We start from the raw sequence: 72,089 nt of genomic DNA, 5'->3' as shown, positions 1-72,089 counted from the left end.
CCCTCACTCTGCTTCTAGTTCCAGATCCTTTCTGCTGCTTTTGGGAAAGAATAACTCTAATACTAAAAGGAACTGCATCTTTGGAAAATTGAAGGAATGTTGAGCTAGAAAGCAAGAGATAAACTCCTTTCTGAGCCTCACTCAAAGGCAGAGAGGGCTGGAAAGATGAAAAGCACATCTTTTTTTTTTTTTCCTTTTTTTTTTTTTTACTGCATGGATAGTTTGAAGTCAGTTTTCCTGGAACTCAAAGGGTCTAGAGACATTATCTAGTCCATCACATTTTCTCCAAGAAGGAGCGCATCTATATACTATTCTCCCAAATGATAAAGGGTCTAGAGATGTCCTCTAGTCCATCCCCAAAGATCTGTAGGAAGGGAAGGTGGTTTATAAGGGTTAATAAGGGAATGGCTCTGGCAGATAAAATATATATTTTTGTTTCTGGCTTAGCTTGGGGAGCAAGAATTTGTTCACAGAATCACAAAATGTGAGAACTGAAAGGGAGCTTTGTGGACCAATTAGTCAAATCCAAGAACAATGCCTTAGGACAATAAAACTTTCTCCAACATGTATGGGGTTCCAAATTCTACAGTGGTCATAGGGTTCCAAATTCTATCATGCTCATGGGGTTTCATGAGTGTCAGTATCTTCCTAGGTTCAATGAAAATTGGTCACATCCCCCAGCTCTCATAGTTAAGCTACAATAGAATGTGAAGTAATTTTAACCTGGTGTCCTCATGAAGGGATATAGACCTCTAAATCCAACAATAAAAAAAAATAATCATACCAACTGTATTAATTTCTGTGACAGGAGACCTTTTTGGGTATCCAAATAATAAACCTGTTAAATCTGGGACCATCAATTCCTATCAATTTAGCTGTGATGAAATGTGTTTAGGGGCTTTTTAAAGATTAAATCAGAGTCTTAGAAATATGCCTTGCATCTTTTTGCAAAACCGCTTAAGAGAAAGCATTTAATGGAATTAGGCAGTTAACTCATAAATAATAATATGTAATCCCTCACATTTAGTTAGTACTTCACTATCACAACGTATTTTTTACTTATATCTCATTTTATCCTCACAATCCATCTGTTAAAGTGTAATATGTGTACTAAGAACCCTATTTTATAGATAAAAGAAATTGAGGCTTAGAGAATGGGAGAGGCTAGAAAACTCCAGGGCTCTAGTCTGTTGTGACCACCCTCCAACTGTTTCTATGATGTATCTAACCTGTACGGACCCTGTACAGGGTCACTTGCCTGCTGGAGATGGAAGGGAAAGGAGAAGGAGCCACACACCTTCATTGACACTGCTGGGGAAAGAACCATATTTAAAAACCGTAAATTTTCTAAATGGAGAGGACCCTAGAAATCATCTAGTGGAACTCCTTTATTTTTATGGATTCAGCTCAACTTAAACACACACACACACACACACACATCAAAAACACTGAGTTCTTACTATGTTCAAGGCACTGTGCTAAGATCTAGGGATACAAAAATAAACATGAAATATCATTTTGAATAGAATTCCGGATTTAGAGCCAGGAAGACCTGATTTTTAATCCTAATTAGAATATAATTTGACATTTATTAACTATGTGATCATGGACATCTTTCTTTGTTTTTGTTTTTGTTTTGTTTTGTTTTTGCGGGGCAATGGGGGTTAAGTGACTTGCCCAGGGTCACACAGCTGGTAAGTGTCAAGTGTCTGAGGCCGGATTTGAACTCAGGTCCTCCTGAATCCAGGGCCAGTGCTTAATCCCCTGCGCCACCTAGCTGCCCCCATGGACATCTTTCTAAGCCTCAGTTTCCACATTTGTGAAATGTAAATAGCTACAAGACAGGGTGGTAAACATTAAAATACATGGAAAGCTCCTTTCATACTTTAAAGTATTGTAAAAGCCATTGTCATTGTCATTGTCATAGCAGTAGTAGTAGTTGTCGTTGTCATCATCACATCTTGTAGGTTTAGAGAGATTAAATGACTTTCCAAGATCACATGGTTAGTGAGTAACAGAGCCTATACTGAAATCCTGGTCCTCTGACTCCAAGGCCAGTGCTTCTTAATTTGGTTTGCTGGGGAATGCCCTATTACAAGGAGTTTTCAGAAGGTTAATCTGGGAATGGTCTTTCCAATACAGAGGTAGAATAAGATATCATATCATTTTTCACAATTCCAGTGAAAATAAACAAATCCCTTGAATGGACTCTCCTTAAGTTTCTCTCACTGGGTTGTTTCTCTAACATATTAATTTCATACTTTCCTTCCCTAGTTCTAGCCCCAACCCCAGAGAATTGCTTTTTGAACTTCCAACACATCTCTGCCTGTGGAAGTGCCTTCCTTTCTTCTATGAATTCTTCCTTGACCCAAGCCCAGAATCCCCCAGGTGAAAATGATTGTCACTCCATGTTTGAATTTCTCTTAGCACTTTATCTGGACATCTCTCCACACTCTTCTTTGTGTCAGTTATTTGTGTATTTGTCCCTTCCATTTCCCCAATAAGATTGTAAGCTACTTGAGAGCAGAATTTGTCATACCTATTTTAGTAACCCTAGCCCCAAGTATAAGGCATTACACCACACCATCACCATCCATGTCCTGGATGAGATTGCAAGTTCTTGCTTTTGGCAGAAGCTACTTTGTCCCTGAGACTTCTTTTGTGCAGAGGAAATCAAATTTGTCCCCCATGGAGGAGGGGAGGTAGAGGCCTTTCTTTATCTGAATTGTCACTGAATAGGATTTAGGACTGGAAGAGATTTTAGATATCAAGTTTAAAGGAAACAGAGGACCATAGAAGGAAAGTAACTAACATCCCCTAGATATTAAGTGACAGAGCCAAAATTCAACTCCAAGACCTTTGACTCCAGATCCAGCATTTCTTAGTAATACAAACAGCAGGTGCTTAACAAATGTTTGTTGAATTGAATTACATTGCTCACCCTCCCCACTCCCATCAGGAAAAGTCCTGGGTTCACCTTGAAGTTGCCTGTATTAAACAGCTGTCTGGTATTCGGTGGATCCCTTTCCCTATTCAGTGAATCTTTTTAAAGACTCATGGGAAAATGATAGCCCAAGAAGAAGGGAGGACTGACTGACATAATTTAGCTTTCCACAACCACTACTAAATAACTGTCCAGAACTCTGCAGCTCTGAACTCTCTCAGCTCCCTCTAAACTGCCTTATTACCCATTTTCTAAGAACCCAATTCCCTTTGGCCTCTTCTGATTCTGACTCAACTACCAACACTGTATCCTCTTTTGAAGGTGCTTCAAAGCCAGGAGATTTTCTGCCAGAAAATGCTAGTTTAGTGATGAAGCTCTTTCTTTCTCAGGAAACCATGGACCACACTGTTCCCTGAATGTGACCTCAGCATATCGATTTTCTGCTTTAACCACTCCCCCACCCCCACCCCTAAGCTTCACGTCCTGGATGAAGCCACAAGTCCTTGCTTTTGGCAGAAGCTACTGTGTCCTTGTAGCTTCTTTTGTCCTAAGAACACAGATGGGGTGAGAGGTTAAAGGCTTTTCTTGGATTCCTGGCCCCTCTAATTCTGCATGTGCCACCAGATCCATCTTCTGATAACACTGCTTCTGACAGGTTCCTTTCCTGCTCAAATAACTTCCATGGTTCCCTGTTTTCTATGGGATCCAGTCCAAACTCCTCAGCTTGACCTTCAAGGTGCTCCAGACAACAGCTCCAACCCATCTTTTCAGCCTCATTTCCCACTGTTCTCCCCACCTCCACTATGCTATGGTCCAGTCAAACTTTTATTTGAAATCCTGGGAAGACATTCACCACTCCACTATTAGTGATGGAAAGGATCTTAGAAACCATCTAGGGCCGCTAGGTGGCGCAGTGGATAAAGCACCGGCCCTGGACTCAGGAGGACCTGAGTTCAAATATGGCTTCAGACACTTAACACGTACTAGCTGTGTGACCCTGGGCAAGTCACTTAACCCTCATTGCCCTGCCTCACCCTCCCCCCAAAAAAAAGAAAAAGAAAAAGAAAAAAAAACCATCTAGTCCCAAACCCTCCTTTTAGAGGCAAAAAACTGAGGCCAGGAGAGAGGTTATTATTTGTCCAAGGTCAAATAACTTAGAAGCAGCAGAACCCAGATTCAAACACAGGCCTTTTGGTTTCAAATTTGGTGCTCTTTTCACCACACTGCACTGCATCTTAACCATAAATAACAATAGAGTATTTGGTAAGTGGCCTTGTGTAGAATCATAAGGTCATAAACTTTATGGGAGTTCAGTTATCCCATCCTATATTTTACATATGAAGATACTGAGTCCTAGAGAGTGCTTTTTAGAATCATAGATGTATAGCTGGAAAGGCTCTCTGAGGCAATCTCGATCTTTGTTCATTTGGACAAATAAGCAAAGAGGCTTAGTGAAGGTAAGAGCCTTAGGAAAGGTCATATAGCTAGTAACCAGCAGAACTGGAATCTGGTTCCAGGTTTCTCTCCCCTATGAACCTGATTGAGAGGAATTGGGCTAGTTAGATCCCTTCTAGCTTTGAGATCCCACGAGAGAGGATTGCTCAGTGATCCTGGCCATCCCTGGTCTAGGCAGTAATTTAGGGAAGGGAGAAGCCTAGAAGATCTCAATACCAAAAGAGACATTGAAGAGTGTGTAGAGGTGCTTTCACTATGCCCTCATTGACCAATTTCAATGGTGCATGTTCTAGTTGGAGAGTAAAGTTGTACTAGCTCCAAAAGATAGTGGGAGCTGGCCAGGGTACTGAACTAGCTGGGCTTTTCCACCATCTTTTCAGTGCTACACAAAACATCAGAGTTGAAAGGAACATAAGAACATGGAATAAAGACTGTCAGAGCTGGAAGTCTGTCAATAAACATTTATTATATGCCTGCAATGTACCAGGCACTGTGCCAAGTATGAAGATACAAAGACAAAAGACAGTCCCTGCCCTTAAGGAGTTCACAGTCTAAAGGAGGAGACAACATGTTAATAATTATGTACAAACAAGATATACACAGGATAAATTGTACATAATTAACAGAGGGCCATTAGAACATGGAACACAGAATACCAGAGTCAGAGGGAACTTTAGACTATAGCTCAATCTCTTTGACAGATAGGAAAATTGAGACCCAGATGGGGAGGTGATGATCTGGCTGTAGCCACATAGCTAGGGCAACTCACCTAGACCAAGTGTTCTTTCTATTGTTTTGAGTTATTCTCAGTACCCATTCTGTGATCCCAAAAGATTAGAACTATGGAGGCTTGAAGGGAGGCACACTATTATAAAATGATTCATTACTCCAAAAATTTGGATGAACAACTGTATGAAACCATGTCCTCTTTGAATATAGCCTACAGAGTAAAGCCTGATTGAATATAACCTATCTGGCAGAGTCCTATTCTAAATACTCATAGAACATAAATCAGGATTTCTTCACCAGGAATGCTTTCTTCTCCAGGTTTCAAGGCTTTGTCCAAATCCCACCTCAACTATGAAGCCTTCCTTGATTTTCCCAGTCCAGTTCTGTAAACTGGATCCCTTTATTTTTTATTTTTGGTTGGACAATGAGGGTTAAGTGACTTGCCCAGGGTCACACAGCTAGTAAGTGTCAAATGTCTGAGGCCAGATTTGAACTCAGGTCCTCCTGACTCCAGGGCTGGTGCTCTATCCACTGCGCCACCTAGCTGCCCCAATCCCTTTATTTTTTAAATCTGCACCCCTTCCTTCTCCTGTTGCTCTTTTAAGCAAAGTGTTCAGTCATTTCAGTCGTGTTTGACTCTTCATGATCCTAATTGGTGTTTTCTTAGCAAAGAAAGTGAAGTGGTTTGCCATTTCCTTCTCCAGCTATTTTACAGATGGGCAAACTAAGACAAACAGGGTTAAATGACTTGCTCTGGGTCACACAGCTAGTGTCTGAGCCTAGATTTGAACTCAGGTCTTCCTGACTCCATGCCCATCGCTCCATCCACTGTGCCATGTAGCTGCCCTTTAAGCCAAGTGGCACTGAGTCAATGAATCCAGTGCTGGATTTATCACCAACTTTGCAAATATCACATGGTCCAAATTTTCTCATTTATCAAATAGGGACAATAATCTCTGACTCATCTACCTCAGAGAACTATTATGAAAATCAACAACATTAAAATAATGTGGGATCTACGTAGTACTAATTAACATCTTTTTTGATGAAGTTTGGATGGAAATGCATTATTATCATTTTTAAAAATAGAGTTCAGATAGAAAGTCCTAGGACAAGTTACTAATCTGCTATTATTCTTTTATATTTCATGCTCCAACTACTGCACGAGTGGATAAATAACTGTTTTTTGGTACCATCACTATTTACTACTACTTCTGCTGCTGCTGCTACTACTACTACTACTAATAATAATAATACTAATACTAATACTAATACTACCCACCACCACCACAATAAACACAGCTCATGTCCACATTGCATTTTACAGTTATGGTGTTTCCTCACAACATTTGTGTGAGGAAGGTATTATCTTTATTTTGTAGATGAGAAAACCAGTTCAGGCTGTGACTTGCTCAGGGTTATGCAGCTAATAAATGGTAGAGTTGGGCCTCTAACTTGGGTCTTCAAACACCAATAGCAAATCCCTAGAAATAGGTCAAGGGATTTTAATCAATCCTTGATTTTTGTCATTAAAAATACTTTTAAAAAGATAGTAATCTCCATGAATCATTGAGACCCAGGAAGAGAGGATTAGAATTTGTTTAGCAATAGGAATTCTATTAATCTAAATCCAGCCCATACAAAAATCCAATCAAATCCAAAGTCATTACTAGGGACAATAGACAACCAAAGGTGTAGTTTTATCCCAAGATTTATTGTTCACTTGATTCAACACCATATAATTGTGTTATTAGTCATTAAATTGAATATTTATTAAGTGCCTACTATGTGCTGGTAGAGACAAAGTTTTGCTAAAATGTGATCACTCTGCTCCCATTGGAGTTTAGTCTGGTAGGAAGATAAGACACAAACATAAATATCCATAATGGACAGCATTGCATGGTAAATGTACAACAAAGCTGCAAAAAAGGGTTTATATGGAGAAGTTCAAGTGGACTTCAAAGGAAGTCAAAGAAGGTTTTATGGAAGAGGTGGCATTTAGGATGGGCTTTTAAGAATGGCTAGAAATTCAAAAGGGGATGCAATAAGAGATCTTTTCCAGCAAATAGTGGAAAATTTCAAGTGATGAAATTAATTATTAAACTTACATTTCTAATTGCACTTTTCTAGGCTTACTCAGCTGCCTACTCCCTGCCCCAGTCTTGAGGGCAGGGCCTTGAATATTAAGCAGATGCTTGATAAATGTTTGTTGAGTTGAACTGCACTTTTCTGGTTCTTCAATGTCAAAGTCACATGTGTCCAAAGCCATCTTCCAATTTCCTGGTTTGGAGATCACTTATGCCCTGGCCACTGGGAAAAGGCCTTAGATCAAAGATATCCTCAATAGCCAGCCAGAGCTCCTATTCTTTCCCATACAATGCAATCGTACCCAAAAGATTTAGAATATCCTACGCCACTTAATGTCAAAACAAACATTTATTAATCATCTATTGTGTAGAAGATACAGATGTAGCTTGAGGTTATTGGTCACATATACATGATAAAGGTAGGGATGTGGAAGAAGCCTGGGGATTCGTTTTTTTATGCTTGCCCAAAGCCTGGGAAAGACTGGATTTCTAGGATTCACTTTTATGCTTGTCCAAAGTCAATTTTCATGGGATTTTGGGAACCTACAAGAATTAAAGTGGGCAAGACCCACACAACTCTATGGAGTTTCATTGGTAGAACCTCTCTGAAATGGTTTGGGGCAAAAGGATCCCCCTAAGAGAATTAAGCAAGCATTATATGGGCTTTCTGACTCTAAGTCAGATTAAGGCTTGGAGTAGAAACCCTTGCCTATTGTGAGGAAAAAAGTTCAGGCTAAAACAAAACAAACAAAAAAATCACACAATGTCAATAGGTACTACTTTGAGCTGGCTGTTTTATGCCCCAAAAGAGCTTGTTCGCACAGTATGAGAGAACTCCTTTTGGAGAGGAAAAGCCCATAATGACCAAGATTATGAGGACATTTTTTTCTTATGTGAAATAAAGAAAATAAAGAGTTTTTCCTTACCCTGATATTTGTTGTATGGGGCCTGTCTCCTTAAAAGAGCTAAAGTTTAAGCCTCTGAAGCTAAAAGGAACATGGTAGAGCCCATTCTTCCTCATATGAAAAAGAAATAGCACCTCAGCAGAGGATTCCAACTAAAACCAAAAGTTGGAAACAGAATCTCCACAGATATGTGTCCCACAGAGCCTACTCCAGGCACCTATACAAAAAGGTCAGTGGAGTATGTTCTTATATGAACCATGAGACCAGCAGGGAGCAAGTCCTGTGAGGGACTGCATGTCTCTCAAGACCAGTCGGGAACTAGCCCAGAGGAAGCATATAATGACAATACAAAATGGTCTTACAGGTTTGAAGGTATAAATTGCCCCTTTACACACGTGCTTTGGCCATACATGTACTCTAGATGTGTCCCCCTCCCCATATTTCCTAAGTATGCCCAATCTTCCCACTGACGGTGTATATATTCATGAGAATGTGCCCAGATTAATTGGGTCTTCTGATTGACTAGTAAAAATAAACCCAGAGATTCATAAGCTATGGCTTTTGAGTGGATTTGGACACCCCCCCCACCCCGAAGTATTTTGAACATGATGTACTTTGTGGGGGATCCACATTTGAATAGGAGTGTGCCCCCATGTATAATACAAAATTTAGATAATTACCCTGCTCTCATGGAGCTCACAGTTTAGTAAGGTTCATATGACCCCAACAGAGATAACTAAAACACACAATATAAGATAAATACAAAAGAAAAGTGCAAAATGAAAAAAGTGCTGTGTGAGAGCACCACTGACAGTGAAATCAGGCAAAACTTCTTTCTAGAGGTGACATTTGAGTTGTTTTAGAGGATAGGTAAGAATTAAACAGGTAAAGTATGGAAGGAAGGGCATTCCAGAAACAGAAAAAAAATATGAATAGCAGTGGGAGGGTTCAAGGACAATGTAGGTCAGTTTGGTCAGTACACTTTGTGGAGGGAACAAAATGAGAGAGATTCCTTTACATAAGAATGCATGTTATAAATTCTTTTCAGTTTAGCTCCAGGAAAAATCATTGAAGAATGAATGTTTGTTTCTATCATCAGGGAATAAAGATGATGTACCCAAATAGATTCCTTTTTTCCTTTAGGTATCAGAAAATTTATTTTAATAGTTTGATCTGTAATCTCATTCATCTGAGAATTGTACTGATTACAGCCCAGCTATGCCTTCTTGTCCTGTACAACTCTTGTTCATGTCCTCTTTCGGATAGCTCCAGAGGAAGTCCATCCATTGTCTCAGGCTTTCCTTTAGATCAGAAAACTTAAGTTATTTTATTGCCTGTTATAGTCTGTTCATTTGGGGTGCCCATAAGCGTTTACTCCTGCTTCCTTCTGTTATCTTGTTTTACATTTTCTATTATTGTATTGTCCATTCTTAGACTTGGTTTTAATCTGCAACTTGGCAGGATATTGACAAGTTAACATTTGTCCAGAGGAAAAAATGGGTAGGGAGTGGGGTTTGGAACCATAACATAGGATGTTCAGTAGAAAAGCATAGGAATATTTAACTTACATAAAAGAAAGCTTGAAGAGAATCAGGTTATTGATATTTTTAAAAATTTCTCCTAAGGGGTAGGGGGAAGAGAAAGGATTACAGTTGCTTTCAAATATCTGAAGGTCTGTCACTTGTGAAAGAGGTATTCAACTTTTTGGCTTGACCTCTGAGGGCAGAACTAACAATAGGTAAAAGCTACAGACATGATTAGCTGATGTAAAGAAAAGCTTACTAATAATCAGAATTATCTCCGAGTGGAATACACTCCCCATCACTGGTGGTCTTCCAGAGCCTGGAAGACTATTTGTTAGGGAGGTTATAGAAGGGATTCCTGTTAAGGCACGGATTGGAAGAGATACTTGGTCTTTTCAAATGAAGTAGGTGCTATCTAAATCTTATATAAACCTAAAACATTCACCCACTAGCCTTCAAAGTGGAAGCTAAGTCTAGTTTTCAGCAATCAGATCTTGGTCTTGTCTACTTTTTTACACATATTTCTGGTCAGCAGACTTGTTATTCCATAGAATATGGCTTTTCACTAGACTAGTGATTGTTACCAGGAAGCTGTTCAGGGAAGCACCTGCTAGCCCTAGCCATGTGTCTCATCTCCCAGGACTAGAGTGCTAATGGCTCATTTTACCTCCAAATTTACTTCCCCAAAAGGTAGCCAATCATAGAATCACAGGTCTTAGAATTGTGAGATACCTCAAGAGATCATTGCTTGGGGGCAGCTAGGTGGTGCAGTGGATAAAGCACTGGCCCTGGATTCAGGAGGACCTGAGTTCAAATCCAACCTCAGACACCTGACACTTACTAGCTGTGTGACCCTGGGCAAGTCCTTAGCCTGCCAGAGAGAGAGAGAGAGAGAGAGAGAGAGAGAGAGAGAGAGAGAGAGAGAGAGAGAGAGAGAGAGAGAGAGAGAGAGAGAGAGAGAGATCATTGCTTGCTTTCAGGCAGATAAAGGATGAAGAAATTAAGGTCCAGAGATATTAACTATTTTGCCCAAGATCATACAGCTAAAAACTAGGGAAATTAGAACATAGGTATCTTTTCGTTTTTTTTTTTTTCGGTAAGGCAATTGGGGTTAAGTGACTTGCCCAGGGTCACACAGCTAGTAAGTGTTAAGTGTCTGAGGCCGGATTTGAACTCAGGTACTCCTGACTCCAGGGCCGGTGCTTTATCCACTGCGCCACCTAGCTGCCCCTATAGGTATCTTTTCAATGTTGTACTCTTGTTGGAAATGTGTTTCCCAAGACTCATCTGTTGGCATTTATAATTTTAAAGTTGGAAGAGACCTTGGCAGTCAGTCCCCAGGGCATTTCTGACAGGTGGTCATCCAGCCTTTGTTCCAATATTTTCAGTGATGTGGGACTCAGTATTATCCATTTGATGACCTGTTTATTTTCTTTTTTTGACCTGGACCTATGATTTCATTGATGCTGCTGGTAAGAAGACTCCTTTTGCCCATGCAACTGTTCTGCGGCTTACACTCTTTGTCTGGGACCCAAGGTCACATGGGTGTCAGAGGCTAGGGCTCACCACTCTGCTTTGTTCCCTTAGGCAAATCACACTGAGATTATACAATCCCTGCCCACCAACTGGCTCTTATTTTTTCATTATTAGGGAAGTCAGGAGGGAAGAAGAGCAGGGTATATGGCAGGGGGAAGGAGAGGATGGTGATAGTTTAGGGATGAGAGGTCCTTCTTTAAGTGGTAGGAAAAGATGGCCTGAGTTTATGAACCTGCTCCCAGATCAGCCTCTAAATTCTAGTGCTGACAGCACAACTCTGCTCCCCTTCCTACATGGGGAAGGGGTTGGTCTCCACCAAACACCAAACCTTTTTATAGTCCTACATGGACTTAAAACACTTATCTGCTGGGTGCAGCTAGGTGGTGCACCAGCCCTGAATTCAGGAGGACCTGAGTTAAAATCTGGCCTCAGACACTTGACACTGTGTCAAGCTGTGTGACCCTGGGCAAGTCATTTAACCCACATTGCCCTGCAAAAAGAAAAACAATAACACTTATCTGCTAAAGGGTCACCAGCCTTGGTAAATCTAGGTCTCTAAATACTCTCTAGACTTATTTCTCATTCTAATTCCACTATACCCAGAGGCCTTTTCTTCCACCACCATTTTCCAGTCTTTTACCACATATAGCTTCTCTTTACACTCAAAGCTAAACTACTCACTGTTCCCTAATTGACCTCGTCCTGCCCTCTTTTCCTACCATTCTGGGGGGGGGGGGCCCGCACTAGCCTTCATGCTTGCTAATGACTACTTCCACATCGATGAAATCTTTTTTTCTTCAAGGTTCTGCTCATATATCGAGTCTTCATGAACCCTTCCACAAACACTCCTTAGCTACAGGTGCACTTTTCTTCCTCAAATCTCTCATAGCTCTGCTTAAACCTCTTCAATGAACTTACACTATATAATTTGCATTTTAGCTACCTGTATTTTTCTTATCCTTCCTGCTAGGCTGAGCTCTTTAGGAACAGGGACTATCATGTTTAACCTCTGTATTCCCAATGTTATGTGTGCGTTATGAGTGCTTATTAGTTTTGTCCTTGGAACATTTCACTACAAATCTGTAGGACTTAAAAATTTCAAAACACTTTGTTTCCCTCTTTAAAATTTGGACGAATTTAAAATATGATGTGATGTGTAGAGAAACATCACTAACCCTAATCACATACATCTTCAATTTTTCTCCCAAAGTTATACATACTGTCTCTACTATGTATCATCTGGCCAACCACTGCCATTCAGGCAGAAAGACCTAAGCTCTACTTCTAGCTCCATTATTTTAAAGTGGGATCTGAAGCAAATCACTTCATCTTCTAGGCCTTGGCTCCATTATAAAATGAAAGGGAGGCGCTATTCATTTGGCTGGAAAAACAGTAGACTAGAGGTGTGGAATATTGCATACAATGTCAAACATAGTGCCTCTTTTGATCTTTTGGTTGGTTTTGTTCAACTATTTTCTTAGAAAGTAAGGCTCATATCTGGAAGCAACTTATGAAGCTTTAAAAAATAAAATGAAAATGGGTTGCTTTGATTAGGGAATATCTAAACAAACTGATACATGAAAGATACATTATAAAAAATAATGAATAGAAGAAATTCAATGAAACATCAGGAGATGCTAGCAGAAACTGTTGCCATATGAAATAAGAAGAACCAGGAAAACCATATATAACTACAACATTATAAACAACAACAGTGAGTACTGTACAATTATAATAACTCACTTTGGTCCTGAGAAGAAATCATAAAATGACCCTCCTTCCATCCTGTTAGAGAATGGACACTGTGAGTATAGACTATTGCATATGCTCTCAAACACCATTGATATGTTGAGTTTGCCTTTTTTTTTTTTTTACAAGGGAAGGGTAACTGGGGACAGTGAGGGGAGTGGGGAGAAGGATACATCCAGAAATCACTGATGTAAAAACGAGACACCAACAAAATGTTAAAAAGTAAATTGAAATGAAGGCATTTGATTAGATGATTTCTACTCTATCAAGGGTCTATAAGGTGCCTTCCAGAACTAATGAACACTGAACAAGTCTAATGATGTGGAGATATTTTGCCCAGTAGTGCAGTACTATAAAAGCTCTGGTCTTCATTCCTTTCTCACTCTAATATCTAATTCAGCTCTGGCTGAGCCCCACCATGGACAGCAATCCCAGGCTTCAACAAGTAAAATTTAAAAAAATCAGTAAAATGTGGGTTCCCATCCCTCTTATCTTGTCTTCACAAATCATCCGCATTGCCTCCACTAAACAAATTCCAGACAGGCATTTCCATCCACAGCAAATAAAATGGGGATTAAGTCTCAGTCATAGAAGTAGCAATAGTAATTTATGAAAGAAAAGCATTTGAAAATTATAGAAAGGCACTCACTGGAAAAAAGAAAGGGAAGGCTAGTCTTAGAATCATAAAACATCAAAGCCTTTTGTTTTGGAGGGAACACTATATGCGTTAAAAACAAAAGATAAGTGGAAGATTGACCCAACGACACAATTTTTGTATTGACATTTGAGTTCTTAATAATACATCGAATGCATTCTTGTCCTTAGAACACTGCAACCAGGATTGAAGCAGGAATGATGGCACACACTGCTGAAAATTTCCTATGGGAACCAGAAGTTGGTGACGAAGGAGACAAACACGTCGGCTTCTCTTCTTGATTTACAAGCAGCGGAGTTTTTCCAAGGCAGAGATGGAGAACGGATGGTGCCTTGGTTATTGTGGGGATGGGCAGGCAATTCCAGCTGAACTTCCAACCCATTAGAGGATTCCTAAGCTCCAGGACTGGATGAGAACTGATGATCTTGGTTCAGCTCTATAAGGATATTCAGGTTGGGATGTTACATTTTTTGGCCTTCACATGAACATGTCATCATAGCCTGGGGGTGGGAGATGATCTGGACTGGGTCTGTAATGAAAACAGCAGTGGTGAATTGGGGGAAGAGGAAGGATTTGTAGTTCCCTGAGTAACCAGGAATCATAAGATCAAAGGATTACAAGATTAGAGGATTAGAGCTGGAAGGGACCTTTTAAAGGCCATCTATTCTAACTTTCTCATTTCACAGTTAAAGAAACTTGAGACACAAAAAGCTATAATGACTTACCCGAGGTCACAATAGGTAAGAAATAGCAGAGTGAGGATTTGAATCCAGGTCATCTTATTCCAGATTCAGTACTTTTCCCACCATAGGTCATATACTAAGGGGAGGAGCTTTCTCATTTATCCATGGGTGCACTTGGCTTATGCTCCCCATGGGAAGAAATGGAAGAGAACCCCATAAAGTCTGGAGGCAAGCTTTTGACCCTGGGGATGGGCTGTGCGGGGCTGAACAGAAAGGAGAGGAACAGAACAGGCTGCCTTTGATTGCATAACTATACCCCATGATCAAATCCAGGGGGCCAGTTCTCCTGCTATAATGAGTGAGACACTCAATAAATACTTACCCGGATGGACTAGTTCCAATGGGGCCAAAAGGATCAAATCGAGCTCCTGGAGGAACAGCACCTGGAGGAAGCCGGTTGGGGAGTCCAGAAGATGGATCAATGAGAGCTCTTGGGAAGCCAGATCTCAGGGGATCCAAAATCATGCCACCTCCCTGACTCCTGAAGCAAGAAAGAAATTAGGGTGAGCGATGGATGGGGAAAGATGTTGTCATTCTGTTCCTACCTTGCTGGATAGATAGAAAGTTTGGCTCTGATAGCCAAAGATGAGATACAAATCTGGCTGGACTAAAAGGAAATGATGAGTGTAGGAGAACATACTCTATTGATTGAAATATGAATCAGGCTCTGAGCTTGTATCTTCAGTCCTGAAGGGTAAATCCAATTCTGTAGGACTTCATGAGTCAACAGTACTGTACACAAAGAGAATCACCCCTATATTCTAGAACAAGGCTGTTCAATGGGACTAAAGGTAGGAGTCAGAATTCACCAGTGTCATCAGCAAAAGGCCACAATCAACTCTTGAATAAGTAAGCGAAATGTGTTCTCTACTTTTTGTTCATTAGATTGCCCTCATGTGTTGCCACATTGTCATATTTTATGCCTTTTGAAGAACATAACATGATTCAACCATAGCATCAATATAACTCAAAATAGCTATTTATTTCTTTTTCATGCTTGCATGAAAATCCACATCTAGTCCTAAAATGGTAGATTGGCCATCACTGTTCTGGTTCATCTGCCTTATGCAATTCCATATATCTGAACCTTCAGAGGAGGGGAGACAAACTTATGTCGTCAAATTTGCATGCAGAACCAAGCAGCTACTAGGTATCTCCCCCTCTCCCTTTTTTTCCCTAGAAAGAGATACCAAAGTTGGTATCAACTTGCAAAAGAGGTTAAGATCTAATCCCAAGGATTTGGTAAAGAAAGGAAGCATAAGGGAAAATCAAGTGAACAATATTATCCAATAAAACTCAGAGGAAATCATAAAATATCTTTGTTATAGGATCTAAGGCCACTGTAGGACCAATCCCTGCAATGTGGGGTCTTACACTGATGATTTGTAAAAGGCCCATGAGACTTTCTAAGGAGAACATCCACTTGAGCTTCCCTGAGGCTGGTAACTAATCACACACCCACTGTTCTTTTCATAAGCAGTATCCCTGTCAGGTAAGATCATTTTCCATACCCCCATTTTGCATGTGGGGAAAGTGGAACTAGGAATCAGTGATATAGCTGCTTACATCCCCACCCCACCCCCAACTTTCCTTCCAGAGTTGCTGAATGTTAGGTCTTGACACCACTCTCCATCTTGCTGTCAAACAAAAGCTCTCCTTCCCAAAGTTAGGTGTCAAGAGTAGGGCGAGCTATAATTATTTCTGATTTGCTCAGTTCCTCCTACCTCTTCCACTCTGAACCATGACTGAATAGCTCTAAAATTAGAAGATGAGCTGTAGGCAGGGAAAGCCTTGAAAGCAACCTGGAGCTGCCACCTCCCCAACCGCACTCACCGAAAGGGGTCCAGGTCCTCTCCCCCAACGGCAAAGGGACCCAAGGGATCACGCCTGAAACAAATGAAACACAATTAATTATGCCAGAGTCAAGAGGATGTGCAACGTCAGTCTGGCACCAGTGAGAAGAGACAGGGATGAGCATGGTGGCTGAGGAGGAGGGGAGAATATGGACATAACTCTGGCAGTAGGAAAAGAGACAGTGGCCAGCAATTGGGCCTCAGAAAAAAGATGGCATTCAAAGGTGTGAGCAGTCTTATCCAAAAGTCCTTACAACCTACTTATAGCACAGAGGTGACAATGCATTTAGCTAGTTTCTTGGGGGCACAGGCCTGTTCTCTCTTGATCCTAAGTAAACCTTTAGCTTTGGCTAATGTAAGACTGCCTTTTTTTTTTTTTAAAGGCTATAAAGTCCTGAAAAACCCACAAACTGGTGTTGTTCCAGTCAGCTCCTACTAATGAGCCAGGAAGGATTCTGTGGCTTAGGGTGAATGCAGGTATGTTTCCAAGGAAGGGGTTTTTATTGATCCAGGTCAGTGTTCAACAAGCCATTGGCCACAGAGCACCTGTGACCAGAATAAGGTCCCTGGTGGCCTCCACCATCATGTTTCTAGTGCTAAATGGTACCCTCCATAAGCCTCACAATATCTGTTATTCACTCCGAGCTAATAACAGAGTTGGGGCCAGGGTGGGAGAGAACAAAGAACATGAAAGGACAGTTGGAGGGGTTATATTCATAATATTTGAAACTAACACTTAGAAGACAGGAAGATCTCTGTACACAAATATTTACAATATACTTGGAGTCTTCTTATCTTTCTATTAGATGTGGTATAAAGGAGAATCCTGGAAGAGATTGATTACAATTACTGTAGGCAACAAACTTAGTTTCATCTTAAAATTGTCTTATGAGTGAAAACTCATTTCATCTTCTTGCTCTCAGTGAAACCAGGCATCCTCCTGATGATAGTTTCCCTGGCCTTCCTTTTCCAGAATTTGTTGCACTTTTACTCAATTGAAATGTCCACACCAGCTCCCTGGTTATGGGGGTGTTGGAATACTCCTTGCTCCCCACTGTCATTTCCAGGGTCACCCTATACCATCATCACCATGTTATGTCATCTCAACTGAGCTCTCACTGTAGCAAGGTGACCCTTTTATAACTTCCTAATTGATTCAATATCCCACTCACCACAGTGGCTTTTTCCAAGTCTTTTCATCCTTCCTTAAACGTATCACCGATCTTCCTTCCCCCCTCCTACCTTCTTATTGAGAACCCTGCCTCACATTTCATCAAGGTCATTTGCTGAAAATGTCCTCTTCTCCCCTCCTCAACTCACATCTCCCACATGCTTTTTGCCAGTTTCCAACTTTTCCCATCTCACACGCGGACGCAATCCCTTTTCCTTACCAAGGCAAATTCCTCTAATATGCAAAAGCGATCCTATTCCATCCCTTCTTCTCTGACAGATTGTTCTCTCTCTCATCCCTACTCTCTCACTTATCTTCCATCTCTCTTTTGTTTCCTGGCTACCTACTGCCTACAAACATGCCTAGGTCTGCCCAATCCTCAAAATCTTTCACTTGACAGCCAACCTTGTAGTCCTTTATCACTTCTTTTGTGGCCCAACTCCTTGGGAAGGCCATCTTAAAATAAGTACCTCCACTTCCTTCTCTCTCTATTCTTTTCTTAACTCTGAGATTTCTGGCTTCTGAACTCACTATTCAACTGAAACTTCTCTCTCCAAAATTACCAAAGATTTCTTAATTATCAAACCTCATGGCCTATTCTCCAAACTTATCCTTCTTGACCTCTCTGTAGTCTTTGCCACTGCTCATCACCCTTCCTCTTCTTCATACTCTCTTCCTTTTATGTTTTTGTGACCTACTCTCTCTTTTTCATTTCTGAAATGTTAGCTACTGCAAAATTCAGAGGTTATTCTATCTATCCTCCTGGGATGTTGTTACCTATAGTACTGTTTCCCAGGCAGCATGTAGCAGATACCCATTCTATCAAGAGAATCTAGGTTTTCCCCCCCTGCTTCATTTGTGATTTCTGACCACTGGACAGAAAGCATGGTAACTAAGATGATGGGGAAATCAATGGATGGAGGACTGTGGGCACCCATATACATAAATTAAAGCAAGCCTTACACACTTTGGGTATACAAATATTTGACAGACATGCCATATTTGTCTGACAAATATGCCACAAATGGGATTTCCTTGAAAAACAATTTATAGATATGCACTGAAAAATAAGACTAAGAAGTCACATTCATATTTCATATGTCAGATTCTAGGAAAAATTTTGCCTTATATTCATTCCATTTTACATACATAGGTAAGAATCAGAAGATTTGGGCTAGATTCCAGGCTTTTCCAGTTATTTACTGTTTCACCATGGGGCAAGTGACAACTCAGAACCTCAGTTTTCCTCTTTAAAAAATAGAGGTAAAAAGGGGGCAGCTAGGTGGCGCAGTGGATAAAGCACCGGCCCTGGATTCAGGAGTACCTGAGTTCAAATCCAGACTCAGACACTTGACACTTAACTAGCTGTGTGACCCTGGGCAAGTCACTTAACCCCCCATTGCCCACAAAAAAAAAAAAGAGGTAAAAATCTTTGTATCACCTAATTTACATGAAAAACCCTTTGAAAACTGCAAATTGATACAGAACTGTAAAGTCATGTAGGCACATAAACTATTCTACATTTATCTTGCACTGTATAGTTCAATTCAGCATCTTCACAAACATTTGTCTCTTTTGACTTCCTAACCACTTAGGTAGTAATTATCCCAATTTTACAGGTAAGAAAACTGAGGCCCAAAAATCATATGCCAATAAATAGCAGAAGCATCTGGTCTTCTGACTGCAGTTCCTCTTCTACTATACTGTGTTGTGCTGTGTGTGTATGTGTGTCCTCTCTCTGTCTCCTCTCTCTGTCTCTGTCTCTGTCTGTCTCTCTCTCTCTGTGTATGTATGTGTGTGTGTGTGTATATATATATATATATATATATAAATTGTAAATAACTAGAATGGAAGGAAGGAGACAGGAAATTGGGATATACCCTGGCAGATTTAAGGTTCTCAGGTGACCAGGGGCTGAAAATGGCCAAGAAACACTGTTTTTTATATATATATATATATATCCTTAGGATATATTCAAGTCAAGTTTTTAGTGGGGAACAGCATTTTCATGCCAACACCAATTTAAAAGAAAAGCAATCCTTTTCAAACTCTTCCTTTACCTGCTGCATTACCTAAGTATTGAAAGCATTTGCCTTCTTGGTGTCATAAGGATCTTTTACTATTTCCCATAAGAGATGCAGCAAAAAGGACTGGATGGGAGATTAGATTAGATAACCTTTAATCATCCCTTCTAAGCAAGTCATGGAATGACTTGTATTTTCAGATCCTCTGGTGTCTTGTTTCCTGGGGAACTTTTGTAGACTAATGGCTAGCTAGCTTCTATCCTAGATAAAGTTGCTAAACATCTATAGCTCATCATTTGCAAGAGGTCCCCTGCTAAAAGCCCTAAGACACTGCAGGACAACACATCTCCTATGACAAAGCCTTGATGTACATACTACCTGGCATATAATTAAATAAACCAGTTCAGATAAGGGCTTTGATCCTTTATTTTAAAAAATCATCTATAACTAGAGGATACTGATGCAGAAGGGTAAACATACACAGGACACATGAACATGCAGAATACAAGCATAAACCTAGTTCTGCCATTTTCACTGGTGAACCCATGGCTACTTGGTGATTTTAAGTACTCTAGCTCAAGGTCAGTCTGATGAAAACATTACAAATTAAGTCCTTAAGTCCCAGGGGAAGGAAAGCTAAATGGATTTCTCAATCTGTAAGCAGGATTAAGGGCTTATATATTTGGTCTGGATGTACCCACTGTATTCTCAGCTTAGAATGAAATCACTACTCCTATTCCCTTATGAGCAAAAACTATAGGTTTTTAAGCAAAGGGTTAAGAATATTACTATAGGATCACTGAATCTTGGGAGTTGAAAAGGACCTTAGATGTTGCCTAGTCCAGCCAATACCTGAAACGTGAATTTTGCCCTACCTGTTGCCCCTCTGATCTTACATCCTTAGACAAGTGATCATATAGCCTGTCTGGATACCTTCAATACTGAGGAGCATCTGATTCTCTCTAGTCTGTTCCAATGTTGGATGTTTCTAATGGTTAGGAAATTCTTACTCATATTGAACTGAAACTGGCCTCCTTTATAACTTTACTGATTCTAGTGAAGCCAAGGGAACAACTCTTCAGATATTTGAAGATTTCAATCAAGCCTTGACCTCTTACCTCTTCTTTTTTGGTGGGGCAATGAAAGTTAAGTGACTTGCCCAAGTTCACACAGCTAATAAGTATAAAGTGTCTGATCCCGGATTTGAACTCAGGTCCTGCTGAATCCAGGGCAGGTACTTTATCCACCGGGCCACCTAGCTGCCCAAAGCTGTTAGTTAGATGGCAGGTACTTTTTTTTTTTTTTTTTGCAGGGCAATGAGGGTCGAGTGACTTGCCCAGAGTCACACAGCTAGTAAGTGTCAAGTGTCTAAGGCTGGATTTGAACTCAGGTCCTCCTGAATCCAGGGCTGGTGCTTTATGCACTGTGCCACCTAGCTGCCCCTCCTCTTACCTCTTCTTAAGGCTTAACATTCTCATTTCCTTTAAGTAATCATTGTATGACGCTGTCTGAATCCCCTTCCTATCCTGGTCACCTTCTTCTGGATGTGTTCCATCTTGTCAATGTTCCTCCTAAAATGTGGCACTCACAACTGGGCACAAAGTCTAGATGGGCTCTGAATAGATTAGATCCCAGAAAATACTGTTAAAAATGGAAGGGTGAGGCATAGAGATAGAGGGCAGATAATAAGTCATTCAAGGTATAAAACTGTCTTTGGATTGTTAATTAATCTGAATACAGGGCAAATTTCAATATAAAAAACTTGAAGGGGCTCCCCAAGTTTCTTTATTACAGTGGAATCTGGCTATGAAGGCTACTAGCTAAGGGCAAGAAATTCTTGGCTTGTAGGGAGATTTTTATTGCAATACCATGAGACAAGTTTTTTGCAAATGAGGGTTTGGCTCAATTTCTCTTAAGGCTACCACTTTAGAGATGCCAGCAGGAGCCCTAAGAGAAACAGAATCTCGCTCCTCTGAACTGAACCCCCCCCGCACCCCCAAGGTCAACCTTATGCTGGAATTAAAAAAGAATCCGTCACCAGTGCAAAGGACAAAGATATTATTGGTCTGGAGAGGAAAAAGCTAAGGGGCTGGCTGCCTCAGACTTTAAGATTAGGAAACAACAGTACTTGGTAACTGGGAATTAGTTCTCTACCTCCACTGATGATGGATTGAATAAGGAGAAATGAACATTGCCTCTAACAAAATATACTGAGTTTAGACATGAGAATAAACTTTCTGACTGAGATGAGACAAAAGGGCTGTTGAGGGAGATTAAAGAAGATCTTTCCCTAATTAACTTGAATTCCCATGTCACATTTACAAAGGAGGAAAAATTTCATGTATGGCACAGAAGACTGACCATTGGACTTGTGGTCAATAATCTATGGGTTTGAATTGTGGGTTTGACACTTACTACTTAGCTGTAGCAAGTTAACGCTTCTGAGCTTTAGTTTTCTTCATCTGTCTAATGGGGATAATAACGTCCGGGGTTGTGAGGAAAGTACTTTATAAATCTTGAAAGCCTATAGAAAAGTGTTACCATTGTCCCTATCTGACAGATGGAAAACTGAGGCACAGTAAGGGTAAGTGACTTACTAGCCCAGGATCACACAGATATGACAGTGTTGGAACCTAAGACTCAAACCAATGCCCTCTTTCCATTTCACTACTGTCCCACATTGAAACCGATATTCTGAATCCAAAAATTATCAGAGCTTGAAAGGGGCTTGAGAAAACAGAATGTTAAAGCTGAAAGAGATGGCTCTTAGATCTACAAGCCCTCATTTTACAGAGCAGCCTTGTAAAAAAGGAACCCAAATAATCCATTCCAACCAAATGTTTTCTTCATCTATATTCCCTCATACAGTGACATCATGAGGCATGAGGCAGGTGGCTGCCATCAGGTCTAGGTAAGACATCTCATTCACTTACAAGTCTTATATTTTGAGAATAAGGGATGAGCTGACTTTTGGGGTGGAAGATTCATTCATTCCTGACCTAGGATTCTACACTTCTATCCACAGCTTTTGGGGCTCAACAGCCCAAGGTGTGGTGAGAACTAGTTACTTCTCTCACAGAACTCAAGTCAGCTGTGGCCTCTATAGCGCCCAACGACTTTCTGGACTATTTGTTAAATAGATACTATTAAGATAAATTGCTGGCTGGCTCACCCATGGCTCTTTTGGCCCCAAATGACCGATAGTGGGAAAGGAGGAAAGAAAGGGGGGAGGGACTGCCATTTACTGATGTGGGATCCAGACAGGAGGCCCAACTGCTGTTATTCCCTTTCTCCTTTCTTCCTTCCAGCCCCACCCCCAGGATGGGCATTTGAGGGGAAATAAAAAGGTGAAAGTGTGTGAGCCTGGTTGCTAAGCAACTTGGCAGCTAGGTTATAATAATGGAATTAGTGTCATTACTGACATCTGTGCTGACAGAGGAGGGTATGTTGAAGGGAAAGTGGGGGTGGGGTGAAAGGAGAGAATTCGACTCAATGGAGAAGCATGCGAAACATAGAGAAGCTTGCTTTTACATAACCCCAAGACTTGGAGCTTCTACTATTTCTTGGGAGAGATGCCCTATCGTGACTTTTTTTGATAAGAAGCTGAAATGTATTTCTTCTGGGCTTATATTCTCTTATACCCAAATGGTTCCCTCTTCCTCCTTGGGTAAGAATATCTGCATAGTACATAAATCCTTTTGCCTCTGATCCCATCTCCGTCTCACTGTATAAGTAGAACCCATTTCATCCCTTTTTCTGTCTTATCTCACCAGCCAGGCCCTAATACAAGGACTAAAGATTACAATGCTTCCATGGTCTAAAATAAGGCATGGCTTATGCTGGCACTGCAACTGCCTGCTTGGTGGTCTACTCATTGTATGGAATGATGTCTATAGGTACTGGGGGATGGGAGGGCAGAGAAGACCTCCATATTCTTCCTCTAATCCATTATGGAAGACTGCCACCAGACCAATTTTTTTTTTCTTTTTTTTGGTGAGGCAATTGGGGTTAAGTGACTTGCCCAGGGTCACACAGCTAGTAAGTGTCAAGTGTCTGAGGCCGGATTTGAACTCAGGTCCTCCTGACTTCAGAGCTGGTGCTCTATCCACTGCGCCACCTAGCTGTCGCCCAGACCAATTTTTTAATAGAACTGCTTTCTTATTACTTTCTCTTCTTGCCCCCATTCAAAATCTTCAATGACCCCTCCTCCCTCCATTGCTTAAGCTAATATATCACAGCTCCTCAACTTGGAACAGTCCTAAACAATAATTTGGACCCTACTGAGTCAATGTGAGAGAATTATTAGCCCTGGATCTGGAGTCAGAGGATCTGCATTCAAATCATGATTCTGTGCCTGTGTGACCTTGGGCAAATCAAAAGTTCTCTGGGCCTTGGTTCTCTCATCTGTAAGATGGGTGTGGAGTAAAATATGATAACCAAGGTCCCTTCCAACTCAAAATATTATGAATCCATCCTTTTTTTTTTTTTTGTGGGGGCAATTGAGGTTAAGTGACTTGCCCAGGGTCACACAGCTAGTAAGTGTCAAGTGTCTGAGGCCGGATTTGGACTCAGGTCCTCCTGAATCCAAAGCTGGTGCTTTATCCACTGGGTCACTTAGCTGCTCTGAATCTATCTTTTTTAGTCTTATCTTCCAGTCTTCCCTTACATGAATTTTCACTCTGATCAAACTAGCCTGCTCATCAACACCATTAACAAAAAAACTTAATGATGAGTCTCAAAATAAATCGTGTTTACTACTAGGTGGCAAGGCCCCTTGCTCAGCAAGAGATTCAAAGCTTGCCCCTCAAAGAGCTTATAAAGATCAAGATAAGACATGTACATAAATAAATACGACAAGACTGAATTGTGATCAGAGATAAAGGTAATAAGCTCTAGGAGACCTTGAAGCAAAAGAGCTGCTTCCAGCTGATGGGATGTCCCTCCAAAGAGGAATTGGTGTCTGAATAGAGCCTTTAGAGAGAGGTGGACAAGGTGCTAAGTGATGGGGATACAAAGATGGTCAAGACTCAGCTTTTCTTCCTGAAGAGCTTGACAGTCTAACTGGAGAAAAAAGGATGTGTGCCCCAAAAGATGGACCACGGGGCTGAGGTGGTTGGGTGACTTTAAGGATGTGGTCATTGTTCAACATGCCTTGGGTTTTTTGAAGCCACTGTCTTCTTACTTGGTGTGACTGCTTTCTGCCCTCTACCAAAACATTCCCCATTCTTCAATACCCAGTTCAATCTCACCTCCTGTCTAGATGGCTCTCAACCACAGACATAAATCTCTCCTAACAACTCTGCAAAAACTATCTACAGTCCAAAATGTAGTAATTTCCTATACTTTCTTATGACATCTTGTTAATGTTATTTATCTTGATGTGTACATTTTGACTCTGTAATTAGGTTGTAAGCTAGTTGAGAGTAGGGAAATGATTCTAATTTTTTTCTGTATTACTCTCAGCATATTTCTGAATATATAATGCTACACATGTGACAGAGCTTTACAATATTCATTGAACCACTGATTGATCTGTGTAAATATTCTAGCTTTATAACCTCTTATTTCAAATGGCTTATGACTTGAAAAAAATTTCAGTACCACCAAAAACTTGTCATGCAACAGAAAGACTTAAAAAAAAAATAAACTATTGGGAAAGAACCCACTCACTATGGACAATACTTTAAGGATTCTTTTTAGCAAGCTTACAGTTTCAGGAACCCTCCTTCCCATTGGAGCTATAAATCTTAGGGCTGACAGAGATCTTAGAAATCTTCTAGTCCAATCCTCTCTTTTTACAGAGGATGAAATTAAGTACCAGAGAGGGGAAGGGACTTGCTCAGGATCATAGAGTGGCAAAGCTGTGACTAAAATCCAAGATTATGGACTTCAATTTCAGGGCCAGGATTCAGTCCCAGATTTTGAATCTAAATCTAGTATTCTTTCTACTCCAATGTGTTGTGTTATGTCATAAAGCTCTTGCACATAGTGGGTGCTCAAAAAATACTTGTTGGTCTTAAGAAAATAGCACTGGCCTTGGGGCAGCTAGGTGGCGCAGTGGATAGAGCACCAGTCCTGGATTCAGGAGGATCTGAGTTCAAATCTAGCCTTAGCCACTTGACACTTACTAGCTGCGTGACCCTGGGCAAGTCATTTAACCCTCATTGCCAGGCCAAAAAAAAAAAAAAAAAAGAAAATAGCACTGGCCAATTTCAAGTACCATAGCAGGCTCTTTACATTGCTTGAGCTTCTATTGATAAACAGGACCCTAAGGCAGCTCGAATAACTCAAAATCACCTGAGGAAACCAGTGGGGTTAAGAATTCTGGGCAATTAGAGATTTCTAACAAGTCTTCATGACTCCAGTTTCTTCAGTCTTCAATCCATCATCACATAACTGCCAACATCATATTTCTAATGTTCAAATATGTTCACTTTCCTGCTCAAAAACCTTTAGTAGCTTCCTCTTGCCTAGAGGAGAAAAGCCTAACTCCTTGTGCCACTATGGCTCCTTAACCATCTGGTTCCAACCCAGTTGTTCAACCTTGTTTCACCTTATTCCCCTTCACATCCCCTATGTTACACACAGAGACAGGACTACTTTTTCTGATCTCACTGTTCTTATCCTTCCTTCCTGGGCAGCTACCTGGCACAGTGGATAAAGCACCTCAAAAACTTACTAGCTCTGTGACCCTGGGCAAGTCACTTAACCCCAACTGCCTTAAACATCTGAGGCCATCTCCAGTTGACCTGATACATATCTTGCCACTGGACCCAGATGGCTCTGGAGGAGAGAGTGAGGCCGGTGAATTTGCACAGCCCTTCCTCACTTAAATCCAATTCAGTGCAAGTCATGACATCACCCAGTTGTCACGGTCCTCTTCCAGAATGAAGGACAAACAACAACAACAAAACTTTCTTTCCCACTCTTCCCAAGGCCCTAATTAGGCTGCCTCCACCCTTGAAAAGCACTTTCTTCCCAATTCCACCTAAAGAAATAAATATTTGTCCTTTAATGCCCAGCTCAAGGGTCACTTCCTCCCTTCAATGCAATCCAGAAAGTATCTTTTATAAAGCTCCTACTATGTACAAGTTATATTTTATTGAGGAAATGTTCACATAAACAGATAGGTCACAACTTGAGGACAGAGTAATAAATAAATAAGGGGAGGAAGCCAACCACTGACCTTGATTTCCCTCCAGCCAAAAGTAATCTCTCTCCTCAAATTTCTTAGACAATGGTTTAGATGTCTCCTTTCTTCCTATTTACATGCTGCTACTTTGTATTATACTTCTTTGAATACATATCATAGTCTACCTCAGGCCTCTCCCAATGCTATAATGGACAGCTAAGACATATCATTTTTGTGTCCCCAGGGGCCTAGCAGAGTTTCTGATAAATAGAAGGCATGGGAAGTGCCATTCAGTTCTCTACTCCAAGCAGGAAGAGGACCACAACGAGGACAAACGAATGCCTGAGTAATGGTAGATTAGGAGGAGGGACGCACAGGACTTTAGAAATATAACAATTGCTACCTCCTCCACACTACATGCTGCCAACTCTGTACTTACCAAGGAGGCTGCCTGCTGGTATGTGGGTGGTGAGGGGGAATGCGGAGAGGGTCGTATTCTCTAGAGGTGGCAGGTGGAAACTCCCGAGAGGAACTGGCTGAATCGTTTTTGCTCAAAGACTTGTGGATGGGTGAAATGAGGCCTGAAGCAATCTGTCTCTGGAGCTCTCCGCTGTTTTTGTAGACCCTGCGGGATCGAGAAGGGTAGTCAAATACAGGTACATTTAGCTGGCTGGCAACCTTAAAGACAGTTGATTTGTGGGCCGCCTGGCAGCTCCTGGGCAGGCGAGCAGCCTTGGTGCCCGGATATGGTTTGGCCGCCTGGCGGCCCTTAGTGGAGGAGGTAGCAGCCTGGCGTCTCTGAGTTTTCGCGCGACGCTTCTTCGGCATCTGAGTTGCCCCTCCTCCTTTACCGCCCCATTAGAAAGAGCTAAGGGGGGAGAGGCACGGGGATCTGAGTGGCACAGGGAGAGGTTATAGCTTTCAGCCGGTTGGCTCCCCCAGGACTCACCCACCAGCTCCCCATTGTGTGTTCATCCTATGTCATGAGGATGCATTACCTGGGAAAAGGTATGGAAGGGAATCAAATAAATACAAGGAACAGGTCAATGTGCATGGCCCAAACCGGGTCAGGAGGTAGGACTTCAGAAGGTTCTAGGCTCAGTTCTTGTTCTAACTTACTGAGTGTCCTAAGTACATTAAGCCTTTGATGATCCTCTTCATCTGTACAAGAAGAAGAAGAAGAAGAAGAAGCATTTCTTACCAAGCAACCACAGAGTGCTGGAATGGCTCAGGACATAAGATGTGGCTGCTACTACAAGGGAGTTGAAAGAATTATCTTCCCAAGTATGATAGTGTAAAAAGTTCTGAAATGGTAGTCAGAGGACCTAGCTTCTAGTCCTGTCTATGCTGCTAATAATTTGCTGTGTGACATCAAGCAAGACCATTTCTCTCTATGTCTGTGTTCCTTTCTCTACATATGAAGGAGTTAGACTTGACCTTGAAAGATTACTTCTAGCTACACTATTTTAGGATGCATATATTCTGGCGGAGAACGATTGCTTACTTATCATCAGGCATTTGGGTCCCTATATTACTTTCTTTGTACATATCAGACTGGAAAAGACCTTCTCCAAAGCCTAGCAAATCCTTGGGAAAACCTGTATTGTAGAAATGAAGCCCTATTCAAAAACTCCACCTAAGTCAAAGCAACAATGAAAAAAGATTTCTTGTAATATCATTTGCCTTTCACTATATAATTATATAATTCCAGAACAGTAAAGGATCTTAAAAGATCATCTAGTAAAATTCCCTCTTGCCTTTAACTTCTTTCCCCTTCAATCAGTCACAGAGCTAAATAAATGAAAACAAAAACAAAACCATACTCTTTAAAGCACAGGTCTTAACTTAATCATCCCTAACTCAAAAGTGTTCAGTGATTCTATATTTGCCTCCAGAACAAAATACAAAGTCCTCAGTCTGATACTCAATGCCCTCCAAAATATGGCTTTCTAGTTTTATTTCATGTCACCCCCCTTAACACAGTCTGTTCTAGTCAAACTGGTCTATCTTCCATACACTGTATCCCCCTCCTCCACCTCTATGCCTTTACACAAATGGCTCCCCAAATCTGGAATGTACTTTTCATCACTTCTACCTATAAAGCACCCTTTTATTTGTTTCAGTCATGTAGGACTCTTCATGACCCCATTTGAAATTTTCTTGGCAAAGATACTAGCGTGGTTTGCCATTTTCTTCTCCAATCATTTTACAAGTGAGGAAACTGAGGCAACTAGGGTTAAGTGACTTGCCCAGGGTCACACAGCTAGTAAGGTATCACAGGTTGGATTTGAACTCAGGTCCTCCTGACTCTAGGCCTGGCTCTCTACCCACTGTAGCACCTAGCTGGCCCCAAAATGCTTCCATCAAAGCACAGGTCTCAAGCCACTTTCAATATGGATCCTTATCCATAGTTATCTTTAAAAACTAGCATACTTTCCCCTTTGAAATTACATTGTGTTACTACTTTGTCTTTACTTGTGTACATGTAACACTAATTTAATGTAAGCTCATTGAGGGCAGAGACTGTTTCATTTTTAATCATTGTATACTTGGCACCCAGTATAAACATCCTGCATGTGGTAGACACTTAACAAATACATTGAATTGAATTTTGTTGTTAGATTTGTCTATAACATTTCCAGCAAGTGTTCGTAAGTCTTCTGTTTCTGTATGGGTTGAGGCTAAATGATATTTCTGAGGTATTTTTAAGCTTAGAGATTCTGTTAACTCACTTTCTCAGGAGGCAGTGCATTTTGGGATAACTTTTTGATTGTTAAAAAAAGTTTCCCTCTATTGAGCTAAACTCTACCTCCCAGTAACTTTCCCCCATTAGTTCTACATTTTCCTCTGGAGTCACACAGAACAAGCCTACTCTCCTTCAAAATGAACAGTCTTTCAGCTATCTGAAGAACATACTACACTTCCTCAAGTATCATTTCTTTTCTAGATTTAGCAACCCCAGTTCCTTCAACCAATCCCTAGTAGTATGAGATACTAATGACACTAGAACCAATTAATTCATCCATGTTCTTCCTAAAATTCAGCATTCCAAACTGGATACAATAACTCAGATGTGGAAAAACACAAGCAAGGGTAGTCCCTTCCTCACTCTGAATGCTGGATTGCTGGTTATTAATAAAAGCTGATGGAGTAGGGGTTTATCTCCCCAGTTTTACACTAATTTGGCAATGGCAAAAGAAACCTACTACTTCATCTAATATGACAATGGAGTCAGATGTAGTGAGAAGGAGCAAAGCATTTCTGTACTCACTTGTTTCTCACTATCTACAAATATTTGTAGTCTGATTGGCACAAGTCCCTAAAGCATCGAAGAGATGAGAAAATAGAAGCAAAGATAGATTAAAATGTACCAGCCTGTCCTGTTTGCCAGACTGTGGATGTTCTTCCATACTTGCTTCTCCTCAGTTTCTTCCCTGGGAATTAATTATGAAAGACAAGAGGGGCAGGGTGGATGTATCCAAAATGTGGGCCTCCCTCATCACCAACTCTCAAATATCCATGTTAATGGGTTGTCCAAATAACTGAAAAGAAATAGGCACCATACCAATTCATTTTCCTCACTGTCCCCTCTGAACTAGTTCCTTTATCTTACAGTTCTTTAGAATTCAAGAATCAGTTTAAACTATACCTTTTAAACTATTCTTATATAATTTAGAGGCAAAGAACATAGAGAGTTGGTGAGCCTAGGAATATGTGGTATTTTAGAAAACTTCTTTCAAGGATTTCTTTTCTATTATCATGCTTCCATTGCAAATAATTCTATGGGCTGTTGGGTCCTCTGACTTGGGACAAAGCTTAATAAGACACAGTCCCTGAATTTCAGGAAGTATACAGTCTAGCTTAGGAAATTAGGCAGACACAGAAATAACATATATAAGGCAGAATAGGAAAAATCCCACAAGGAAGGTACAAATACAGTGCTAAGGAGATGCTGGGGAGGAAAGTATCATAAGAGTTTAGAAAAGTTAGAGAGGGAAATGGAGGATGTATGCATTGAAAATGATCTGGGTCATAAAAGAATGGATAAGTAGAACCAAGAGAACATTGTACACAGAACCAACAGCATTGTATGATCGACTCTGATAGACTTAACTCCTCTCAGCAATACCATGATGGTAGAAAATGCTCTCTACATTCAGAAGAACTATGGAGTCTGAAGGCAGATTGAAGCATAATATTTTCACTTTTGTTGTTTTTTGTTGCTGTTGTTCATTCTTTCTTGCATTTTTTCCCCTTTGTTCTAATTCTTCTCTTACAACATGTGGAAATATGTTTAATGTGACTGTAATGTATAACCTATATCAGACTGCTTGCTGGCTTTGGAAGGGGGAAGAGAAGGGAAGGGAGGGTAGGAAAAAAAAAGTTAAAATAAAATAAAATCATTTTGTACAGGCAAAAACCCCTCACTAAATTGTAAGAACCATCCAAAAAAAAAAAAAGAACTCAATCACAATTTAAAACTATAAACTATAGTATATCCTTTTTGTATCTATATGTGCAATTTCTTTTAATTTTTTAAAAATTAATATTTTGAAAAAAAGAAAAAAAAAGGGAATGGATAGAAACCTGACAGTTGAAGATGGGAAAGAGATTATAAGAAGAGAGAACAATGAGAATAAAGATACAGAAATGGGAAAACCAAAGGGGTGTCTGAAGAATGGTTCATAATTATTTATTGCTGGGTTAATTGTGAAAGAATGAGTAGTGAGGCAAGAGAGGAAGGCTGGGGCCAGATTGTGGAAGATCTCAAAGTTGATAAACTAAGAAGCCTGGATTTTATCCTGAAGGAAATGGGGAATGACATGATCAAGTTTGAACTTCAGGAAAAGTGAATAAATTATATAATTTAAGGATTAGTAAATTTATCTAGATTATGGAGGACATCCCAGAACTACTCTGGGGAAGGTCAACCTGAGATTTGTTGCTAATATGTCAGACATGAATAACAGAACTTTAACAGCATCTGGGAGGTACATAGCCGAGTGTTAGTTTCAATCTCACCCAGCTCTATCCCATTATCCCATATTATCTTTCCACTGATTGTCTGATCTCTTCTTACCCTATATGAGTGGCCTGGAGGAGGGGCAATTATTGGGAGTACCTGTGGAATTCACCCAGGTGTTCACCATCCACATAATCCTCCACGTTCAGGGTCAAGTCCACCACCTGTTGTGACTTACACTCCTGGGGAATGGCAAAGGGAAAGAAAAAGTTAGGGGGTCAGAAGAGGGTTGCCAGAGACCCAGAGGGAATCCAGGGCACACCTTCCCAAACTATCTAGTTACAAAAGACTAGCTGAGAACTCCCTGAGAGAAAATTTGAGAGTTTCTTCAGCATTGGAATGGCAAAGATCCAGTTCTAATCATTTCCCCTCATTCTCTCTTCTGCTCTGGGCATGATTATTCTGGCTTTATGCTTCCACGTGGAAAGAAAAGCGGTTATATAAATAAAAGGGTATCCCTAAAGCAATCTCCTTCCCTCACCTGTTTTTTACTCTGGTTAAAAAGCTGCCCAGTTTTCTAAATTCTCAGAGATTTTTTCAAAGAACATATTTAGATGAGAACAATTCTGGCAAAATATCAGGACTCGACCTACCATCTGTCCTCTAATCAGGCTATGATTTCTTCTGGTTCTTCAGAGCTTTCCTCTAGGTAAACCACTTTGCCTGTTAGCTTCAGATGGACACCAACAAAGTATTTCAGGTTACTGCCTGACATCTGTTCAACTTCCCCCACCTCCCACTTAGGTGAAATGAACTTTCTATGTCACTTGCTGCTGTATATAAAAGTAGGACTGCCCTTTATTTGTCTTAAATCCACTTCTTTTAAGTGTCAAGCAACAGCAGATTTAGAACTGGAAGGACTTGAGTGATTATCTAATCCAACCCCTTCATTTTACATGGGTGAAGGGATGGCTACTTAAATATGGCAAACAACTTGCTTGAAGCCACATAGTTAGGAAGAGCCAGGATCAGAACCCAAGTCTTGACTCCAAATCTAGTGTGCTCTTTCCACCGTACCATACTGTCTATCCAGTACAAGTCACAGCTCACACATTACCATAACCATGCCATTTATAGCACTGTTCTTGTGGAGATAACAACTCTCATAAAATATTATTCTGCTTAAATTCAGGTTTTAGTAGCATCAATTACCAATATTTGGCCATGTGTGGATTTGTTCTGGGATTTGGATGCTTAGGCTCACCCTATTCCCATACCATTTGTGATCATAAAGTTTTTGGTCAGATCCCTTTTCAGCCTTTGTTTAGGCCTTCCTCCCTAACCATGGAAGTCCTGCCTCCCTCCCATTCTCCTGAAAATAGGCCTTGAAACTGTAACAAATTAAGAAGATGCTCAATCAGGGGCAGCTAGGTGGCGCAGTGGATAAAGCACTGGCCCTGGATTCAGGAGGACCTGAGTTCAAATCCGGCTTCAGACACTTGATACTTACTAGCTGTGTGACCCTAGTTAAGTCACTTAACCCCAACTGCCTCACCAAAAAAACCCAAAAAACAAAACAAAACAAAAAAACAAAACAAAAAAAAGAAGATGCTCAATCTATTGCGTCTAGCTGGCTGGCATATCTCCATTTAGCAGGCCCCTGTAGGGTTGGGCTTAATTGCAAAGGACTCACCAAAGCATTGATAATCATGCTATCATCCACCATGATGGCCTTCAGAAGAAGTTCTTTTGAATTATCTTTGGACACATAGCGAAGAACATACAGATCTTTATTGGCATTCCACCCAGGTGGCAGCAGCTCAGATTTCTTATCGCCTGGACCTGGCTGTGAAGATATAGTGGGAAGGGTATAAGTGAAAATGAGAATTTCTAGAGCTTTCTTAGGGGCAGGATAACTGCACACTCTAATGGTTTAAAAAAAACATTTCTGGAAGTTCCAGGGTGTTCTGGACAGATTCCAAAATGGAGCTAAGGAAGGCAACTCCATTTAAATTCGCTTTGTGCAAAAACTCACCACACTGCACAAGACTATGTAGAATAATTGAAAAAAAAAAACCAACCATATTTAGGTAGCCCTTTTCTTTAATCAAATTGCCCCTGGCTTTTCACTCCTATTCCATTCAAGTCTCCCTCTCTGAATGAAGATAACCAGATCTATTTTCCACATTAGCAACTACAGAAGGTCTATGTAGTGCATGAGAGTTATTCTTTGTGTTTTCAGGGGGTATAACTAGAGATCATGCCTTGATATTTGAAAATTTTATTTAAAGGTAGAGTCCTTGTTGGTATTAGAAGGAACACTAGGAATAATTTGTTTCAAACCTTTTAAAAGATCAGGGGGTGCAGCTAGGTGGCGCAGTAGGTAGAGCACTGGCCCTGGAGTCAGGAGTAACTGAGTTCAAATCTGGCCTCAGACACTTAACTAGCTGTGTGACCCTGGGCAAGTCACTTAACCCCAATTGGCTCACCAAAAAAAAAAAAAAAAAAAAAAAAAAAGATCAGGGACATAGGGAAGTGACTTGCCTAAAGCCACATTGTTAGCCAATGGAAAAACCAGAACTGAACCCAGGCCTCCAATCTTTCTGCCACAAAATGCTGACTAGGTGAATATCAACATTAGCATATTTTGGGCTTTCCAGGCTTGGTTTTGCGATACCCCAAAATGCTAGAATTGTTTCAAGAGATGTTGTGAAATTCTGAAATGAAAAAAAATTCTGAAAATATATTAGCACAGTTTCTAAAAAAAAAGATCATACAGCACTTTCAGGGGGAAAGGGGATTAAATGGTAGGAAGGGGCTATACAATCAAACAGCTGGGATGTTACAAACTCCAAATGGCTGGAAATCGCTGGAATATTTTCAGAATGATCTGGCTGGAAGGTAAGTAGCCTCAGAGGCCTAAAATGGGCAGAAATGAAACTGAAGGAAACACAAATGAAATTCAATAGTTTAGTGAAAATGAAAGAGATTAAAAAAAATAGCAGCAAGAAATCATAGCTTATTAGATTTTAACATGTTCAGTTTTAAGTATCTAAAGATTACTTCTGGGGCTCAGAGGTTCTGACAAAGACAAAGTATATTATAATCAGGGTCCCATTTATTTTTCTTTAGAACACATGCTTGTGGCTCTTAATCCCTGTTCCCAATCTGGATAGACTTTCTGAAAAAAGATGGCTACATCTACTTGCTAAATCAGCATCTCTAAATTAGTTAAGTGAAAATAAAAATTCCAAGGTGGGTAGAACAGATACCATATAACAATTTTAAAGACTGTCCCCATCTGTGATACTTTCTTTTTCTCAGTGATGGAAAGCCAAAGCCTGCCCAGTATAAGAAAATGAGGTTAGGCCTGACAGGAGACAGACTCACCAACTTCCACATACCTACTCCAGCAAAATCCTGAAATTTGCACCAGACTGATTAATGATCAAGAAATTCAATGAGAAATTACATTAAGTTAACTCTTCTACCTCAGAACTGTTTATTAGCTCAATATGAAAGAGGTTCAACAGAAAAGCTAGTGCCAACATTGCCAGATATAGGCCAGAGAAGTATAGATTTCAGGAAATCATCAATGAAAATTGTTCAACCAGAGGGTAAAGATTGAGAAAATCCACTAAACACTCCCTCCCCACCCCATCCTCACCCCCAAAAGGAAAAATCTCAGGAACCAAATTCTAGAGCTCCCAGATGGGGGAAAAAATACTGTGGCTATCCAAAAGGAAATTCAAGTACTAAGAAACCATAGTCGGGATCACCTAAGGCCTGGCAGCTTCTACAAAAAACTAAAGGTGATCTTGGAATACAACATTTTAAAGAGAACTTACAAATAAAAATAACTTACCCTACAAAGCTGAATATAATCCTAAAATGGAATAGAGGATTTTCAAGCATTTCTGATGAAAAGAAGAGAGCTGTGAACTTTAAAATATAAACATAAGAGTCCAGAAAAAAACTTAAAGGGAAATTTACTCAAGTAGTTTGAAGGAGCTGTATGATGACATTCTACTAGGAGAGAAGAAACAAGTATCCTTTCACAACCTTAGTATCTTCAGAAGGTACTGAAGGAGTTAAATAAGAAAAATGAGGGTAGACTGGTTCTGTTTTGAGGTTTGAAAAGGGGGAAAAGATGGGAAGGTAAAAAATAATATACTAGAAAAGAAGAAGGGGTAGAACTTGTTATTTCTCATAATTGAAGAGTATACAAAAATGAGGTGAAGGAGTTTGGGGAGTGAGTATTATATGAAATGGTTAACAAAGGGTTGAACAGACAGAAAGAGTTCGGTGTTTACATCAAACTCAACAGAGAAACAGGTGGGAATAGGAGGATAATTTGGGTGAGGGAAGAGATACAAGCAAAATAAACTTCCAAATCCTGAAAAGGGTATTCAGAAGAAAAAACGAAATAGAAAATCAAAGAACTAGCATCTAAAGGACACCATAAATTGCCTCTTAGGAAACTGGGCTAGGATCGAACCAATTCTGGTATGTGATTGTAATAATAGTATTGCTTTATAAGAAATACTAAAAGAGGAATTCAGAGAATCCTGACTAATATGAACTGATACACAGTGGAGTGAGCAGAACCAAACAGGAGAAAAATTAGTATAAAGACTGAAACACTATAAAGAAAAATTATTTTCAAAGACAATTCTAATCAATGCAATGACAAACTAGGTGTCCTGAGAATCTATAACGGAACATTCATTACACAATTCATAACAAAGAGGGAATATACACAACATACAGAAAGATATAAATTCCTGAACATAGCCACTGTGTAAATTTATTGTGATTGATTCTGCTTATTTGTTAAAATGTTTTTTCCCTTTGTCTTGGCTTTTAACGGAGATGGGAGGGAAGGGACTGGCAGTCTAAAGGGTTAGCAACAGACTTGCCAAAAAACCTTTCGAGCCATCGAAACCTTTTTTTTTTTTTAAATGCACAGAAGAGAACAGAAGGAAGCTCAGAAGGAAGCCCAGATAGAACATGTAAAATTTATCATATACTTTTTAAAAAAGCAAGCAGTATGGAGATTCAAGATTTCATACAAATTCCTCTTTTTTGTGTTTTGCTGTGTGTATGGAAACGCTAGTTTTTGGTGTTTAAGTTTAGGGTAAAAATTTTTTCCAAAGTGGTTAATTACACAAAATAAGAAAATGGGGCTGGGGCTTAATGGGGATTTCTGTTTAGGTACAAACTGCACTAGATAGTCTTTGAGATCATTTCCCATTCAGATTCTAGAGACAAGGAAATTGATAATGACTTTATGAGCTCCAAGGATCTCATCTAGGTCTACTCCCTAGCTGAAGCATGAATATTTGCTAATAGCATCCCCAAGTAGTAGTCATGTAGTTTCTGTGTGAACACTAGTAGTGACAGAGAACTACATACCAAAGCAGTCCATTGTTGGACATATATAATGGCTAGAAAGTCACTCTGTATTGAGCTAAAATCTGCCTCTTTGTAACTTCCTTCCATTCGTTAAAGTTCTGCCCTAGGTCTACTGCAGGACAGGTGGTTTAGAATAACAAGACCATGGTCTAGCAATCAATTTGTTTCTGGATCTTCTCTCCAGGAGACTCCTGTCTAATAATCACATATTGCTGGGCCAATTGGAAGGCCCCTTAGAGATAATTTAGTTCAAAATCATCATTCTATACAGAAAGAAACTGAAACCCAGAGCTAGGAAATGACTTGTCCCATGTTATATTGTCAAAGAGCACTGGAAATAGGCCTCATTTATAAAGTCCACAGCTAAAGAAGAGCACCTAAAAATCAAATCCTCAGAGCAAAAAAGTCATTACGAGTGAAAAAACTCTGAATAACGAATGCTGGAGTTGAGTGAATTCTTTAATGATCACCTAATCTATATATCCTTACATGTTCTTTCCACAAAGAGCACCAGATTAGGAGTTAGAACCATATACAAATCTCAGTTCTGCCACTGTCTACTATGTGACCTGATATATAGTTACTTAACATCTTTGAGTTTCAGTGTCCTGAAGAAGTTCTATCTATAAATCCCATTCTCTTACAGAGTTAAACCATTTTATGGATAAACATGGATAACTTCAGTCTATATCCTTTGATAACACTAATGGAAAGATTAAAAAAAAAACAATTTATTGTAGTTTACATTAGCAGCAGAGCCTTAGATTTGGAGTCAAGGTCTTGGGTTCCAATCCCTTCTCTCTCATTTGCCACCTGTATGAATGGGCAATTCCCTTAACCTCTCAGGGCGTCAGTTTGCTCAGTTATAAAATGAGGAGGTTGGACTAGAGGGTCATCTTTAAGGTCACTTCCAGATTAGGATCTATAATCCTACGACACTATCCTAACTCCCACCCCCAAACACTTGGTAAAATTGTAATACTTTAATAAACTGACTGGTGACAATCAACATGATATAGTCGAATCTGTAGTTATTAGATCTGCATTTAGACATCCTAGGTCCAGTAATTACTTGCTATGGTGACTGTATACAAGTAATTTTTCGAGGCTCAGTTTTCCCATCTATAAGATGGGGTACTATTACCTGTACCCTTTACCTTACAGCCATTGTCAGGACAGATTTTGTAAGCCATAGAAATGTGAGCTATTATTAATTGGCTATGGGGAAGCTAAGATGGAAAAAGTAGATTTTAATTTGAGGGTGCTTTTCAGTTTGCTAAATAATGTCTTTTAAATAATATTCAGGATATAGCACCTGCCCTGGATTCAGGAGGACGTGAGTTCAAATTTGGCCTCAGACACTTGACACTTACTGTGTGTGACCCTGGGCAAGTCACATAACCCTCATTGCCCTGCAAAACCAACAAACAAATAAATTAATAAATTATATTCAGTCACTGTTGCTACCAAATAACATTTACTAGGAACCCTCTGGTTTCTCCATTTTTTCACTAGCTCTACCTACTGGTGGGGAGAGAAGGGTAGGAATTTGTAAAACAGTCTCTAACTGCTGTCAGCCCTTTTCCAAGCAAAGTAGAGTACAGACTAGAGGATAAGTCACTCCAAAATTCATCTTTTACACTGGTCAGAAAGCTGGAAAACAAAAAGAAAAACAGACAAGAGGAAAGATCAGCTTAACCTAAGTCCCTAAATGAATCTCAAATGATAAAACAGACCAGTGCTATAAACAGACTTTATCAAAGGGTGACACGAACCAACTGAAGGCACAACCCATGCCATTAATTTGGAGTCCAAATGTTAATCCTTTTCAAAGGGGTTGATTGAAATGTGTGTTTTTTTCCTCTAATCTAAATAAAACAAGCATTTCCATTCTAAAGCATAACAGAAAAATAGAATTATGTATGCAAATTTCTATTATGTATACAGCTTGTTTTTCCTTTTAAGCATTAATAAAATCAACATGTAATGTTTCAAATCTGTCCTTCTTGTCTGTTTTCTCCAGATGTTCCTTCTGTTTATCCATGTGCATTTTAAAAAATGCTTCAATGACCCACTCTTTTTTCTTTTGTTTTTCTTTGGGGGTAGGGGTTGGGGTAGGGATAACTCTCTTTAGCTACCTTTCCCTACAACTTCTCCAAATTGAGAGGGAAGAAAAGGAAAAAAAAAAGATAATCGTTGTAGCACACATGTATACTCAAGCAAAACTAACAATAACAACAAAACTCCCATACTGGCTATGTCTAAAAATGTATTTCTCATTTTGTACCTCAAATCCATCACAAAGGGGCTGATTTTGCAGTAGGATCAGGAATGGAAGTGAAAAGGGATAGAAACAAGAAGTAGTCAGACCATTACATCCTCAAGGAGGCAGTAGTTTCTTTCTCTGCCCTTGAACAAGAGAGATGTCAGGCAGAAAAGCCCAAAATCTTCTGATTTGATTTTAGAATGATATTATAGGCTCAAAGTACGAAGAAACTTTAACAGTGATTTTATCATTCCATCCCCCTGACAGCACCCTTGATTGGTGATCACTCAGTCTCTGGCTTGGACTCTGAGTGACAGGGAACTCAAAATAAAAAAAAAGAAACTGCATCCCTTAAGTATATGCCAACGAATATTTGGAATTGAGGAAGTATTAGTAAAAGAGAAACAACAGTTTGGCAGTGTGGAGGACCATGTAGAGGTGGTGGAGGGTCATTGTGGAAGGGTGTTGGGTCCTGATCCCAGGTAAGAGTCTTGAAAGGTTGTAACTGAAGGTCGATGAAAAGGAAGGAGGGTGTTTGGGTGTCAGGAGCCACCCTGCACCTAGTGTGTGTGTGTGTGTGTGTGTGTGTGTGTGTGTGTGTGTGTGTGTGTGTGTGTTTTCCTGGTCTCTAGTGAGGAAAGCACAGGAAGACAGTAGGGGATGGCATGATAAAGTATAAAGAGAGGTGGATTTGGAGGAGGAGATGGGTTTGACTCCAGACTAGGCAAACCACTTCACTGCTGGGCCACCATTTCCTCATCTAAATTAAAGTTAGAATAGATGACCTACAAACCTCCTTCTAGCTATAAATCTGATTCCATTCCAATTTACTGTGAATATATGTGAGGATCTATAAGGTAGGAAGGTGTGTGTAGGGGGTAGGTAGGGTTTGTAACTGTTTCAGGCACTTGTATATATGAGAAGTGGGAGGGGATGAGGGAGGGTCGGCCATACCCCTTTCCCAACTAAGTCAGTCACCTAGTATTTGATAGATACTATGTGTCAGGTACTGTGCTAAGCCCTAAGAATACAAAGAAAGGCAAAAACCAGCCCCTCCTCTCAAGAAGCTCACAGCCTGGGGCAGCTAGATGGCGCAGTGGATAAGGCACTGGTCTTGGATTCAGGAGGACCTGAGTTCAAGTCCAGCCTCAGACACTTGACACTAGCTGTGTTACCCTGGGCAAGTCACTTAACCCTCATTGCCCCTTTTAAAAAAAAAAGCTCACAGCCTATACAGTGAGACAACACACAAGTAACTATGTACAAACAAGATATAAACAGGATAAATGGGGGATAGCCTCATAAAAAGGACTGAGAGGGGCAGCTAGGACCTGAGTTCAAATTCGACCTCAGACCCTTGACACTTACTAGCTGTCACTTAAACCTTAACTGGACAAGTCACTTAACCCTCACTGCACCGCAAAAAAAAAAAAAAAAAAAAAAGACTGGGAAAAGCCTCTTACACAGAAGGTGGACTGAGACTTGAAAAAATTTGGGGGAGCCAGGAGGTGGAAATGAAGAGGGAGATGGGGGACAAGTGATGGGAGTTTTGTGTTGGAGGAACAGCAAGCAGGACGTGCACTGGATCAAAGAGGATGTAGAGAGTGTCAATACGTGATGTAGAAAGAATGCAGAGTCCTGAGTAAGGTTGGTGTTGCGAGTTTCAATACGTGAAGCAGAGTAGAGGGGAGGGGTAAGGGGCAGCCCGGGAACCGGCATGGAGAGCAGGGAGGAGTGTGTTTGTAAGTGTGACACAGCCTTCTTAATGAGAATCAAGTGTAACTGTGTGTATGGGTCTTGCGGGGGGGGGGGGGGTGCGGAGGGAGAAGGCCGCGGGCCGGACGCGGGCCCGGGTAAAAAGCGTGTCTTTGTGGGGGCTCGGCCATACCTACCCCCAGGACTAGACCAGGCTGCATCTGCTCTGCAACAAGGAATCGGGGTCCCTGCCTGCGTGTGTGCGCCCCGTGCCCGAGAGGAGCATGTGGGTGGGGGTTAAAAAGGGGAGAGGGGACCGGGTTTCCGGGCCGGGACCGTACCTGGTCGCCGGTGCCCAGGCCTTGGTAGCCTTGGGTGACGAGCTCCCAGTGCACAAAGCAGATAAGCGCGTCCTGGCAGCAGGTGATCCCCGGCGCCACCGACGTGTAAAGCAACTCCAGCCCGGCCATGACTTCCTTGTAGCTGGCCGCCGGTCCACACAAATGTCAAGTCAGCCCCGCATCACGGTCCAACGGCCCCAGCTCCCCAGCCGGCCCCGCCTCCGCGGCGAAAAGGAAACGATGCGCGGACTGCGCAGGCCCGGGCTCCCGCAACCAAGGGCCCGGAAGGAAACTCGGTGTTGTTGCGTGGGGTTCCGGAGCCGGAAAAGAGTCCTCGCCTCTGTCTTACGGTTCCGCTCACACTGGCCTCCGTGCGGGGAAACCCGTGGAGAGGCGGGAAGGGAGACGGAAGGGACGGAGGTGCAAGAGAGGCCGGGCCGCGCCTGAGCTGGGAAGCGGAGTGTTGGGATGCCGGTGTCAAAAGCTCCAGAGGCGCAGGCTGGGCTTTTAGGAAGGGCTCGTGAGATGCCCGGAGGGGGTGGGGGGGGGGAAGATTAGAAAACAGGAACGTTTCCGGTCCCCATCCCCCTCCACTCTGTTAGTGAATGAGCTGTCCGTGTATGGTGTATGGTGTGAGACCACCACAGAGCAAATGGCAAAATAATACAGTTAGAAGGAAGAGAGAAAAATGGAATGCAGTTAAAGCAACTACATTCTGACCCATTTAATGATGGAAAATGGGATGAAATGGAAGGAAGGACATAAAGATAAAAAAAATTTAATATACATGTACATGCATTGCCATATCGAGGGGAATCAAAGAGCCTAAAAATGCTTTTGTCAGCAAACACGACTTACAAAATTGAGAATTATGGCAGCCAGAGGCAACATTGATTTACAACTTAAGCTAGTTTGTAAAACTTTTATGAAAGATGATGGAAGATTGAGTGGTATCACCTAAAACAAAGACGAAATGGAGGGGAAAATCATTTTATAGAATATCAGCAAAACAGTCAACTAAGCAAAGTCATTTTAAAGGCATTTAAATAAGGATGAAAAATAGAAGCAATTCAACAACAGAAGAAAATGGAAAAGATCTGCAAAGATTTGGGTTATAAACCTTTTCCCACTCTAAAGCAACAAAACCCACATTTGCACTTCAACATCACATTTCCTGGCTGTGCTTGTTGACAGAGGGAGATCAGTGCCCCTAAAGAGAACAAACAGCAGCAAAAACAACCAAATTGGACCAAATGCAAAATAGGGAGATCTGTACTGGAAACAAGAAAATTATGAGGGCATTGAGGGATTGAGCTATAAGGCATTTGAAGGAAGGGAAAATAAAAAAAGATGTGGGGAAAAATCTTGGATTTTATTATTTTAAAAAAAAGGCTGGGGGGCAGCTAGGTGGCACAGTGGATAAAGCACTGGCCTTGGATTCAGGAGGACCTGAGTTCAGATCCAGCCTCAGACACTTGACACTTAACTAGCTGTGTGACCCTGGGCAAGTCACTTAACCCTCATTGCCCTGCAAAAGCAAAAAACAAAAACAAAAAAGACTGGGGAAATGATAACTACCAGCTTAAATAAAAAAGGAAACTTTTTAATGAGAATCATTTATTCATCAAATGAATAAATCAAGGACATCCCCATTGATGGTAATAGTAATAGACAATTTAAAAATATTTTTTAAAAAATGTGAACTTTACCAACATTAAGTAAGATGGATAGTTACAATTACATAGTATAACAAGATTATTCATGAAACTGAATTGATATCATGTACAGATTTTCTTTCTTTTAAATATATAATATAGCCATCATAATTTTCAAAGCTGTCTTACTTGTCTGTTAATCTTTTTGGTCTTCTGTATTTTCTGTGCATTTAAAAAAAATGCTTCAATGACTTTTTTGTCTTTTGCTGTGCTATTCTAAGTCTCCTTTTTACCCCAACCCCCAATTAGAAAAAAAGAAAAACAAAGCTTTTCTAACAACTATGACAAGTCAAGCAAAACAAAATCGTATATTGGCTGCATCCAAAAAAATATATAGTTTATTCTGCATCTTGGATCCATCACCTCTTGTTAATCAGTGTACATGTGTCATCTTTAAGTGTTTAGAATAGTGGTTGATTATTACATTAATATCATTTTGGTCCTCTTGTAGAACAAAGGACAACAACCAACTAAGGAAATAGTTCTGAGGTCATGAAGTTGTTGTTCCAAAAGCTTGAATCTTTGTGTTTATCAAATACTATATTATTATGGTCATTTACTACTGTGTATTGCATACCTAATCTTTTCCACTGATCTGACACTCTATTCTTAGCTAGCACCAGATTATTTTGATGATTATCACCTTGTAATACAGTTTGAGAGCTGGCTCTACTAGGCCATCTTCCTTCACATTTTTTTATTGATTCCCTTGATATTCTTGACCTTTTGTTATTTCAGATGAATTTTGTTATTATTTTTCTAGCTCTATAAAATAAATTTTTGGTAGTTAGATAGGTATGACACTGAATAAGTAAATTAAAGTATAATTGTCATTTTTATTATGTTGGTTCAGCCTCTTAGCAGGTGGACATCACAAACAGAAAAAACTAGAGGGGGCATTCCCCTTTAGTAAGTGGACATTATAAACAGCATATACAATATGAAAAAGGAAAACAGGAAAATGTCCATTTAAGTCTTTGGAAGTCTTTTCTCAGATGACTCTTGAGATGATTCTGGGTGTAGTCGTGGAATGGGAGTCTTTTCAGATGTTTCAAATGTGTAGATGCTGGTAATCAGCCGGGAAAATTTCCTACAAAACTGAGCTTAACACAATTTAAAATAGCTTTGCTAATAAAGCAAACGTTGAGAGTTCTTAAAAACATGTCTAAAGAAATTCAGAATCTTAGCTGTTACACATGAAACATATAATAAAAACAAAAATTGAAATATTCTCTAAAACTCAATATTACTACATTCCCCCCCCCCCCCCGTGGGGAATAAATTGAGAAGACAATTGTGATATTAATTAAGAAAAGAATTTTTTAAAAAACCTTTTCATCACTCTTTACATCATCTGCCTAACTATCCTCATGCCATTATGAGAAATTAAAGGATCTAATATAATTGGTAGCAGATGTTAAGGCCAAATCTAACATTGTATTTATCATGACACCTGAGATAATTATGGGGGTTACCATAAAAGAATAGAGAAGTGATGGGAGATGAGCATTCTTACACCTAAGCAATATATACAGCCCATGCAGTATGCCAGGCTTAAAATAGATAGATGGAATATATGTCCATGCCATGAAACATATTGGAGGAAACTGAGTCAGGCTTAATCAGATGCATAGGATTGAGACATCCATGGCATCAGGCATATTGGAAGGGAAATAGAAGCCAGGTGTAGAATGAGATGGGTGGGATGAAAACATCCAGCCATCTGTACAATATTGTGGGGAAATGGAGCCAAAAGAAGCCAACCTCAGTTCTTGCCAATAGCTGTTCTCTCAGTTTTTCCCAAGTCAGTGCAGTACCTGGACTTCATACGTGTCTCCCCTTCTGTGAGAGTTTAATGCCTGCTCTTGTATGTGTTCCTCTCATGAATGAAGGTAATTAATGTCTCGAATGGTAAATTCCCATAATCCAAATTTCATATGGAGTTAACAACTGAGGATAATGATGACAGCAAAAAAATGTGAATTTTCTTTGACTCAGAATATAATATACAATATGCAATAATTCCAAATAATAACTTTTTTAAGCTTAGTAAAAATAGTACTTCTAGAATTAATTTACACTTGTCATGATAATCAATTTACCAAGGAAATACTTTATAGAATTTAATCAAATAACAAGTTGGAAAAACAAAACACAGTCTTAAAAGAATGAAAAACTCTATAAAAATAAAATCATATATTAATTTTAAAATGTAGATACAATGGCATAAAAAGGAAACCCTTATGTAACATTTGAACTGACATTATTTCTCTGAGTGAATTCAGAACATATTTTATTTCAATATCTAAAACCTCTAGATCTCATATTAATATCTTGCTGTCTACTTCTGCATTTCTATAAAATATATCCCCATCTATGGCAGTAGAAGCAGATTCTTGAAATATGATGACAATAAAGTTTCTCTTTTTCTTCAACCCCTTTATTTTCTCTTTCATAATACCAATGCTTTATAAAGTTATTAATTAAAGATGAAAGCAGGTAAAGATAAACCAAAATAGAAAATCCACAAAAATGAAGTGTTAACGTGATCTTATCCTCCCTTTGTCTGATTAACCAGACTCAAATTAGAGAAAAGCAGGTACTTAGGAAGTGGAAGAAACCCAATTGAAAATTTAAAGTGAGAGGCACATAAAATCAATGAAAATAGGAGAAATGTACAAACATAAAATTTCTTACCCAACCTGAAGATCGGAAGGTTTAGGGGTTCAGCAATCCCTTCGTGGTCACCAACTGTGATGTTTAAAATCTAAATTGTGTGGTTGCCTTAAATTAGAAGCTTTAGCACCAGTCTTTGGGCATTAAGCATTTATCAAAGCATACTAGGTACATACAAAAAACAGAACATGTGGAGTTAAGAAAAGGCCTATCTAGCCTAGAGTTCCAGCCTGGTCTGGTTCTTCCTCAAGTCCTCCGTGCTTCAACCACGAAGTCTCCTCAAACTGATCGTGGAAGCTTTTTATAGGTCTGGAGCAGAAGCCACCTCGCTGTACCCTATTGGTATTCTTTTAAAAATCATTGTTATGACTGAAGCATACACACACACACACACACATATTTGCAGGGCAATGAGAGTTAAGTGATCTGCCCAGGGTCACAGAGCTAGTAAGTGTCAAGTGTCTGAGGCTAGATTTAAACTCAGGTCCCCCTGAATCCAGGGCCAGTGCTTTATCCACTGCACCAGCTAGCTGCCCCCTTTAATTTTTTTGATAGCTCCTTAACCTGAAGTTTTGTTTTTGTCTGTTTTCTCTCACAATCTGGCTAATGTGGAGATGTTTTCCATGACTATTCATGTATAACTTACATTAAATTGCTTGAGTTCTTGGGGGTGGGGGTGGGAAGAGAGGGAGGAAGAGAAATTGGAACACAAAGGGGTTTTTTTTTTTGGCAGGGCAGCGGGGGTTAAGTGACTTGCCCAGGGTCACACAGCTAGTAAGTGTCAAGTGTCTGAGGCCAGATTTGAACTCAGGTACTCCTGAATCCAGGGCCAGTGCTTTATCCACTGTGCCACCTAGCCGCCCCCGGAACACAAAGTTTTAAAAAATTGATGTCAAAATTAGTTTTTACATGTAATTTGGAAAATAAAATTCTAAACAAAAAATAATAAAGCATGTTGCATATTCAAAATATTTTAAAAAAATTTTAAAGTAAAAAGCATTGTCATGATTGGCTCATATGATAAAAAAGGAAAATGATAAATGTTGGCAAAGATGTGGTAAAATTGGAGCACTAATACATTGTTGGTGGAGTTGTGAACTGATCCAACCATTCTGGAGATCAGTTTGGAACTATACCCAAAGGGCTATACAACTGTATATACCCTTTTGTGTGTTTTGTTTTGTTTTGTTTGTTTTTTTGCGGGGCAATGGGGGTTAAGTGACTTGCCCAGGGTTACACAGCTAGTAAGTGTCAAGTGTCTGAGGCCAGATTTGAATTCAGGTACTCCTGAATCCAGGGTTGGTGCTTTATCCACTGTGCCACCTAGCCGCCCCTTGTGTGTGTGTTTTTTAATTTAAATTTATTTATTTATTTTTTTTAGTGAGGCAATTGGGGTTATGTGACTTGCCCAGGGTCACACAGCTAGTAAGTGTTAAGTGTCTGAGGCCAGATTTGAACTCAGGTACTCCTGACTCCAGGGCCAGTGCTCTATCCACTGTGCCACCTAGCTGCCCCTGTGTATACCCTTTGACTCAGCAATATCACTACTAGGTCTATATCCCAAAGAGATCATAAAAAAGGGAAAAGGACCCACATGTACAAAAATATTTATAACAACTCTTTTAGTGGTGGCAAAGAATTGGAAATTGAGAGGATGCCCATCAACTAGGGAATGGCTGAACAAATTGTGGTATATGAATGTAATGGAATACTTATTGTGCTGTAAGAAATGATGAGCAGGCAGATTTCAGAAAAACCTGGAAAGACTTACATGAACTGATGCTACTGAGTGAAGTGAATACAACCAGAAGAGCATTGTACACAGTAACAGCAACACTGTGTGATGATCAACTATGATAGATTTAGTTCTCAGCAGTACAATGATCCAAGACAATTCCAAAAAACTCATGATGGAAAATGCTCTCCCATTCCAGAGAAAGAACTATGAGGTCTGAATGCAAATTGAAGTATACTATTTTCACTTTTTTGTCTGTCTGTTTCTTCTTTCTTGTGGCTTTTCCCTTTTGTTCTGATTCTTCTCTCACAACATGACTAATGTGGAAATTTTGTGTGTGTGTGTGGAAATGTTTAACATGATTATACATGTAAAAAGAAATCACTGTCATTTCTTAGTGACTCTTTCAGTGACACTCCTCCTCCTCCCTTTCCCTCCACCACAACAGAGACTTACCTTAGTAACAATTAGAGTCAGGCAAAACAAATCAGCCCATTGGTCAAGTCTGAAAATGAATGCCTAACAATTCATACCTATTGTCCACCACCTCTGCCAGGAAGAGTAAGGCCTATTTCACTATCAGTCCTTTGAAGTCACATTTGATCTCTCCCCATTGTCTCTCAACTGGCCTCAGACTTAGTTCCAGGGAGAGGGGAGAGGTGTTTCTCCCTTCTCCCAGTCCACCCAGCCTTGTTTGGGCCCAGAAATAAAGCTGTTCCCCCTGATCCCCCTTTTCTGACCTTGACCTTGCTGATCCTAGGCTTCCATCAGGCCCAAGGGAAGAGAGATTTCTCCCTTCTCCATGCCTCTAGGACCTGAAGGCCTAGTTGAAGACTTTATCACCTCTTCTAGATTATTGTAATAGTCTCCTAACTGTTCTCCCTTCCACCAATCTCTCTCCTCTTTCATCTCCTTCATTTTCCCAACTCTCCTTTGCTCAAAACCCTACAGTGACTCCATGTTCCATTTAGAGTAAAACACAGACTCCTTCCCCAGACATCTGAAACCATACACATCTCTCTCCAATGTTAATTGCTAGCCTTACCCTGTGTGCTCTCCTTCATAAACCCTGCATTCCAGATGCTGTTGCCTCATTTTGATCACTCCTGGGCTTTTTGTGAAAGCTGTCCTAGAATGCACTTATTCTCCATCTCTACTTGTTAGCATCCCATTCCTTCAACTAACTAACTCAGGTGCCACTTCCTGTGTGTTGTCTTCCCTGATCTCCCCTCCCCACAACGAAAAGTGTTTTCCCCTCAAATATTCCTTGAGCAATTTGTCTGGATCTTACTTTGGCCCTATCACTCCCTCCTTTGTATCACAATTGTCTTTACACATGTCCTATACCCTCCTCTCAGTGGAATGCAGGTTCCTCAAGGGCAAACACTGTCATTTTAAAGTCTTTGTATACCCAGATACACTGTACACACAGTGCCTTGCATATATCAGGTACTTAATGAATGAATGAGTAAATGAAAATTGTATTGTCAGGATCTGAACCGAGGTCTTCCTAACTTTTTTTTTTTTTTTGCAGGGCAATGAGGGTTAAATGACTTGCCCAGAGTCACACAGCTAGTTAAGTGTCAAGTGTCTGAGGCTGGATTTGAACTCAGGTCCTCCTGAATCCAAGGCCAGTGCTTTATCCACTTCACCATCTAGCTGCCCCCTTCCTAACTTTTTTAGTAAAAGACCCACCTATGGTATTTTCAATTGAGTCATGAATATATGCAACAATTAGAGACTAACACAGGACAGTATAACTCATATGTGTTAAATAGTGTTATGGAAGTTTACAAAAAGGGATAGAGCTCTGTGGGCCAGAGAGGTTAGGAAATACTTCAGGGAACAGGTAAGCCGATCTCAGCTTTAAAGATTATAAAAGGGAACATTAAAGACAAAGATAAACATGTCTGGGGAAGATTCAAAGAAGGCATGAATCTAGCATTTTTTAATATGGCCAGTTTGATTCTGGTAGAACATACATCTTCAGGCCCTGGAGGTCATGAGATACACATTTAGGTAGAGGAAGACCTAGATTGTGAAAGGTCTTGAATCCCAGGCCAAAAAATTTAGCCTTTATCTTCTGGGTATAAAGGAGTCAGTGAAGGTACTTGAACAAGGGAAAGAAGTTGTTAGATCTGTGCATTAGGAAGATGACTCCATCAGTGGCTTCAGAATAGATGGAATGGGGGGGGCAGCTAGGTGGCACAGTGGATAAAGCACCAGTCCCGGATTCAGGAGGACCTGAGTTCAAATCCGGCCTTAGACATGTAACACTTACTAGCTGTGTGACCCTGGGCAAGTCACTTAACCTTCATTGCCCTGCAAAAACAAAAACAAAACAAAACAAACAAAAAAGAATCAATCAGAATAGATGGAAAGGAAGTTGATGCAACAATCCAAGTGAGAAGTAATAAAGAAAAGTGACCTGATCGTTGGATTTAGAACTGGAAAGGACCTTAGAGATGACCCCCTCACTTTATAGAGGAAGAAACTGAGGCTTGTAGAAATTGAGACTTTTCCAGACACATGGGTAGTAAATAGTAGAACCTCAATTTGAACACAGTGATTCTAACTCCAAATGCCATGTTCTTTCTAGAACACCACCCAGCCTTTTGGAGGTTACTGGGACATGGGAGCTGAAGGAGGAGGTTTAATAGGCGACCTGAGAAGCTGCAGGTGTTATTTATTGAAAGGGTCAGAAATGGGAAATGATGAGTGAGCTGGATAATGATGAGGTTTCAGACAGAGGAGGTAAGAGAAAAGTTAGGGTCAAGGATAAGGCTTCTAGACATTCTCCCACTATCTGAAAGAGATGGTGGTAAATCACTTTCCCTTTCTAGGCCTCCTCGGTAAAATGCTGGTTTAGAATAGTCCCTAAGGTCCCCCTGACAACTCTAAAATCCTGTATGGTGCCTGTAAATACCTAGAATCCCCACAAGATGGCACCCCATACACATGCAAAATGCCCAGTGCATTGGAAGGATCATCCTTCCCTTTCCCTGGCTCAAGGGGCCCCTTCCTCCCCACACCCCAGGACTGGGATGCAAAGAACTTGTTACAGGACTTTGTCTTATTGGAGGGTAGTAGTCAAACATTTTGTCTTAGGACAGGTCGCTGGACAGTCCCTACACCCCACTCTCTGACACCCCCCTATACTTAATCTCTAGATTCTCCTGTTAACACTCTGCACTGCCCCCTTTCCAGTCAGGATTGTCTCTTTCCTATTTCTGCTTAGCTTTCACCTGTATTCACATCGTCCCCACCCACCCACTTGGAATTTACCCTCCTTGCATTCCTTTCCTAATTTTATCAATCCTTCAAAACCTAACCTAAGTCCTTCATCCTCCAGAAGGCCTTTATAATCATTCTCAAAGATCTCTTCCTGTCCTGAGTTCACTCTTCCAATTCACACTGGACCAGCCAGCACTGGCAGGGCAGGTCCCCTAGAGGGCAACTCTACTTCTCCCTTCAGAGTTTTAGGAGTAACTCTGAGGGGTTAGGGGTTCTAGCAGTGTTGCTCATGAGCTCCCCCATGAAATCTACACTGATTCTCAGGCAAAATTAATGAACTGTAGAGAAGGGTTTTTGCTAATGTTATATAAGAACAATTACAAAAATGTACTCTCAAAAGTCCAGAGTTCACTCTCCAACAAGTGCACACAGGTCCATAGGAAAAGTGGGTTCAAACCTAGAGCACAATGGTGTTGAGGCACACATGTGGCCAAGGGGTCACTCTTATCTCCTGGTTCCTTTTCTCTTTTCATACAGTACTCATGAAATTCCCCATAAGTATAACTCTCTGCTGGGTTCCAAGGCTTGGTAAAATACTGACACTTGCTGTTCTTCAATGTCTCTAGTCTGTCCTCAGTCTATCTCTCAACTTTCAATGCTGCCGTCAACCCCTGATGCTTGGAGTGCTGCTACTGACTCCAGTGTCGATGAGAACTTCAGATCTTCTGACTGGTCTAAGTTCACAAAGATGACACCAAGACATTCCTTCTGGCCTCACTCTCCACACCCTTACCCTTGCTGTCCTCTACTACAGGCCCTTGGAAACACCTGAAGATTAATTGCTTTGAGGCTGAACTTCAACTTCAGTACTTGTTTGTTGAATTATACACAGGCCCGGAGTGGTAGGTCTGATTGTTTCATGCAGGCACAAAATATATTTCCTAGCTGAAGGCATCTATTTTCATTCAAAGCCCTAAACACTTCATTTCCCCTAAACTGATTAAGGACTTGATCACATCCAGTTTATTGATTCATTTATTTAATTAAAAAGTCTGAGCCTATTGCATTTACACTAATTGGGGGTGGGGTTATAAACATCCAACCCTTACATTCAAATCACAGAATCTCAGAGCCAGAAGGAGTATCAGAGATCACCTAGTCTACCCTAAAACTACCCTCTAACTCCATTTTACATATGAGAGAACTGGGGACCAGAAAAGAAAAGCAAGTTGTACAAGCTTACACAGGCAGTGAGCAAAGAAGATTTTTTTCAATTGGGGAATTTCTCTTATTTTTATAAACTTGACTCAATTTTCTATATGTTTAAGAAATGAGGCCTTTATCAGACAAACTTGCTTCAAATTTTTTTTCAGTTGTATTTACCTCCATACTATTCCCTCCCCCCATTTATTCTATTCTGTCTTTCCTTTCACCTTGTTCCTCATCAAAAGTGCTTTACTTCTGACTACTCCTTCCTCCAATCTGCCCTCCCATTTCCTTTGCCTCTTACTTTCCTGCAGAGGTAAGATAGATTTCTATACCCAATTGAGTATATATGTTATTCTATCTTTGAACCAATTCTGATGAATTCTCCCTCATCTTCTCCATCTTCCCTTACACTGAAGCTTTTTCTTGCTTCATTTATGTGAGAAAATTTACTTCATCCCACCTCTCCCTTTTCCTTTCTCCTTATGCATTCCTCCTTCACCTCTTAATTTTATTTTTAAGGTATCATCCTTTCATATTCAACTCAGACCTGTGCTCTCTGTCTATATATACTCCTTCAAATTGTCTTAATGAGAAAGTTCTTATTAGTTACGAGTATCATCTTCCCATATAGGGAAGACTGGATCCTTGACCCTAACTTTTCTCTTACCTCCTCTGTCTGAAACCTCATCATTATCCAGCTCACTCATCATTTCCCATTTCTGACCCTTTCAATAAATAACACCTGCAGCTTCTCAGGTCGCCTATTAAACCTCCTCCTTCAGCTCCCATGTCCCAGTAACCTCCAAAAGGCTGGGTGGTGTTCTAGAAAGAACATGGCATTTGGAGTTAGAATCACTGTGTTCAAATTGAGGTTCTACTATTTACTACCCATGTGTCTGGAAAAGTCTCAATTTCTACAAGCCTCAGTTTCTTCCTCTATAAAGTGAGGGGGTCATCTCTAAGGTCCTTTCCAGCTCTAAATCCAACGATCAGGTCACTTTTCTTTATTACTTCTCACTTGGATTGTTGCATCAACTTCCTTTCCATCTATTCTGATTGATTCTTTTTTGTTTGTTTTGTTTTGTTTTTGTTTTTGCAGGGCAATGAGGGTTAAGTGACTTGCCCAGGGTCACACAGCTAGTAAGCGTTACATGTCTAAGGCCGGATTTGAACTCGGGTCCTCCTGAATCCAGGACCGGGACTTCTCTCTGAGAAGTCAAAGCTTCCCCCTGTTTTCCAAAGGATGTAAATTTTTTGTTTAGTGTGTATCTGGAGACAGAGGAGGTAAGAGGATATGTAGTTGAAGGTACAGTGTAGAGAAGAAAGGAGAGTGATACTATATTTACTACAATGAAGGTGCCATATAGGTGGCATGATACAGTGGAAAGAACATCATCTCCATGCCAACCTCTTATATTTACTATCTGGGTAGCCCCACTTAAATCCCATGGGCCTTATTTCTCTTGTTTGTAAAATGAGGGTGGTAGGATTACATAGCTTCTCTGATCCTTTCCAACTATGACTATCTATGACTCTCAAGCTTGAGTCTGAGGGAAGGTTGGCATCAAACAACTGTTATTTCAACTCGTTCACTTTGCTTAGGACCTGCCTGAAGTTACTAATATTCAGGAAATAATATAGCATAGTGGAAAAAGAATGGATCAGGGAGCTTTGAAAAGTTAATTCCAGCTTTGTTTTCATGCATACTGGCTATGGAACTTTGGGCAAATCATGTTCCTAGGCTTCAGTTTCCACATTCGGAAAATACTAGAATTTTATATATGTTATATATATTATATATTTATTCATATTATTTATATGTTTTATATTAAATATATAAATATATTATACAAATATATATTTATTATCTAAATATATATTTATATATTCTCAAATTTTACAGTTTTAAAATTCTAATTTATACATTCTAATTATAGAATTAGAATTCTAGGATTTTATGAATTAGAATTTGTGAAATTCTGGTAAAATTCTTGAGTCAAAAGGGGTTCTTTAAGACTATCTGGTCCAAACCTAACCTCAGTCTGGAGATATTGTCTATTTCATTCCCTACAGTTGAATTGGGGTTCCATTTTAATGCTTTCAATCAAGAGTTGCTCACTATTTACTAAGACTATAACTTCCAATGCTGAACAGTTCTAATCGCTAGAAAGTACTACATGGGACAAGTCAAATTCTCCATATTAGGCTCTCAATGTGAAAAAAAGTGGGCTGTTGGGGGGGGCTCCAACATATTTGGGATGGATCCCTTAGGTGAAGATTTGTAAAAGTTACAGTGGGAAGGCACAAGTGGGCGACATCCTCATCACAGGAGAGACTATTCATATCCTTTAGAACATTTATCTATTTGAGCATTTGAGTAGGAACGAAGGGTCTGAAATTTTAATAGGGAAGGATATAATAGATCATGCTTATGTGAACTTGGTCAAATGAAACTTCTTTTCCTGTTTTTATTTTGTTCAGGGTATTTTCTCTCTTCTCTTTAATAGCATTCTGAACAGTGATTTAGATCCTATTGTGGCTCTGCTACTGGTGGTGAAAATAAAAAGGTAAAAATCTTTGCAGGTCTTTTCAATTTATCTTCGGTTTCTTTGGCAATATCTTTTGATCTTGAGCAAGAGAGGGCTATGATTGATGTGACTATGATTGAGGGATAGGGGAAGGATAGAGAATGGGCAAACTCAGCCAACATTTATCTTTGGAATTATCCTGTCTCTCTCCCTATGCTTTGACTCCTCCAATGACTACACAAATGTCAGTGCCTGCCCTCCCTATGCTGGTCTTTTTGTTCTGTCTCTCATACCCGGTGCTTCATGCTGAGATGCTCTTTTATCCTCTCTATTCCCTCTCTGCTTACTTCTGTAATGTGTCCAAGGTGTCAGCTAGCTAAAAAAATAGGAGGATCTGTGATTTCATTAGCATAAGAGTGAGAACTTATGATTAGTGGGACTCCTATCTGAATTTATAGTTTCAGAGAGTTCCCTTGAGAGATTAAAGTTTAAGTGACCTGCTCAAGGTCACATGGCACTGTCAAGTCTGGACATGAGCCCAGGCCTCCCTACTTCCAAGGCTGGCTCTTTGGTCATTCCATGATTCCTTTTAGCTAGCTAATATAATATCAATACTGCTTGTTACAAAGGAATAAGGGACCCACTGCATTGAGCATTTCAACTCTGGTGTTGTTCTAGATACAGTAATCTCACCTTATTATCTAAACCATATTTGCCTTCTATTACTAGGGCTTTGGTGGGTGTTATTTTTTTGGGGGGGAGGGAGAAGAGACACCTATCCTGACTACCTGAGGTAGTGATCCTAGACATATGTTTAAATAAAATCTCATATTTAGTCATTCAAGTCTGACTGATCTGAATGTTCACATTTGGCTTCTAAAAGTATCAAACTATAAAATACTGAAAACCAAGACTTAAGAGAATGTTGGCATTCTCTTTTGGTAACTGTTTCTGTTTGAATAACCCATATTTGCTCTTTACCTTCCCTTCACCCATTTTTTCTGTCCTTGCCTTTCACAGTTTACTCATGGGTGAACAAAAAGAAGAGTGTGTGTCATGATCACTTTGGTATTGTGATGTACAGAAGGATCATTATGCTATGGATGGCCAAGCTTGCAACAATCTTAGCATTGTTTGATGGCCAATTACATTGTATGAGGCTTCTCTTTAGTACCAGAAGAAATAAGTGAGAGATGGAAGAGCAGTCATTTACATGAAGGCAAGAAAAGACAAAAAAAATCTTTATTTTCCTAAAGGAAAAGGAAAAAGTAAGAACTTTATTATACTTATATATCAAAGAAATAAGAGGAAAGCTTATCCTTTCAAAATCATTTGCCTTTCCCTATACAATTATATCAATTATAATTATAATCTTCCGCATACTATTTTATTAGCATGATGTCCCTAATATGCATGAACCCAAATTTCCCTTTTTGTCAAACATTAATAACTAATAATGTATGCATGCATGATAAATGCATTAGGGATTTGCAGCACAAAGTACCATGTGAAGTCTAAGAGGAAAGGAGAAGAGAATTGCTTACTGTAGGGGTATATGATAGAGAATAATCAGGGAAGGCTTCATCAACAAGGTGACATTTGAGTTGAGCTTTAAAGGACAGGTAGGAATTAAAAAGTCAAATAGGAGGTTGCAGACTCCTCTTGGAATACAGAAGTGGAAAGAGTACATGGACTGGTGTGGAGAAAGCAGTCCAGAAAGCATGGGAAACATTGAGGCAGGAATCAGAGACAGTTAGAATGGCAGGGATGTGCCACATATTAGAGCACCTTGAGGTGCCAGACTTTTTCCTGCCATACAGCAGACACACTTTAAACTATCCCTCCAACCAAGTTCTTCAGCCCTACCCTGGTATCATGCCTGTCTGATTAGAGACAATACACTCTATCCAAGCAACCCAAAATTCTCCAGATTTCTGCATATACTTCTCACCACCGTAACCAGAATCAAATCAAGACTACCTACCTGCATAAAAAAGAGAAGTTTCCCAGGTGAAGGGATTTCACCATGGGGAAAGGTCTTGATGAAGCTCAGCTGCACTGTCATCCCCCACCCCCTCCACACACCTAGATGTCTTTGTGTTATGAATGAGGGTGTTTTTTTTTTAAATCATCACTACCATAATCGAGGCCTTACCATATTGTCCAAATTCTTTGGAAGGACTATATTGCCTTCTTTCTTAAATATAAGGCAGGGGGAGAGCTAGAGATACAAGGAAGAGAAAAGTGATATCCATATGAAAATAAGGTTCAATTGTTAATGTCTTCATAAAGATGTTACTAATCAAGGGTGTGGGGGGGGGGGAGGGAAAGGGAAAGGGGGGGAGAGGGGGAGAGAGAAGAATTAGGTGACCTAAAGAGTGGGGCCTCAGGTGAGAGGTTTTAGCATTAAATGACTGAGGGTTGATAAGGGCATGATCGATGGGATAAGACCCAGTTTCTCAGATTTTTCTCACTGTTCAAGATCTGTTCTATTTCCCCCCCCATTATTGTCTGACTAAAAACTTTATGTGTTTGGTTTCTCCCCTTGCACCCTTGGAATGGCTGTATTTTTGAAGATTTAGGAATCAATGCTAGGGGATCCATTTACTGAGACCTTGATAGAGGTCTAGTCAGAAGGCTTGGGACCCAGCTACAGTCAAGGGATCCTGTGTTTTCAGTGCTTGTAATACTCAGGTTGCTCTAACTCATGGTAGTTAGGCCAGGCTTATCTCAGGTGGATTTGGAAGCTGAGAAGAAATCATCTGAGGTGGGTTTGGGGGCCTTCTCTGGGCCCATTCAGGTACATGGAGAGAACAGAAAAGGACCATTTCAGTGAGGTTTGATGGCCTATTCTCAGTCATTTCAGGCAGATTTGGGGTCCCAGCCTAGGCCATCTCAGTCAGGTTTAGGGACTTGGGCTAGACCACCAAAGGCAAATTTGAGGCCCTACCTAGAACACCACAGACAATTATCTCTGATATATCTTGAGCAGATCCCAGAAAGTGCTCAGGAGTCAGTGCTGAGCTAGTTATTGGGGCCAGGTTTTCCTTTCCTTTAAGTACTGGACTTCTACAGCTTCAGCCTAAAGAATCAGTCGGGACAGTCCAGACTGGGTTCCACAGATGTATGGAACAAGGAATGGGAGAGAGCCAAAAGGGGCTCCCAAGCTAGTTCTCCTCCCCAGGAGCCACCCCCAAATAATGAGAAGCAGAGAGGGTTCCTTTTTCCTCTGAAGGTGGTGGAGATTCCAATCAAGATGTCACAGGTCAAGCAATTTTTTAAAAGAAAGAAGGGCAAGAAAACCAAGCCTGGACCAGCAAAAGAAAGACCAGAAGCAGTGTTGGCAACTTCAGAGTTTGACAAAGGGGACCCAGACTGAGAGCCCACCTCCTACCAGCCTTCGATGTTTAGCAACTGAGCAATTATTGTCAGGACAAGGTAGCTGCAACTCTGAAGCCCAGCTATCAAGGTGTGAAGGGGAGAAGCACAGCCCTTCCTGTTCACATTTCCTTTATGAAGACCGTATGAACAAAGGTGCCACAGTGAACATGATGTTAAACACAGACTGATAAAGGAGGGACAAAGTTTCTGTGTGTGACCACATTGTCAGAAGGGCAGCAATAGCCCAGGTTACCACACCTTGCTCCCCTTCCACTGGCAGTCTCTACATAAAGAAGACAACTCCTGGCATAGCATCCCTTTGGGTTCTCAGCTGCACTTGGAATGACCATGGTGATCATCTTCTATGGGTGAGTACAATTTGAAGGATACCACTTCTAAAAAGGAGGGCACAAGTAAGGAAAGGTGGGAAGGGAGGGCCAGAACTTATCAGAGGAAAGCTGCTGGATGATTAGAAGTGACTCGCAATGGAAACAGCAGTGGAAAAGGTACATAAAGTTGGGGAGAGTTAGACAGGAGTTTAGATACTGTCCTAGGCATTTAACCATGTGGCTTTGGGCAGTCACTTAACCTCTTATCTTTGGTTTCCCCATTTAGGAAATGGATATGATTATAGCATTTACTTCAGGGAGCTGTGAAGATCAAATGAGATAATCTATTTAAAGTATTTTGCACACCTTAAAACCCATCTAAATTATTTATATTTATATTTATAATAGGATTATTATCTATAGGCTTAATTTTGTCAGTGATTAGCTTTGTGACCTTGAGCAAGCGCTTTCTTTGGACCTTTAGTTCATAGAGCATGGACATTTTAGTAAATTTATTTATATAATTCCAAATTGCTTTCCAAAACAGTTATACCATTTCATAGCTCCACCAACAATGTAACACACAGTATATTATTCCACAACCCCTCCAACACTGTTGCTATTTTTGCCAATTTTCAGTGTGTGAGGTAAAATGTCAGGCTTGTTTTGATTCGCATTTTTTTCATGTTGTGAATATTTGTAGCTCTTCTTTGAGAACTGCTATGCTTTGAGGAATGGCTATTAGTCTTACATATATGGTTCTGGCATCCAAGGCAAAATATATCAGAGACATTTGACACACAATTGTTTTTCCCCCCACTTGACCATTTCCCTTCTTTTCTGATATGTATTATTATTATTATTATCATCATTATTATTTGTAAGGCAATTGGGGTTAAGTGACTTGCCTAAGGTCACACAGCTAGTAAGTGTCAAGTGTCTGAGGCCAGATTTGAACTCGGGTCCTCCTGAATCCAGGGCCGATGCTCTATCCACTGCACCACCTAGCTGCCCCTCTGATATGTATTATTAATGTTGTCTCTGCAGAAGCTTTTCAGTTTCAAGTAATCATAGCTTTTTTTTCCAATATTTTGCAATTTCCCCTGTCTCTTGTTTGGTTAAAAATACATCTACTACTCATAGCTGTGAGAATTATATGGTATATTTCTCTTCTAATTTTCTTTCATAGTATGACCTTTAATATTAAAGTCACATATCTCTTTAGAATGAATTGTGAATCGGGTGTTAAGGTATTACTCTAAGCTTAATTTATGGCAGATTGCTTTCTAGTTTTTCAAACAATTTTACTAAGTAGGAAATTTTACCCTAGGTAATTTGTCTTCTACTTCACCAAAACCTGTGGTATTAAGTTCTATTATTTATGAATCTCCCTTGTTACATCAACCTATAGAAGTCTACATAGAAGTCTTTATTATTTGTGGTGCCTGAACCACAAATATTAAGTATTTCTGCCTCCCTTTTTTTTTTTGGTCTGTTTGTAAATTTGGTCAGTTTTTGTAAAGTTCCATGTGGTATGGGGGAAGCTAGGTGGCACAGTGGATAAAGCACCAGCCCTGGATTCAGGAGGACCTAGTTCAAATCTAGCCTCAAATACTTGACACTTACTAACTTTGTGACCCTGGGCAAATCACTTAACCCTCATTGACCCATCCAAAAAAAAAGTTCCATGTGGTACAGAGAAAAAAGAATATAGAGTACCAGAGAGGAATGGGAGAAAATATGAATCTTTCCTCCTATAAATATATTTTTCCATATAAATATTTTATTTTCCAGTTACATTTAGAGAGAGTTTGCAACATTCGTTTTTATAAGATTTCTAGTTTCACATTTTTCTCCCTCCCTGGCCCCTCCCCAAGACAGCAAGTAATCAGATATAGGTTATATATGTTTTGTTTTGTTTGTTTTTTTGGTGAGGCAGGTGGGGTTAAGTGACTTGCCCAGGATCACACAGCTAGTAAGTGTCAAGGGTCTGATGCCGGATTTGAACTCTGGTCCTCCTGAATCCAGGGCCTGTGCTCTATTCACTGCGCCACCTAGCAAGAATCAGATAAAAAAGGCAAAACCTCTAAAAAGAAAAACAACAACAGAAATAGTATGGTTCAATCTGCATCCAGATTCAACAGTTCTTTTTTTTTTTTTTTCTGGATTTGGAGAGCATTTTCCATCATGAGTCCTTTGGATTCATTTTGGACCCTTGTATTGCTGAAGAGAATCAAGTCTATCACAGCTGATCAACACACAATGTTGTTGATTCTGTGTACAATGTTCTCCTGGTTCTGTTCATCTCACTCAGCATCAGTTCATGCAGGTCCTTCGAGGTTTTTCAAAAATTCACCTGTTCATCATTTCTAACAGCACAATAGTATTCCATTACATTCATATACCACAGCTTGTTCAGCAATTCCCCAATTGATGGGCAGCCCCTCAAGTTCCGATTCCTTGCCACCACAAAAAGAGCAGCTATAAATAATTTTGTACATGTGGGTTCTTTTCCTTTTTTTATGATCTTTTTGAGAAAAAGACCCAATAGTGGTATTGCTAGATCAAAGGGTATGCAAAGCTTTATAGCCCTTTAGGCATAGTTCCCAAACTGTTCTCCAGAATGGATGGATCAGTTCACAGCTCCACCAACAATGCATTAGTGTTCCAATTTTTCCACAGCTTCTCCAACATTTATTATTTTCCTTTTCTGTCATATTAGCCAATCTGATAGGTGTCACTTCAGAGTTGTTTTAATTTGGATCTCTCTAATAAATAGTGATTTAGAGCATTTTTTCATATGGCAACAAATAGCTTTGATTTCTTCATCAGAAAACTGCCTGTTCATATCCTTTGACCATTTCTCAATTGGGGAATGACTTGGATTCTTATAAATTTGGTTTAGTTCTCAATATATTTTATAAATGAGGCCTTTATCGGAAGGACAGGCTATAAAAATTGTTTCCCAGTTTGCTTCTCTTTGTACACAAACTTTTTAGTTTAATGTAATCAAAATCATCCATTTTGCATTTCATAATATTCTCTATCTCTTGTTTGGTCATAAACTATTCTCCTTTCCAAAGATCTGAGTGGAAAATTATTCCTTCCTCTCCTAATTTACTTATGGTATCACCTTTTATGCCTAAATAATGTACCCATTTTGACCTTATTTGAGTATAAGGTGTAAGATGCTGGTTTATGCTTAGTTTCTGTCATACTCTTTTCCAATTTTCCCAGCAGTTTTTGTCAAGTACTGAGTTCCTATCCCGGAAGCTGGAGTCTCTGGGTTTATCAAACAGGACATTACTAAAGTCATTTACTACTATGTTTCCTGTGCCTAACCTATTTCATTGATTCTCCACTCTATTTCTTAGCCAGTACCAGATAGTTTTTTTTTGTTGTTGTTGTTGTTTTGGTTTTTTTTTGCGGGGCAGTGGGGGTTAAGTGACTTGCCCAAGGTCACACAGCTAGTAAGTGTCAAGTGTCTGAGGCCGGATTTGAACTCGGGAACTCCTGAATCCAGGGCTGGTGCTTTATCCACTGCGCCACCTAGCCGCCCCCTACCAGATAGTTTTGATGACTGCATCTTCAGATTTGGTACAGCTAGCCCACCTTCCTGTACATTTTTTTTTCATTATTTCCCTTGATATCCTTGACCTTTTGTTTTTCCAGATGAATTTTGTTATCATTTTTTCTAGCTCTATTTTTAGGTAGTCTGATTGGTATGAAGTAAATTAATTTAGGTTGAGTTTAGGTAGAATTGTCATTTTTATTATATTAGCCCAGGCCTATCCATGAGCAATTGATATTTTTCCAATTATTTAGATCTGATTTGACTTGTGTGAAAAGTGTTTTGTAATTGTGTTCATAGCGTTCCTGGGTTTGTCTTGGCAAATAGACTTCCAAGTATTTTTATATTGTCTACCATTACTTTAAATGGAATTTCTCTTTCTATCTCTTGCTGCTGGACTTTTTTTGGTCATGTATAGAAATGCTGATGATTTATTTATGCTACTTTGCTAAAGTTGTTAATTGTTTCAAGTAATTTGAGTTGATTCTCTAGGATTCTCTAAGTATACCATCATATCATCTGCAAATAGTGATGGTTTTGTTTCTTCCTTGCCTATTCTAATTCCTTTAATTCCCTTTTCTTCTCTGATTGCTAAATTATTAATTAATATATTAATTATAAATTTAATAATAGAGGTGATAATAGACATCTCTGTTTCACCACTGATCTTATTGGGAGTGCCTCTAACTTATCTCCATTACATATAATGCTTGCTGATTATCTTAGGTAGATACTGCTAAGGAAAGCACCATCTATTTCTAAGCTCTCTAGTGTTTTTATTAGGAATGGGTGCTGTATTTTGTCAAAAAGCTTTCTCTGCATCTATTGAAATAATCATATGATTTTGGTTAGTTATCTTATTGATGTGGTCCCAGTTATTCTGTAAGAAACAGGAAATATCTATATCAAAATAACTGGCAACAAAGTGCTGGTTCCCAACGATGGGCTCTTTCTCACTTTGTATTTTTCCTATTTTATTTATTTCATTCCAAATTCTGAATCCTAGAATAATACTAATGATGGGGTTGTTGGCCCCACCACTACAGTTCAGAATTTTGCAGCCCTGTTGCTACAGAGTTTTGTCCCCATGCTGGCTTTTGCTCTTGAAGGGCTGTGGCCACCTGGCAGTCTGTTATAGCCAGGGAAACTTCCATAGCTGGAAGGTGGGGTTTCCATTGAAAGGCAGTTTGGGTTTTGTTTCGAGCTTGTGTTGTGTCCTTGGATCTGCCAGTTCAGCATCTCTGCAAGTAGTTGAGGGGGGGAAGGGTGCTGAAAGATCTCAGCATTGTCTAAGATTACTTTCTTTTAAAATTTTTTTTTTTTTCAAAAAGCATGACATGATTCAAATCTAATATAAGCCAGGCCAGACAAAGTTAACTTTTTTTAAAAAAATGCTTCTATTCCCTGAACTTTCCCGATACTGGTACAGAGTGGTAGATAAGTAGAATAGATTAGGTACAAATTACATTACAGCAAATGAACTGAGTAGTCTAGTATATGATAAATCCAAAGATCTAAACTTAGAGATAGGCTAAGTGGTCACAGGAACCATCTTTAGATTAAAAATTTCTGGACAATTCAGAGCTCCCTTCACTTTTAGCCCAGGGTTGTGAGAATCTAATGCGATAATAGCACAGCGCATGGAACATAAGGTACTTGATAAGTCCTTCTTGACTCCTCGCCTTCCTTCATCATGTTATTTGTCTTGATTTCTCCTTGCCTTCCAAATTTAGATTTGGGGAACCCCAGTTCCACTAATGCTATGTGGCTTGGGGTAGAACTAAGATTGGACTCTGACATGGCCTTGAGATCGGGACAGCATTTGGAGCCACAGTCTTACTTTGCTCTTGTCATTTCTTTACTAGGAAGTGCAGCATTTGATCCAGACCTCAAAAAGAAGGCTGTTGAAAGACAATCTGTTAAGGATGGGAAGGATTCCTGTTCAGGTACAGATTGGGCTAGATGATTTATAAGTTCTCTTTGAAGTTTGATGATCTGTGACAACTCAATTCAAGCACTTTTTTTTTGCGTGTGTGAGGTAATTAGGGTTAAGTGACTTGCCCAGGGTCACACAGCCAGTAAGTGTTAACTGTCTGAGGCCAAATTTGAACTCAGGTACTCCTGACTCCAGGGCTGGTGTTCTATCCACTGTGCCACCTAGCTGCCCCTCAAGCACTTATTAAATAACCACAAGGTGCTAGGCACTTTTCTAAATAACTAAAGGTCAAAATGATAGTCTTTGCCCACTGGGAGTTTACATTTCATTGAAGGGGTGGGGAAAAAGGGAAAAGTACTTAGATGCAAAGTAACTCAGTATTGCCCAAAGCCTCTGTCTGGGCTGTCACAAGATTTGATTCTGAGGACAGACTCAAGAGGGTTAGTTGTTTGTTTTTTTTTTCTCTTTGACTCATTGACTAGAAGTTTTTGTTCGATTGTTTCAAATGTGTTCGACTTTTCATGGTCTCATTTGGGATTTTCTTGGTAAATATACTGAAGTGCTTTGCCATTATTAATAATTATTTCTCACATCTTGAATTTGTCTCAGTTTCCTCAACTAGAAAATGGCAAAAATCACATCAAAAAGCAAACCAACAGTAATCATATAGAATCATATAGAACAGTAATCAATAGAAGCAGAAAAAGCCTTTGAAAAATTACAACATGGGGTAGCTAGGTGGCACAGTAGATAGAGCAGTAGCCCTGGAATCAGGAGGACCTGAGTTCAAATCTGGCCTCAGAAACTTAACACTTACTAGCTGTGTGACACTGGGCAAGTCGCTTGACCCCAATTGACTTACCAAAAAAAAAAGAAAAGAAAGAAATATTACAACATCCATTCTTATTAGAAACAACTGGTGAACATGTGAATAATTGGAGTTTACCTTAAAATAAGAATATTTATCTAAAATCATCAGAAAGCATCTATAATAAGGAGTCTTCCCAATACAGAGGTGAAAGAAGCTGTCCAATATCAGTTCTGTAGTTTATAGAAAAGTTAGCTATAGCCATAAGAGAAAAAAAAATAAAAAATTAGAATAGGTAATAAGGAAACAAAGCTATCACTCCTTGTAGATATATTATCCTTTAAAAACTCTAGAGAATCATCTAAAAAACTACTTGAAAATATTAACAACTTTAACAAAGTTGCAGGATAGAAAATAAATCCAGAAAAATCATTAACATTAATATTGCCAAGAAAGTAGAAAAGCAAGAGATAGAAAGAAAAATTCCACTATGAAATACTTGGAAGTCTGCCTGCCAATATAAAGCCAGGAAGCAAATGAACAAAATTATAGCACAATTTTCAAACAAATAAAGTCAAATCAAAGCAATTTGAAAAAATATATATATCAATTGGTTATGGATAGACCAAGTAGTATAATAGAAATGGCAATTCTACCTAAATCATTATATTTATTCAGTGTCATACCAATCAAAGCATCAAAAACTATTTTATAGAGATAGAAAAAATAACAAAATTCATATGGAAGAATAAACACACAGGAATATCAAGAAATCAATGAAAAAATATGTGAAAAAAGTGGTCTACCAATTCCAGATCTCAAAGGAGTAATTATCAAAACAATCAAGTACTAGCTAAAAAACAGAGTGGTAGATAAGCAGAATAGATTAGGTACGAATTAACATTACAGCAAATTAACTGAGTAATCTAGTATATGATAAATCCAAAGATCTAAACTTTTGGAACAAAAATTTGTTATTGAGAAAAATTTCTGGGAAAACTGGAAAACAGTATTGCAGAAATTAGCTATAAACCAACATCTGGAATTGAACATTGAAGGAAGATAAGAAGTCTCAAATGTGGAGCCATGAATGGATTACCTTAAATTTTGTAGGAATAGTTTATGTAAGGGCTCTGAGATGGGAGCTAAGGCTTCAAGTTTGGGGAACAGTAGGGGTTTTGGGGTTTTTTTTTGAGGGGCAATGGGGGTTAAGTGACTTGCCCAGGGTCACACAGCTAGTAAGTATCAAGTGTCTGAGGCCAGATTTGAACTCTGGTACTCCTGAATCCAGGGCCGGTGCTTAATCTACTGCACCACCTAGCCGCCCTGGAACAGTAGTTTTTTAATAGATTTTTGTAAAATTACATGAGTAAAAATGAAGAATAAAAGTTAAGAAAGATCAGATTGTATGCATTTTTAAATGCCAGGCTGAAGACTTTGTATTCTATGTAGACAGTAATAAAGATAAACTAAATAGGAAATGACAGGGCTACACATGCATTTTATTTTATTTTTTTAAATCATAAAAGTATTTTATTATTTCCAATTACATGTAAAGATAGTTTTCAACACTTGTTTTCATAAGATTTTTAGTTCCAAATTTTTTCCCTCCTTCCCTTCCTCCATCCTCAAGAGAGAAAGCAATCTGATGTAGGTTATATATCTACAATCACATTAAATATATTTCTGCATTAATCATGTTGTGAAAGAAGAATCAGAACAAAAGTGAAAAACTTCAAAAAAGAAAAAAAAAGTAGAAACAGTATGGTTCAAGCTTCATTCAAAATCCAGTACTTTATTTCCTGGATGTGGAAAACATTTTCCATCATGAGTTCTTTGGAATTCTTTTGGATCATTGTATGGCTGAGAAGAGCTAAAGAACTATGAAAGGAATAGTTTTAAAAATTAGTTGGCACAATGATGAGACATGTCCTGGGAGTAGGAGGGACCTTGTGTTCTGATCAGCTCACTTGAGCTTATTTGCTGTGTGAACCTGAGCAAGTCACTGATGTAAGGAATTAATTATGATTTTCACGTCTTTGCTTCATTATGGTCATACTGAAAAGATGTAATCTTAAAAGTCATGCCGAGTTAGTGTCCAGAAGCTGGCTGGCTTGCAGCTGCAGAGCCGCCTGTTAATTCTGTCAATCAAAGTTACCAGCTGTGTAATTAAATTCTAAGTGTGGGTTCTAATCTGTACCCCAATTTTGGGGGGAAACTGACTAAAATCACTGATAAACAAGTTTATGTTTTTAAAGGATTTATTGAAAAATAGTAAAAGAAAGAGAAATATTGAGAACTGATTTCCTATAACCTGGCAATCCTAGCTTTCCTAATCTCCTCCTTCTGAAGTCCTCTCTCCACCACGGCGATGTCTCGCAGCCAAAAAAAGAGAGCAAAGAGCCTGGCCAGTGTCTGCTTCCTGCTTCATGTTCCCCTCCCAGAAATGGGAGGTTGTTCAAGCTGATTGGCTAGTGTCATTCAAATTCAAAGTTCAAAGTTTTTTTTAGCTTCTGAGAACCATGCTTTCTTAAGTACCCTTAAGAACCAGCCAGATGTGCTTAACTAGAAGTCAGCCAGTAATCCATTCAGCAGTCAGTGCCTTATGCAATTCAATCAGTTTAAATTAATCTCCAGGTGGATCTCATCTATCACATTCCATTATCTTGATACATTCCCCACCTTGTTTCTTCTAGGAACAGGGTGTTCCTTGATGAAACACACCCTATGTGAACAAACAATATGTAGATATCAATAAAGAAAAGGGAGAGAGGAAAGTTTTGTCCAGAGGGGCGGTCCCTCATGAATGCAACACTTTGACGTTGGTCTTACAGAGAGAGGGCCTCTGCAGGGAGTGCATGTTACTTCCCAAGCTGTCTGGGTCCCACTAATCTGCTGAAAATTTTTAATATATACACTGTCTCCTCATCTCAAATCATGTAAGGAGAAGTCCAAGGGGCCAGCCTGTACTACTGCTCCTGTCTCATGGAGTTCACATAGCCTGGCTTGTAGTTCCTGTATATAGGAAGCAACAGAGGTATCTCCCCCCACCAATGAGGTATATACTGGGGAAAAAGGCCAAAAAGCATCTCATAAGGTGATATATGTAGTTTTCCTCTTGGCCTGCTGCACAAATAGAACAGTTCCAAGGGCAGAATATCAGGCCACTTCAAATGAGTTTCAGTGCACAATTTGTCAATCATGCTCTTAAACTCTTCATTCATATGTTCCACCTGGCCTGAGCTTTGTGGGTGGTAGGGTGTATGGAATTTTGGAGTTACTCCCAGGAAAGAGTAAATTTGGGATAAAACAGAATCAGTAAAATGCGTGCCTTTGTCAGAATCAATGTAGGTTGGTGGGGCAAAGCAAGGAACTATTTCTTTAAGGAGCTTTTGGGCAACAAAGGCAGCTGAGGCTTAGGAACATGGAAAAACTTCTACCCACTGAGTGAGCTGATCAACTATAACAAGACAAAACTTATAATGTCCTGCCTTAGGCATTGTGATATAATCAATTTGTAGATGCTCAGAAGGTATATATGCTAAAGGATGCCCTCCATAAGCTTTGTTTTTTGTTTTGTTTGTTTGTTTGGTGGGGCAATGAGGGTTAAGTGACTTGCCCAGGGTCACACAGTTAATAAGTGGCAAGTGTCTGAGGCCATATTTGAACTCAGGTCCTCCTGAGTCAAGGGCCAGTGCTTTATCCACTGTGTCACCTAGCTGCCCCCTTCCATAAGCTTTAGCCCAGAAAGCATGTTGATTATAAGTCTGACAGACAGAACAAGAGGCACAAACCATAGAGGCCACATTAGTAACTCCAGGGGCAATCCAAACCCTTTTTACTGAGTCCACAATTCCTTGTGTGCCAAAATGGCCTTTTCTGTGAATAGATAGGCACACCTGAAGATAGAAGCTCCAAGGGAGAAGTGGCTTCCCCTCTGCAGTCACTCAGACCCCACTGACTTCTTTAGCCTTGAATTTCTTTTTCCACTTCTCTACTTCAGACTTATCATAAGTAAGAGAAATGGAAACATCATGAGAAGAAGAAAGATTAAATACATGTTCAGGGGCTTCCAAAGCAGCAAGCTTAGCAGCAGTATCAGCTCATTCATTCCTTTTTGAAACAGGGTTGCTTTTTCCAGGATGAGCAGGACAATGAACAATAGCTAAGGCAGATGGAAGTTTTAAGGCAGATAGGAGATCTTTAATAAATTAAGGCCAAGGACAGGGCCCTTTCTTAGGATCATTGAGAATCTAGAGCTGGAAGGGTCTTAAAGACTATCTTGCTCACATGCTCATTCACCTAGCATTCCGTAAGAAGCCTAGCGTTCCAGAAGAACCCTCTGCCTCCCTTCAGGGAGTGTTCAATCTTTCCTCCCCCAAAAGGGGAGGTCCTTCAAAAACTGCCTATGGAGAGTTCTCCTTCTGACCTCAGTAGCATACATAACCTCAGGGTGGGCCAGGTGTGGCCCCTCCCAAATGAGTCAGCTAAAAACTGCAATATTAATCTTTACCACAAATAATTTTTACCACATTCCCCCACTTTGTCTCTTCAGAAAACCTGTATGGGTTTGCTTGATGAAACAGTGTAGTAAAAACCAGAAGTTTTAACTGAATCATTTGAGAGTTGAACGCATACTACTGAAGCAGCTTTTGAAGGACTGCCTTTTTGGGGAGGAGACTGTGACGAACAGCTGTGCACCTGCTGCCACCTTCAGAGCGTGGCTAAGCACACTGTGCTTCCAGGACGCCAACTTAAAATTGAGAGTGGGAACGGAATTTGGCTCTCTCTGTCTCGCACACTCTGGCTTGATGGCACATGCTTCGGTGATCGGCTCTGGTTCTCAGCCTGGCAGGCAGTTTTGGGATTCAGTAAGTTTTATAAAAGACTATAGACTAAGCATAGATCTGAGACTATTCATTTGTATGTCTACTTTCCTATTTCCCTAATTAGTATCACCCGTTTGTTGTCTAATTTATTTCTAAACAATAAAAGCTAATCCCTCACTGATTAAAGCTCAGAGGCTTCTTTTCTTACTGACCTGGGAGATATATAAGGGAAAGGTTAAAGGGGGAGTTTAATGCTTGTATATCCAATTTTAAATCTCACAACAGCCAAAAATAAGAGTATGATGCCCTATGCTAGCAAAAAATATGTTAATATCAATACAGAAAAGGAAGAGAGAAATTTTGTCCAGAGGCACAGTCCCTCATGAACCAGCACTTTGATACTGGCCTGCAGAGGGAGGGCCTCTGCAGGGAGTACATGTTACAGATGGTGTATATAACAACAGAATGAAAAAAAGAAAAACAAAACAAAACTGTTCATTTAAAGTCTCTGAGCCCTTGTCTTCTTGGAGTTGTAAGATGTCATCAGGAGAACCTGGACTCTGGTCTAGAAAGCTGGACTCTGGTCTGGAAAGCTGGACTCACTTCTTTAGCTGTTGAACTGCTGGATTTTTACTAATCCTTAGCATAGCATTGTCAATGATCAAATTAAACAGTGAGTTCTTCAAAATATAACTTGTACTCAAACTTTATATATATATATATATATATATATATATATATATATATGTGTATATATATATGTATATATATATGTATATATGTATATATATATATATAATATTCCATTCCATTCCCCTCCTTTATATAATACAGGGTTGAGGTAGTTATGCAATCTATAACACTTGTTACCACCATGTGTCTGGATCAAAGCCAAATTTAGTAATGTGTTCATGACACCTGAAAATGTTATGGAAAGGTTACCATACCACATCTGATGGTTCTGAGACATCCAGCAATTGTGCTAGGCCACAGGTGGATGGATTCTGACCATGCCATCAGACTGAGTGAAAGAAAAAGAAAACTTTTAGGAGGGAGATAGAAACTAGACTGTGTCCAGCAATTGTGGTCTACACAGTTGCCATCATAAGTGGACTTACGTGTACCTGACTCTCCTCCTGTTGTATATATATTCTCTCCAGGGCCTGCATCAAACTCACTGTAAGAGCAGTTAGATAAGTTTCCATAATTCATAAATCTCATATTAATTTCAGCAAAGACAGTATGATGATAACAATGCATGTTATGCTGCATAACTGAGGATATACTTGTAATATATACAATAATTCCAAACCATACCCAGAGTATAATGACATATAAGTGATATATGAATGTAAATAGCTGATAATATTAGACATTATTACATAATCTTCTTTGAGCAAGTAAACACATTATCTTATACATGAATTTTCTATCTAGTATGACAAGAACAAGTATGATAATCAATTTATCAAAAAAATAAAACTTCAATCAGCAAGACTCAATATTCAATATGTTCATTGATAAATCAAGTAATAGGTTTCAATAACCCTTTTTAAAAAAAACATAATCCCATAAACAAACTCATTAAACCCAGGGGGTCTTTCAAAAGAAATTTTTGATGGCTTCTGAGGCCCAATGGCCCCACAGCATATACTTAAAATGTCTTTGAAAAGTCACTTAGTTTACAAAATTGAGTTAAAAAGAAAGCAAAAGAAAAGGCAAAAACAAAAAAGGCAAAAGATTTGCTAAGCACCCTTTTGTGCTCATGAGGAAACTCAAAGATGTGGTGAATTCCAGGCTTTTTCAATGCCTTCCAAAAACAAAACAAAACAAAAAAGATGGTTTCAAGGAACAAAGGTTAAGTGGGGAAAGGGGTTGGGGAGATTGAGGTAGGCAGAAAGAAAAGTTTGTTTAAGTTATTATGCTGCTAGAGTTTTGGGGTATACCACATTGTTTTTACTGGTTCCCCAATTCTCTGCATGCCAAAGTGGCAAGGGTTTCTGAATCGTCGTTGATTTTTCTAATGCTGTCATAAAGTCTATCGTCGAAAATGTGGAGTTCTTCAGCTGGTTATCCAGGGTCAAGTTTCCTTACTAATACTGATCTAGAGGGCTCCTGCATCTAGCAGACAATCATAATACATGCCTCCAACCGTGAGGGTCACATGAGGTTCATTATTCTGGGGAGGTGAATGGATTCGTCTAGTCAATTCTGTGCCCCCCTCTGAGGGAGATCTTGGTTACTTTGATTCTGGTTCTGTCTTTCTGTATCTCTCTGATAGGGTCTATGGTTATTCTGATATTGTCTCTCTGTATTCCCCTGAAAAGATCTATTTCCATTTTGATTTTGCCTGTAATATGGCCTATCATTACCTTGGTACATAGTCTGTCTAAATGCTCTTCTCCAAGTCCTACAGTCCCTCAATGAGTGTTCTTCTTTCTCACAGTAGCAACACACCTTAGTGCCCTTGTGTTGGCCCTTATATGGCTGACCAGGAAGTGCTGGTGCCAGGATACTCTCTTTAGGATTACTCTCCTCATGTGAGTCAAAAACATAAGTGGCAAGTTCCTTAAGTCTATCCAGTCTGGACATTGTGTCAGAAAATATTTGCAGGTTTCTGGCAACGAATTATAAACAAATGTGTTAAGTACAATATGGAAATCTCTCAGATCTAATGGATCCAGTCTGGTGTACTGTCTAGCAGTCTCACAAAGTCTATCATAAAACTTGTTTGGCCTTTTGTTAGTCTCCTGATCTAGGATTAAGAATTTCTGCCAGTTTTGGGGTTTTCTAGATCAAGATTCCATTCCTTTCAGAAGTGTTTCTCCAGCATCTTTTTGTTTTTGTTTTGTTTTGTTTTTAATGAGGCAATTGGGGTTAAGTGACTTGCCTAGGGTCACACAGCTAGTAAGTGTCAAGTGTCTGAGGCCGGATTTGAACTCAGGTCCTCCT

At 39.8% G+C, this 72,089-nt stretch overlaps 2 protein-coding genes across 3 annotated transcripts in view; one reads left to right on the top strand and one right to left on the bottom strand.

Annotated features, from left to right (window-relative positions):
* The window catches only part of TMEM74B (transmembrane protein 74B), an 8,450-nt gene extending 6,991 nt beyond the window's left edge, over positions 1–1,459 (top strand). For both annotated transcript variants that reach the window (XM_043986314.1, XM_043986315.1), the window contains one exon: positions 1–1,459. This exon is cut by the window's left edge and continues 1,610 nt beyond it. The gene's annotated coding sequence lies outside the window, so the exon portion shown is untranslated.
* An 11,347-nt stretch (positions 1,460–12,806) lies between these two features.
* On the bottom strand, positions 12,807–41,465 carry PSMF1 (proteasome inhibitor subunit 1). The gene is made up of 7 exons (XM_043982632.1): positions 41,187–41,465; positions 33,163–33,315; positions 31,629–31,711; positions 26,946–27,131; positions 16,160–16,213; positions 14,649–14,807; positions 12,807–14,112 (listed from the first exon to the last, which is right to left on the bottom strand). The coding sequence occupies exons 1-7, from the start codon at positions 41,313–41,315 to the stop codon at positions 14,061–14,063; spliced, it is 816 nt and encodes a 271-aa protein (XP_043838567.1). The 5' UTR covers positions 41,316–41,465; the 3' UTR covers positions 12,807–14,060.
* Positions 41,466–72,089: the final 30,624 nt, after the last annotated feature.

This window comes from Dromiciops gliroides, chromosome 2 (assembly GCF_019393635.1).
Source record: "Dromiciops gliroides isolate mDroGli1 chromosome 2, mDroGli1.pri, whole genome shotgun sequence".
NCBI classification, from domain to species: domain Eukaryota; kingdom Metazoa; phylum Chordata; class Mammalia; order Microbiotheria; family Microbiotheriidae; genus Dromiciops; species Dromiciops gliroides.
Note: the sequence above shows the minus strand (reverse complement) of the source record. Positions and strands in the feature narration are given on the sequence as shown.

Excerpts from the sequence above, each read along its gene's own strand:
- PSMF1 (XM_043982632.1), bottom strand. The coding sequence starts at position 41,315 with ATGGCCGGGCTGGAGTTGCTTTACACGTCGGTGGCGCCGGGGATCACC. Across the intron at positions 27,132-31,628 it reads CACCTGGGTGAATTCCACAG|GGTCTACAAAAACAGCGGAG; the intron begins GTACTCCCAATA and ends TCGATCCCGCAG. Across the intron at positions 14,113-14,648 it reads ATTGGAACTAGTCCATCCGG|ACCCAGTCCAGATCATCTCC; the intron begins GTAAGTATTTAT and ends TTTTCATTACAG.